Source organism: Phalangium opilio, unplaced genomic scaffold, assembly GCF_054372755.1.
Source record: "Phalangium opilio isolate 3A_F unplaced genomic scaffold, DU_Popi_V2 ptg000039l_2, whole genome shotgun sequence".
NCBI lineage: Eukaryota > Metazoa > Arthropoda > Arachnida > Opiliones > Phalangiidae > Phalangium > Phalangium opilio.
The window spans coordinates 4,436,565-4,507,877 of NW_028324163.1; the positions used below are offsets into that span (position 1 = coordinate 4,436,565).

Below are 71,313 nucleotides of genomic sequence, written 5' to 3' on the forward strand. Positions count from 1 at the left end.
AACAAGGGGGGGGGGGAGGCGTATGAAAAAACAGTTAAACATTATTCATAGAATAATTTCCATATATGAGGGTAGGAAAACGGTAACAGTTGACAAAGACTAATTGTATTTACCTTAAGTGGACAAGCAACGTTTCACTATTTTGTGGTTTTGAAAATGCATAGCTTGGCAACACTGTTACTTGCACCGCGAATCGGCGTATGGGTTTTCCATCTTGAAGGAGAGAGGAATGGAGTGGAAACCCTCATACCTATAGCGTTGCCTGTGTACCCCCACCTACGGCACCGTAGTCCTCCCAGCATCCTCAGCGGTTAGGTAGGGTCGTACTGGACAAAATTGTAAAGGGCGCTCCCTCTATCTTAAAAATAGAAGCAAGTTCTCAAAATTTTATTTGTATGAGAACTTCTCATACAAATAAAATTTTGCTACGCGGCAGCACCTAGCAATCGCCTACCGAAGGGTAGGGGCGTGCGCAATTTTTTGCGCATTTACAGACCTTGTGCGCGAGGTACATTGGGAGAGATACGGTGCCGCAGGTCGCCCATCATCATTTCCAATCCATTTCAACTCCCTTATGTAAGAACGTCGTCTGCTACCATAAATTTAAATTGGAAATTTTCTACTCCTGTAATCAAAGGTTATGCAGAATTCATTCACCGTACCCAAACACCCTTCCCTAAACGCCTGACAACGTTATGGTACACATGGTACAACTAAAATATAAAATTTGTATTTAATTTTTGGCCCACTCAAAGCCGTTAGGCTCTCTTTACAGATTGTATGAAACACTACGTAATTTATAGTGTCTGGAATTAAAAAGTAAACACCAAATTTGAAATGTTAATATCAAAAGATGTTCTTGGAATATTAAGATGAAACAGAGCTTTATAGCTACACAACTACTTAAAGAATCGTAATGCCGAAAAATATTTAAAATATTTCCATTAAATATTCTGCAAAAAGGAAATGTTATCGTTTTGTAAGAGTTCTTATCATCCTACTCGCTTTATATTAACTTTGATGTGCGTGTAGTGTTTCGATTGGGATGCAATTTTCATTACTCGTTCTATATAAAGTCTCACTTGTGTCGTTACATAGAAATAAGTTTATCTTAAATAATTAATTAAATATAAATCATATTAAATATTTTAATCGCCAGTAAATAACTTTTAAAATAGTTAAATCGTTTAAAATAAAGTCGTTCCTATTATGTTTCGAAACTCTGCTAATATTGACGTTTAAAGTGAAGGGTACCCCTCTTGCCCGCTTTCTTCAAATTTTGGGGTATATATACGATTCGTTTCCATTATAATAATAGATAACAAGCACGTAGTATGCACAGAGGAGTGGAAGTTTAAAAAATAAATATAAATAAGAACTCTTGCATGTGTTAAACAACTTAGCTTGACCTAGTCTAACGAATAACTTCTACTGTTATTCACATTTAACCTCTTCCTTGCATGAGTTACATTGAATTTACAATTTATTAATTATTTTTGATAATAATTAATTTGATAGTCAGTTACATTTCTTAGTTCTAGTTATACCGTCTTAGCAAACATTATTCCAAAACTCATTTGAAATTCATCTAATAGATGTTTTTATTTTCATTTTGATCGAATAAATTCCAAAACTTTTTTTTTATTTTTTACATTTAGCTTTGAATTTTTTTTTTAAATTTTAATACTTCTGAAAATGCGCCATTTTCGCCGTCACTTGATTAGATTTTAGGACTTTGTTATTTAAAGATAGAAATTACAAAGTATTGAGATGTTTTTCTTTCTCCACATTATCTTTCTCGTCGTCGTCCATAGTATCTTTCTCGTCGTCCATTCCTTTTCCCTTGTCCTCGTCGCCGTTTCCTTCGATCTTACTACTTTTGTCTTCCTTATTTTCAAAAATGTCTTCCTTATTTTCAAAAATGTCTTCCTTATTTTCAAAAATGTCTTCCTTATTTTCAAAAATGTCTTCCTTATTTTCAAAAATGTCTTCCTTATTTTCAAAAATGTCTTCCTTATTTTCAAAAATGTCTTCCTTATTTTCAAAAATGTCTTCCGAAACCAAGTCAGTTGACGTTTGTAGTGACTAAAATTAGTAAAATATGATTTATTTCACTCTTTTCGTTATATTTATAAAACGATTGATTTAGTGACCATTTGGCTTTCAATTTTTTCCATGGATTGAATTAATAATTCATCCATATTATCGTTCATCAGTTCGTCGATGTCAATGTCAATGTCCTCGTCCAAGGTTATAATTTTTGGCTTCTTTGCATTCCACCTTTGAGAAATAACTGTATTTATAAGAGTTTATAGATTAAATAATTGAATCTTAAGGGGTTAGTGGCCGCAAGAAAAATAAAAAAAATTAAATGAAATAATTTCAGCCTCCTATGTATTAGACGAATAATAAATTTTTTTGAGTTCTTTTGCTAAATCTCCTTCAAAACTAAAATTAGCCACTAGCCCTCTAAAATTAAAGATAAATATTTACATAGATGTTCCAGGCTCGGTTTTGGGTCTTCTGTCTAGCAAGTAATTTATGTTTATTGACGCTTTTTAAATAGAAAATAAATATGGATTATCCCAAGCTTATTTCTAGTAGTAAACAGGTGTCATATCAGTTCCAGAAATTCACTTCGAGTAGTAGTGCGGGCGTAATGAACGGTTTTAATTTATTGAAAGAGTACTCTAAGTCAAATATTGATGAATGGAGGGTATATTATTCCTATCTGTTATTACTAGTAGCGAAAGGATCCGGCGTTGCCCGTTAGGAATTTTTTGTTACTTTTTGGAACATGTTTTAAAATATGGCTGAGAGAATAATCAAATCCAAAAGCCCGTCTATATATTTCTTTCCGCTATTTTTCAACATGGTCACGGATTAGGAAAAGACTTTCTTAATTTAAACCTACTTTTTCAGAGTAAATTAATGTCAGTGCAAAACTAGTTTCAGTTTGGTGAGTAAAGAGGTAATTGGGTTGTTCGTTGATTATCAGTTTCTCAATCAGTGAATCATTTAGTCAGTGACTTTTATACATATTTGATTTGGATAGGACAGAAAAATGGAACTATTTATGATAACTACAATGCGAGCTTGACAAAATTGCCTATTTCTATAAAAAAAAACATACTTTTTATCGGTGTTGAAGTCGGTATTGAAGACTTCATAGCCGGAATATCAAAGTTGAGGTATATCCTTAAGAATTAAAATCACACTTTTATTTGGCAAGCATAATTTGTTAAAAACTTTTCATATATTTTTAGTAGCTTATATTTTCTAAAAACCTTTCATAATATTTGTCTTTGGGGGCATTTCCTATATTTGCTAAATAGTGAATGATTTTGGTTATTGATATTTTTTATTAGCATTTCCTTGCTAAGTCAATCTTGGCTTAACCTTTCTAGCGCAATCTTGGCTTAACCATTCTAGCGCAATCTTGGCTTAACCTTTCTAGCGCAATCTTGGCTTAACCTTTCTAGCGCAATCTTGGCTAACCCTTTCTAGCGCAATCTTGGCTTAACCTTTCTAGCGCAATCTTGGCTTAACCTTTCTAGCGCAATCTTGGCTTAACCTTTCTAGCGCAATCTTGGCTTAACCTTTCTAGCGCAATCTTGGCTTAACCTTTCTACAACAATCTTTGCTTAACCGTTCTGGCACGTTTTGTTTCGGATACTTAAACAAAATCAACAAATGAATATTTAAATTTCAAAGAAATTTAAAACTTACAAACATTAATTTCAAACAATTTAGTTACCTCTCTTTTTCCAAATTCATATACCTTCCAAGTCTGACATGATAGCTATATGCGCTTCGTCTGAGATCTATACTAGATTTCCAGGCAAAATATTGTGCCATCACGGCGGCCGAAACGTCCGCGAAAGCATGTGCCACTTTTGTAAAAATTAGGGTTGATATAATTGTGTTTTCGTGGGCATCGTTCAAAAACCCAAAACTGCAAATGTTTATGAGATTATCGTTGCTTTTAGAGCTTGGTTTACGCCAGAATAAAGTTCTTATTGACTTCGGCCAGTGTTGTAATTGCCCGATTTCTATTTCAAGCACTGCCCAGGGATTTTTACCGCATACAGTTTGCGTTACTTTATCGCTCATCTTAAATTTATATTTGAAGCACGAAAACTAAGAACCACGCACTTGCGCGAACGTTCAGTGAAAGAGATTAACGGTGACTCTAAATTATCATATATAATTTTCGACTCGAAAATGCCTTTAATTTTTTACAGACTATTCAGAAGCACCCTGCTTCTCTACTGCTAAAAAAACTTGAACAAAAAACGTTCCATAACTACATGGTTTATTCAAAAAACAATGCCTACAAAACGTACAGATAAAAATACGTTCAGAAATTGTGAAAATGAAAATTAGTAATTTTGGAGGTTTTTGGGACCGGATGTTCCTGACCAACAACGCAGTTTTTTAGAAGATGACCCACTACCCCGCATTTAAAACAACGCTTGTTTTGTGTCGTGACGGGTGAAGGTCCTTGTCGTTGGCGAGGAAGGCGGCGCCAATTTCTTCTCCTAATAGATCCGGGCCCGTTCCTTCTAGCTGCCATTTCCTCCCTGATGGAGCTACTTTCAGAAATGGTGGCAGGATCACCAAGGCCAGGTTGGGCAGGCTCCTCGGGTATGGCTGATGCTTGGGCAGGTTCCTCGGGCATGGCGGTTGCTTGGGCAGGTTCCTCGGGCATGGCGGTTGCTTGGGCAGGTTCCTCGGGCATGGCGGTTGCTTGGGCAGGTTCCTCGGGCATGGCGGTTGCTTGGGCAGGTTCCTCGGGCATGGCGGTTGCTTGGGCAGGTTCCTCGGGCATGGCGGTTGCTTGGGCAGGTTCCTCGGGCATGGCGGTTGCTTGGGCAGGTTCCTCGGGCATGGCGGTTGCTTGGGCAGGTTCCTCGGGCATGGCGGTTGCTTGGGCAGGTTCCTCGGGCATGGCGGTTGCTTGGGCAGGTTCCTCGGGCATGGCGGTTGCTTGGGCAGGTTCCTCGGGCATGGCGGTTGCTTGGGCAGGTTCCTCGGGCATGGCGGTTGCTTGGGCAGGCTCCTCGGGTTCTTCGAGTATTACGGATGGCTGGGCAGGTTCCTCGGGTTCTTCGAGTATTACGGATGGCTGGGCAGGTTCCTCGGGTTCTTCGAGTATTACGGATGGCTGGGCAGGTTCCTCGGGTTCTTCGAGTATTACGGATGGCTGGGCAGGTTCCTCGGGTTCTTCGAGTATTACGGATGGCTGGGCAGGTTCCTCGGGTTCTTCGAGTATTACGGATGGCTGGGCAGGTTCCTCGGGTTCTTCGAGTATTACGGATGGCTGGGCAGGTTCCTCGGGTTCTTCGAGTATTACGGATGGCTGGGCAGGTTCCTCGGGTCCTTCGAGTATTACGGATGGCTGGGCAGGTTCCTCGGGTTCTTCGAGTATTACGGATTGCTGGGCTGGTTCCTCGGGCTCATCAGGCATGGTAGTTGGTAGGCCAGGCTCTTCGGTAGTATGTCCTGTTAAAATATTTCCCATTTTGTTCTTTCTTGCCGTTGTCAATAAGCTGGATAATAGACGGTAACCTCCAATTCGTTATATAGTGGATTTCCACCCCCTTTCGCCTCCCTCTTAGGTGAAGACGTTTACCATTGGCTTTTGGTAATTAGAGTTTATGTAGACCGAGTAGCGATAATAGACCAAAAAGAATTTCAAAGTCACATGTTTCGTAATAAATGAGAAACGCATCATTTTCCCGCTTATTAGCTACAGGTCGCACTTTTATTGCCGCCAACTAAGTTACGCACCTCGTTCTGTGCTGTTTAAGATAATGTGTTCCCCATTTCTTTACAAAAATGCGTCTTTAACATCATTTTTGGTATATTGTCGCTACTCGGTCTATAAATACTCTATTAACAATGAGGCGTATCCCAACCATTAAGTCTATTTCTCAATCCTAAAAAGCACGGAAATTTGTCTATGACACACCCACAGATACGTCCAGTGTAATACCTCTCCATGGCGCAATCGTCACTAGGAGAGGTAAAAAACATATACAGAGTAGTAAATGGTTTTCTACAGCGCTGCGATTAAATTTATTCGTCATTTTTTATCGAGGCACTATACATATGTAGCAAATTTAAACAAGCAGGGATTATGAAACAAGGAGTGGAAGCTGGATCCTTATTAAGAAATATGAAATGTGATCGTTTTGCATTTCACATTTCGTTAAATAATTTTAAGTTTGTCGCACTGTAACTTTCGCTGTTTTTTCCTATATTATGACAAGAACAAGTTAAAACAGTCAGGTAGTGGTCGCTTTACCTTTATTTCGAAATATAAATGTTATCGCTTAAGTTTTGCATCTCAACAGTTTGGTAAATACGTTCAACGTGTATCGCACTGTAGCTTTGGTTGTTGGACATACGTCACTCGGAGAGGTAAAAATTTGTATTTAATTTTTGGCCCACTCAAAGCCGTTAGGCTCTCTTTACAGAGGGTATGAAACACTACGTAATTCATAGTGTCTGGAATTAAAAAGTAAACACCAAATTTGAAATGTTAATATCAAAAGATGCTCTAGGAATATTAAGATGAAACAGCTTTATAGCTACACAACTACTTAAAGAATCGTAATGCCGAAAAATATTTAAAATATTTCCATTTAATATTCTGCAAAAAGGAAATGTTATCGTTTTGTAAGAGATCTTATCATCCTACTCGCTTTATATTAACTTTGATGTGCGTGTAGTGTTTCGATTCGGATGCAATCTTCATTACTCGTTCTATATAAACTCTCACTTGTGTCATTACATAGAAATAAGTTTATCTTAAATAATTAATAAAATATAAATCATATTAATCATTTTAATCGCCAGTAAATAACTTTTAAAATAGTTAAATCGTTTAAAATAAAGTCGTTCCTATTATGTTTCGAAACTTTGCTAATATTGTCGTTTAAATTGAAGGGTACCCCTCTTGCCCGCTTTCTTCAAATTTTGGGGTATGTATACGATTCGTTTCCATTATAAAAATAGATAAAAACGCATTCGCGTGAACCGATGGTGGAAGCTCTGCCATTGGGAGGCTAGACGTTTCTCGTAACCCTAGCCGATCGCCGCGTATATCTAAAACCAAACGATAACGATGGAGAAGAAGCCAGAATGGACAAAGACCTGAAGACTGAAGATGGTGGTGCATAGAAGCTGGTGTCAATGTGGCTAAGAACAGAAGCTGGTGGTGCTTGGAAGCCATGCTAGTGTCCATGTGGGATGGACAAAGACTAGCAGATTGTGGTGCTTAGAAGCCAGTTAGTAAAGACTGGTGTTGGTAGATGAATGGCCAAATTTCCGTGAACCGCGAACACGTTCCGGAAATCGGGTATTTGTTTGCTCCGATTTGTAAACTGCGAACGCGGTCACGTGGGGTCTGACAGACAGACAGACGGACAGACACGGCCGGTGTAATACCTCTCCGTGACGTCATCGTCACTCGGAGATGTAAAAAGGAAATATTAAAGTTTAGTAAGATTTCTTTACACAAGCGAACTGCTAACGCGGTGCTTAAGTATAATAACAGACAGACACACACAGACAAACACGTATTCTGCTGTTTAACTCTTTCTGTATTGATTTTGAGTTGATAAACCAGATTATCTTAAATTCTAAATTTAATATAATTTATATTATATATTTTCTTCGTTAATTATTCACCTTGTTGAGCGTTACATCGTTTAAAAAAAAATAATTAGACATTCTTGAGAGACTTGACTACTATTGACGTTTGAAATGAAGGATCCGCCTGGAATTTCGCTCTACTGAAATCGGTAGTATATAAATGATGCAAATCTTAGATATTGATAGGAGCAGCGCAACTGAGTGAACTTTTGGTGGAAGCCCCACCATTGGGATGCTAGACGTTTCTCGTAACCCTAGCTGATCACTACGTCTGTCTTAACCTTAACGATGATGATAGAGATAGAAGCCAGTAAGTACAGACTGGTGTCCTTGTGGGATGGACAAAAACAAGAAGTTGGTAGTGTTAGACAGACAATGGAGTAATAGCCAGTGTTAGAGGAATACAATTTTGAAAATTTCCGGGAACTGTATATGCGGTTCGGAAAATGAGAACACATTTGTTCCGATTTGCAAACTGAGAAAGCGGTCCCCTGGGGTGTAACATCAGACACACACCTCGAAATTAGGACCTCTCCGTGACATAATTCACTGGGAGAGGTAATAAAAAATAAATAGTAAATGGTTTCATTAAATGTTGGGAAACCAAAATAAACGTCTCCGAGTTGAGACGAGGGCGTACACTTTCGAACAAAAATTTACTTTCTAAACACAGGTCCATTAGTCAATGAGAAAACCGTAAGTACCTAATTCAAATTTACGTTTACATTATATATAAATGTAGTAAAGCTGAATTAAAAAGTAAACACCAAATTTGAAATGTTAATATCAAAAGATGTTCTTGGAATATTGAGATGAAACAGAGCTTTATAGCTACACAACTACTAAAAGAATCGTAATGCCGAAAAATATTTAAAACATTTCCATTTAATATTCTGCAAATATAAAATGTTATATTTTTGTAAGAGATCTTTTCATCCTACTCGCTTTATATTAACTTTGATATGCGTGTAGTGTTTCGATTCAGATGCAATCTTCATTACTCGTTCTATATAAACTCTCACTTGTGTCATTACATAGAAAGAAGTTTATCTTAAATAATTGAATAAATATAACTGATATTAATTATTTTAATCGTCAGTATTTTACGTTAATTATAGTTAAGTCGGTTTAAAAAACTTAATTCCTATAATAATTTTAAACATAGCTATCTTTAACGTTATACTTCTAGGGAACACCTATGTCAGAACTTTTGTAAATTTTGGGTATTTAAGGCGATTGATTCACACTAAGGGATAAGAAAACATTTTAAGTCTAACGACGATGATGGAGTAGATGCCAATGTTGCAGATTGGTGTCTGTGTGGTAGAGACGAAAGACCAGTAAATAGTGATGTAAGAAAACAATAAGAACAGATTATTGTGTATGTGGTGTACACGAAAGTCGAGTGCACAGGGTTTTTGTTAGAAGCCATTAAATAGCGGTTGGTATTGGGTGAGACATTGGCGGTTGGACAGCAGATGAAGGTGTAACGGATAGTTAATGATTGGCGTTAAATAAGATGGATAAAGCAAGGAAGTAAACTATTCTGAAATGCTGTATTCTGCGAACTCGGTCCGGAAATTGTGAACACGTTTGCTCCGATTTGGAAAGTGCGAACGCGGTGACAGACAGACACGTCCTGTGTAATACCTCTCCGTGACGTCATCGTCACTCGGAGAGGTAAAAACTATGGCTGCGCCAACAGTTTAAAAATAAACTAATGTGCCCACTTTTCAATGTTATGCCTGTTATGGAATAGAGTAAAAATTGTTAACTATTTTTAAACCAAATTTTAACCATACACCCTAATTTTCCATTATCAAACCTAATATGGAATATAGAAAAATGTTTAACTATGTTTATACCATATTTTAACCATATATCCTGACTTTCCATAACCAAACCGTATATGGAATAGAGAAAAAATGGTTAAATATTTTTAAACCAAATTCGAACCATATATCCAACTCTCCATTATCAAACCATATATGGAATGGTCAAAAGTTTTTAACATAAACCATTTCTTAACCATATTTTAACCACTTATCCTAACATGCCATTATCAAACCATATATGGAATAGTCGAAAATTTAAGATAAACCATTCTTACACCATCAATGGTTTGCAATTAAAGCAAACTATAATGACAGCATTGTCTAGCCAAATTTAAACCATTAATTGTGCAGCGGGAGAGGATATACCCTTTTTATACCATATATTATTTTAAACAGTGTACCGTCGCTTCGAACACTCTCCCGGGAGTCCCCGCTGGCTCTTCCTGGGCTACCGTCGCCTCGGCCTCGCTCACTGGTTCAACGGCTCACTCTTCCCTCCCACCGCATACCTTCTCCTTCACCGTTAAGGATGACAGTTCGGAAAGAGGTATCTCTTTCTGTGCTTCCCAACACCGAGCTACAATCGAGGAGTTCCTCGTTGCCAGTACGTCCATCGTACCTGCTAAAAACGTCACTGATATCTACCGTGAAAACGGCCAGGTTTTTGTCTACTTTTCGGACAAATCTTGGGCCCTTCAATTAATTGCGGACGGCCTTGCCTTTCGTAATGCTCAGTTGGATTGTTTCCCTCTTGGGGTTGCCCCCAAGAAGGTTACGCTCTCTGGTGTGTCACCTACGGTTTCTGATGACCATCTGTGTTCCGTCCTATCACATTATGGCACCGTTCAGGGCAAGATCCGCAGCCTTACTGCTGCGGTTACGCTACCTGATTTTCGGCATATTCGTTGCGCGCGCCGTGAAGCCACCGTTTTGTTTGCTTCGGATGACGCGTTCCGAAAATTACCACCTTACATAACGATCCTAGTCAATAACGTGCGTCACACGATTGGCGTAAACCAAACAGTGCGATGTAACGCCTGTGGTATCACTGGACACATTAACCGAAATTGTCCTTCAAAACAGGCAACTCCTACAACTACGCCTGCCTCTCCCGCTACAACAACTTCGTCTACCGTGTCCGCTCCCTCCGTGACGGTCACGATGACCTCTTCCACATCAGCTTTGGCTACGACGCCTACCCAAGTCATTGTCCCCATTTCAACTGCTAACCATGCCCCTGTCGCCATGGATGTTACCGTTTCTGAAAGGTCTTCGTCCGCATTTTCCAATGACAAACCGCCCCCTAACGATTCCAACATCCCGTTGGAAACTGATTCGGACTATACCACCGATGGTGATGAGGTCACTGACTTTGATAATGATCCCTCCGTCAAGACGGTTACTAGTTAGCGCAAGAAGCGTCTTGCGAAGCGAAAATTAGACATTACACCAATGTCTGCTCCTTCCCGTCCAGCCCCTCGCGCCAAGAATTATGCCTTAAGTGAAATATCTTTTGTCGACGCTATGCGTGGCCATCTCCAGTCTCTGATCGATGTCAAACCGCCGCGGCTGGCAGTGGTGCCGTGGTGGTTCAATGTCGTCAAGCCGGAGATAAAGCGCTTTAGCGTTCTTTTTTGGCACCATAAGAAGGTTGCTACCACAGCCGTGTCATCCGCGAAACGTAGGCCTGAAATAGTTTTCTGACCCTGAAGCATTTCAATTCCATGAGCCCTCACTGAGAAAAATATGTTCAGTGAAAAAAACAGAAAACTTCTGGCAGCACGTGATGCCAGAAAATATCAGTAAAAATTACAGCAACCATGGTTTTTTCGATTTTCAGAACGGTTCTGTAATAATTATAGGTTATTCGTTTTTCTCCAAAACAGAAGTTTTTATGTCAATTTTACAAGTTAAAACTGTAACCATATTCTGTGGTTTTTACAGAAACAACTGTGATTGCAACAGTTTTGATCTGTATTGAAAATCTGTAATTTTTACAGAAAAACTGTTTTGATCTGAAATAATGGTCTGTGGTTTTTACAGAAATAGCTGCGTAGATAGGCTTTAAAAATCTGCAATATATACAGATATAACTGTTTTGATGTGGAATTAAGTGCTGTGGTTTTTACAGAAATAACTGTATAGATCTGCTTTCAAAATCTGTAAAATTCTCAGAAATAACTGTTCTGATCTAAAACTAATGTCTGTGGTTTTTTCAGAATTAACTGTATATGTCAGCTTTTAAAATGTGTAATAATTACAGAAACCCGTGTAAAGTCCATCGTTTTTATTGTTGTTAAAAATATGTTGATTTTACAGAAACATTTGTATATATTACTTTTTGGGGTGCGCTCAATATCAGTATTTTAAACAGATGACATGATATATTTAACAGAATTATTCAGTGTTGAACCTGTAAATTTCACAGAAATGTCTTATCGAAATCTCTGTTTTGCACGGGAACTCAATCGATGCAAGATTAATGTCTCCAATATTTACAGAAACATTGTTTTTGTAACTTGTAGGGCTATAAAATCCATAAATTTTATGTAAGACCATTACACCCAAAGAATTAAAGACATACCGATTGTAGCCTGATTATATCCTATAATGTGGAAACTTATTCATTGAGTCCGTGAATTTCTGTAAAAGCCAAACCTTTAAAAATCCTTTGAAGCCAGCCAAACTCGAACATATTTTTAATCAAAAACATAATTTTTTGACTTACACCCCTTGAGATTTTCTGGGTTAATCTTCGCGGTGCATCTAAAGGAAAAATAATTAAATGATTAATATTAAATTAACAATAGCTTTTAACTACAAACTTTGAGTGCCCAAAATGAAAACTCTTGCAGAAAAACAGGATTTCAATGTGAATTTTTGGTTTTCTAGATTTTTAAAAACTATATTATCATGGATTTTAATACAAAATAAGGGTAAAATATGAGAAAGACGATGTTATACCTTTGGATGAATTCCTTAGCCGTGCTCGCTTTTTCTGGATATTCGATATTTAAAACGAAATCCAATCCAAAGAACGGTAAAATTCTCGTTGTTTGGTATGATCATTGACGACGTTTGTTCGCAGACAAAAAATATAGGTTTGAGCTTCCTAGACTTTCACTTGACCTTCTCTGACTGTTTTATTCTCCCTTTAAGGGCCAATGTAAAGCAATAATGGCTGATATTTTTAAGCGACATGGGAATTTCCGTAACAATTAAAGAAAACCCTATCTGGCCAAGGGGTTGCAGTATTAGGGTGTATTATAATATAAACAATGCAAATATGTATAACTTACTTGTTTAGTTGGCACTCGTCATGACGCAATAATCAACGTGGTATTTCTATATTAGTCATAGTCTGTAAACATACAAAAACATGAATTTGCGTTTTGGTTCTATAATAAATTCAATATATAAATGATCTAGGCTTTATCTCCTAATTTTTAAAGAAAAACTGTTTAATTAACTCCGCTTTAATAACAAAAGATAAGTAACCGATTTATGGATTTTCAATTGTCTTGAATTAAAAATAAACAGCAAAATTCACCTTCAATACCTAGATCATTTATAATACATGATGCTGAAATGTATTTAACTTACTTGTTCAAATTGTGGAATCTCACTTAATGGGCGCTGGTAAACCAGGTAATATAATACTCAGTAAGTCGCGTTTCATTTCTAGCTCTAAGAACCACACCTGCATTACCCGCGTGGAGACCGTAGATTATCGCTGTCCAAAAAAACCCAAACCCGACCGCGCACAATGGAAACTTTCTAGCCCAGAGTGAAGTGACAAAAAAAGGGTTTAAAATTATAGTCTCTCTCTCCTTTGACCCAGCGGAGCCTCCTAGTTTTTTTCCAAAGAATTTCCCCCTCCTGGGGTTGCGGTTATTTTCCATTCTAAAGGTGGGGTCCGGTGAACTCTCTCTCGAATCCACGTGCACTTATTTTTTAGCATTATTAAGTTCTTACTTTTTACCTGGCAGCACCAAATGAGCTAATATAAATATTTACTAATTTATAGAATATTTACTAAATCTTATAGAAAATGCACTCTAATTATTATAGTCGAGTCCCCTACACGATGAGTTAAAAAATTAAATTGACTAAAAAATGATGAATTTTTCATATGTTACTTCAATTATTTGCATTGATTTGCATCTCATCGAAACTTTGGGTTTAGACGATATATTTAAAAGCTATACCCGTTCATAAATCTTTTATTACACGTAAACCGACAAGGTGGAATTTGAAGATTTGCAGCTCGAAAATTATATATTAGTTAAACCATGAAAATTATATATTAGTTAAACCATGAAAATTATATATTAGTTAAACCATGAAAATTATATATTAGTTAAACCATGAAAATTATATATTAGTTAAACCATAAATGATAGGAGCTATTTCTAATTTAGGTCTAGTATTTTTACTGTCAATCAGAGGTCGATAATTTTTGAGTTCCTCAATGGTTAAAGAAGTGGCTCGGGCGCAATTAAAAATTTCAGAGCCTTGCCATTGTAAAAAATAGTCTTTCAAAATTAATGTAGCAAAATTAATGTAGCAATTATATTGGTTTAACTATAATTTTCCCAAAATAGAAACCGTAAAATTTGCGCGAAAAAGTGAATGAAACATATCTTCTAGTTTTTGCAGTTTTGAAGCATTATTATCAGGTTACCGGTAACACACATATCTGAAAATTATACAAGGAACATATTTTGCTTGTTAAATCGCCAATATACTGTAGTTTTCACAGTTTGTTAGTAACATTAACAAAGTCATAGTAGCACAATATCTGTAAAATTTACAAACGGCATCTGTTTTACCAATCAAATACGTAAATTTGTTATTTTCACAACTTCGGACTAAAACTAACAGATAATACCATGAAATAATTATTTTAAAAGGTACAGAAAATATCTGCAATACCTAAAAACAGTCACTCTGTGTAATATTTTTGCAAAATTTACAGAAAGCATCTGTTTTACCAATCAAATAAGTAAAGCTGTATTTTTCACAGTTTCGTATTAAAATTAACAGATACTTCTATAAAATATTTTCTGTAAAATTTACAGTAAATGCCTGCAATGCCTATCGAGCAGTCACCCTGTAAAACATTTCTGTGGAATTCACCGTTCAAAACTGAGGATCGGAAATTACAGAAACAAATGTGTAATTTTTACAGTTAGAATTCGAAATAGCAGTTCAATAAGTGAAATATACAGATGTTTTCCGTAAAATAGTAAAAACGATTTTACTGTGTTTGTATTTCTGCAGAAGAACTCCGTTAATATATTTTACATTTCAATATTGTAAAATACTTCTGTTCAAACTACAGAAATTTCTCTCAGTGCTTAAGAATGAAGTCAATGGCGATATTGAAAAGAGTTGGAGATAACGGAGCCCCCTGTGGAACGCCTCTTCTTATTTTAATTCTTTTCGTTTTCTTTCCATCCGCCTCGATTTGAACCTCGTTATTAATTATAAGTTCCATTATACGTTTCCTTTGCCTCTGAGTCAGAGGTAGAGTAGCCAAAGATTTTTCGATATGTGTAAGACTTATGTTATCGAAAGCTTTGGTGACGTCCAAAAAAACGATCGAACAATTTGAGGATTTGAGTTTGGCCGCTTGAAGGACACCGTTTATTAACGAAGAGTTTATGTGGGCACCAGGGGTTGCCACAAATCCTCTCTGCGCAGCACAGGGTTGGAATTGTTTTCTTATGCGGCCATCAATGGCACGCTCAAATATTCTGCGAACGATTGAAAATATCATTATAGATCTCCAGTTATTAAGGTCCTTTTCATCCCCTCCCTTGTGAATGAGGATGGCTCTGGCGTGTTTCAAGGACTCTGGGACACATGAACATTTATCCATTACAGAGGCAATCAGCGCTATTAATTTATGGCAGTTGGTTTTACCCTAGTGCGGACATAGCTTTAAAGATTATTTTTGAACTTTGAGAACGTTGATGAGCTTATTTTATGATCTTATTTTAATATTTTTTGTAAGTAATACTTTATTTTGATTCATTACAAAAAAAATTTAAGGGTACGATTTAGTCAATAATTTAATAATTAAATTTCATTTATTGATTGCTAAGCCTCGGTCTTAGCAATGGTACTTTTCGGCTGTAGGTAGTACGGTAGGTAGGAGATAGTTACAGCTATAGTCATTTTTTGTTTAGAAAATACGTCGTCCGCAGTCCGCTCTTCTTATGTTCGAGTCTAAGCCTTAAGGGAAATTTTTTTCCCTTTTCATATAAAAGATGGAGCTAATTAGGTCTAATTTTATTTTTTTCCTAAGTTAAACTTAATTATAATTTATTTCAAAAGAATTTAAAGTTAGGTTTTAGCCGATAATTTATAAATTCATTGATTTTAGTAAGTATCGGTCTAAAGTTCGTGACAGCTGACAGCTGTCAGTGTCAGCTGGTTGTTGTAGTTAGAAGACCATGCCGTGTAGGGTTCGTTTTTAGGTGTCTCACCCGGTGCCCTCGGCCAACGATAACCGCTGATTAGTGTTAATTTTTTGCTTAAATTAAATAAGTTTTTGTTGTTTAAGGTAGATTAATGCAAACTGTACGCATAAGGGTTCGTTAACAGGTTTCTAAACTGGTGTCACCGGCCAATGATAACAAATACCTACATCATTTTGTTTATTGAATTTGCTGGTAAATTAATCGATAGATCACACGATCACTAAACATTGTCAACAAACCAATTAATATTTTTTATTCGGACTCTTCCAATCATTGTTGTTGGGTAACTATTAATTTTTTTATTATTTTTTTAGTGCTTATTTTTAAGTTACCTAAAAAAAATTAAACGATGACCAGTTTATTTATATAATGATTATTTTAACATTGCCCAAGAAAACAATAAGCAATAGCCGGTTTTTAATTCTCACAAGGTGCCAATGATAACTGCTACGAAGATAATTTTTTGTCAAATTGCTGGTAGAATAAATGATTGATTAAATCACACGATCACAAAACCCTGTCACCAAACAAACCAGAGCTGTGCTAATTATCTGGCAACTAATTGAATTGGAATTAGCAATTGGACAATTATGACTTAATTAGCAATTAGGCATAGAGGCTAATTAAATCCCTTTACACACTGATAAACAAATAAACCCTGTCAACTCCACTCTTGGACTACGGGAGCATGTAGTGGCGTTTGTTTTAACTTAAGAAAGGTAGATATTTTTTTTTAAATCAGGAAATAATAAGTTTCGGATCTTTTACAAAAAACATGATAATTTAGGAAATTTAATTTTACTGAGCATAGCAACTGTCCAGTTAGCTACACCTTTTCGACCCTGGGAGCATCTAGTGGCGAAACCACACCATTTATATGATTTAAAATTCGACAAAATTTCATTGAGTTATGAAGCTTGAAGAAATTGTTTAATTTATTAATATTTGCTTACAGCAATTAATGATACATTCATATTAGTATAAATTGTTTATTTGTGTTAATAGGACTTAAAGGGATAAGAAAATGCCTTTATGAAATATATTTGTAGCTTTAAACGGGTCAACCATTTTTTAGATAACTGGAAAACTAAATGGTTGCGAATTAAAAAGAATGGCATAAGGATGGTATAGTTAGTTTATTTTTTTTTTAAAAGATAACAAAATGGTTGGGAAATCATTTCCTATGTTCAAGAAGTAATGAAATGACTGGTAAATCTTTTTCTTCAGTTAAAGGGATAAAATTTATTAAAATGGATTAATTAGAACGAACATTAATTTATTAAAATGGATCAAAAAGAATGGATTAATGATGGGAAAGTTAATTGAATTTTTAAAAAATAGCAACATGGCTGGGAAAATGAGTCTTCAATTCAAGGGATAAAGAAATAACTGGGAAACGTTTTCTTAAAGGGGCTAACCGGCGCTGTTGGGGTGAAGTCCTTCCTTAGTTCAGGGGGAAAACACCCAGCTCTTTGGCCATAAGGAATGGCGTCACCGTCGCGGTGGGCGGGTAAGCAATATGTCAACCAACAGTTTGAAAGAAATTAAAAGAACATCAGATAAAAACACAACCCCCTAATCAATCAAACAATAAAATAAAACCTCTACTCCCAGAAATACTAAACAACTCATACTCATACAAAAATACTTGCCCCGTTATTAATAAATACAAAGCCCCAACAGCTCTGGCCAGCCCCTTAAGTTCAAAGGATAAAATTTTTTAAAATGGATTAATTAGAATGGACCATTAACCTATTAAATAGATCAATAATGATAAAAACAAGTTGGGAAAACCAAAATATTACCTCTCCGTGTCGAGAAGATTATATAACCTTAAGTATCCAATGAAAACGTCGACCTTTTAACCCTCATCCTTTCCCGCGCTTTGCGCTTCCGCATTTCATCCTTACTCTCAACATTATCTTCCTCCATTTTACATTCAAAAATCAAATACTCACAAAAAGAAGTGGCAAAAACCTGCTGGCTCTTTACAACCACTATTACGAGAGCTAAGCCTAGTTTTTAAACATCGCGCGCGCGTAAATTCGATCACCACCTATCAATAAAAAAATTAGACTTGCGGAGTCGCGCGTGCCGCGTGCTCACGCGCGCTCAAATCGTGACGTCACCGGGGTATATGGAGTACCGCGAAATTTAACTGTCAAAATAGTTTGAAAAAATTCTGCCAGTAGGTTCTGAAAGCCGGGGTTTTAATAATATTTGAAAAATTATAATGCATTATATAAATAGATATTCTGAATCAGAAAGATTTGATCTTTCAGATGGGAATAAAACCTTTTAGTTTTAAAAATAGCGATTTTTGGTGACTCTAACACTTTAAGGCTTTTAAGAGATTAATGAAAAAAAACCGATAGTAACTTCTTTTCCTGTGCCCCAATTTAATAAAAGTGTTAACTTTTTTAAATGTGGCTTAATACTTAGAATGAGGTTTCCATATTGGTGGTTGAGTTGGTGGTGGTGGTGGTTGAGTTGGTGGTGGTGGTAGTTGGGTTGGTGGTGGTGATGGTTGGGTTCGTGGTGGTGGTTGGGTTCGTGGTGGTATCATTGACCGCCAACGCGTCGTCTACCATGTAACCGTATATAAGTCAACTATATATGCTTGAGCCTTTAACACCTTTGGCTGATTTGTGTGCGATATACTTTTTTATATTTCATTTTGGTCTTACATGCAGAGATTCTCTGTCCTACAATTTCAGTCTAATATCCCCTTTTCTCTAGATACTTTTATACTATAGAATATCTTTCTACCCCATTGCCAATATTAGAACAAAATTACGCTATGAAAGCCATGGCGATAACAGGCTCTAACTAAGATTGCTTGCATTAGGGCTACCTAGGGATAGTAGGGAACTTCACTGTCTTTTTTATTTTCAGTAGGCAGCTTCCAGATGGGATAGTAATACGTCACACCCTCCCAAGTCTTACCGCTGTTCTGGTAGCCATATTGAGTGGTCTCGGCTTCATTCCTGCTTTAAACCCACCAATATGGCAGCGTAAATTATGTCACGAGACACAGCTCCAACTGAAAGCTCTCTATAACATTTTATTAAATTTAAAACTAGTTTCCCTAAATGAGAACTTTAACAAAGTGCTTAGAAGTTTTTAGGTAGCTCCAGGAAAAGCAATCGAAAATATTTAGTACCTCGATTTTGCGGAGAGTCCCGCATTATGTGGCCGGCCTTCTTACACTTATAGCAGGTCCGGATCCATTGCCACCGTCCGCGACCGCCGCCTCGTCCTCCGCCCCGTCCACGACCTCCGCCCCGTCGACGACCGCCGCCCCGTCGACGACCGCCGCCCGTCCGCGACCTGCGCCGCCTAGTCCGCCGCGGCCGCCGTAAAAGTAGGCGTTGACTAATTATATTTTTGCCTTCCATTACTAAACCCAAACCGACAAACAAGAAATTTCATTGAATAGTTTACAATCAATTACTTTCTATCTAGTTTAAAGTTTGACAATAAATTTAAACATTATAACTTAAAATTTTATGACTTAGCTTCAAAACCTGTTAATTAATAATTTTAACTATTAAAAATTGTGTTTAAAACATACTTACGAGGTTGATATACGGCTTGCTTTAAATAAAGAAATTAGCTTTGGCAGGGGCTTTAGTAATACTACTTTCCCGCCAAAAAAATTCTCTGGAATCCCTGGGCTAGGAGAAGCAGCATAGAGAAATAAAACGGGATTGGAGACTGATTTTACAGCAACGTTTCCAGTTATAATTGCCCCATGCTACTACTCCAGAGGGCACTAAATTCACGTAGCTTATTCCCTCGGCACTTGACAGCCTTGGCTTCTATTTCGGCGGGAATTGTTCCAATTTACACTTCGTTCCGTTCTCTTACAATTCCGCAGACTTGTAAAAGAATATTAATTGCCACGAATCTTAATTTTTAAGGTTTTACATGATCTATAAACTAAGTATTTTTGGTTTTTTTTATGTTCCTATTGTACAATAACTTCTGTTCTCATTTCAGATTGTGAAATTGTTTTTTTTACTCTTAGTCTTAACAGGTTTCACTTTCTCTTGTAATTATATAATCTTCATTAATTTATATTGTATTTTTTTTTCCTTTTACAATTTGCAATTCTGTCAGAAGTTTTTTTTTGACACTGGGTTCTTTCTGTACGCCTAAAAGGTTCCCTGCGTACCTTTTATTCAGCCAATTCTTTGTGTTTGGCAAGTGGGTTCTCTGTGCTCTCATTAATTGGGTTCTTTGTGCTCCCATTAATTGGGTTCTCTGTGCTCCCATTAATTGGATTTCTTTGTGTTCCCATTAATTGGATCTCTTTGTGTATCCAAATTGTAGGTTCCAGTGTGGGATTAAGGTTTCCTTGTGACCTATTGCAATCTGTGTCAAATACGGTACTGCTTGTACTGACTAGAACTCTGCAGAGGTTGCAAAAGATTTGCTTTCTTGTGCGATTCGTAAATTTTCATAATGTTCTGTCGGGAGAAAATAAAGAGAAAAAATAAATGCTTAGCAATGCAAAAAGAAAGAGCCCAAAATAAATTGGTACTGTTAGTTAACAGTAAAGCTTTGCAAAAAAGAAAGCTAAGCGAGTTAAGAATAAGGAATATTATTTGAAAAACAAAGATAATTTGCAGAAAAGAAATGCAAATAACTATGTATTGCGTAAATCTGCGCCTCTTACAGCAAACGGTGGTAATACATTATGATAAGAGAAATTTTATGTTTTTAATATTAAAAATTAATAAAATTAATATTTTAGGGGTGTTATAAGATTAAAGATAAGCCAACCAAAAAATTAGAAACACATTTAGTCAATTCAATTATTTGTATTAATCATTACAGTTTAAGATGTTCCCATTAAGAGGGGGCGCCTGATTCGCTGACGTCATAGGAAGACTGTGGCGCGTCATGTACGTTTCACTGACGTCACAATAATATTGGGGGAAAAATGTGACGCCGTGTTTGATTCATTGACGCCATATTTACTGGTCCCATGTCTGATTCATTGACGCCATATTTACTGGTGCCATCTGGCACGATGCTGGCACTGTCTGACGCCAGTGGGCCAGAACCAATACTTTCTTACTACTGATTGAGATACGCAATTTTCTCACAAATCAATTGGGCGACCTATATTGATTTCGAGTTCTCTTTTACCGAAATTTAAAATAATAACACAAACATTTACACGATAGTCTTGATCTATTACACCACCTACGATAATTGGAATACGGAAAAGATAAAATATATCAGTTGAGTTTGAATCAACTTCATCGTACCACCGATATGTATAAAATTCCGTATTGCAAGTCCTGATTTTCTAAACTTGAAATATTTCTATCAATATAATTTAGTTGAAAACGTTGTCAAATACTAGATTCAATTTAAAGGTGTGGTAGAATAACATTTAAAACGATTTTTTTCTTCTTTCGAATCTCGTTATCTTATCTTTAAACATAATAATAGTCTGTCAATGCGGTTTTTAAATAAAGCCCACCAGTTTTGATATAGAACCCTCACCCATACTATTTCAATGGGACTTTAACATAGGCTTGCTGAAATCTCACTAAATTTAGGCAAGAACATCACATCCCTATACTCAATTAGTTTGAGAACCAGTGGAGTCTTGAAGTTTATTAAGAAAAAGAAACTATGGTTAATGAAACGCAAATTTATTTAATAAAAAAGACAAAATTAACTTGAAATATAACGCGAGTTACAAAATTTCCTCTCGTGAATCCTCGACCCCTACCTTGTGGAAACCTCTATTGAACTGTCCTTTTTTGGCGCCTATTTTCTCAAAACTTTCTTTATCTCCTACGATGTCGAGCCCTCCTTGTAAAAACCCATGCGTCACTAAGTTGACCGGCTCTCTCTTAAAAGTCCCAAAAAAATTCCAAAACAAGATGAAGAAAACCACAACTACTTCACAATTCGTTACACTCCCGGGCCTTGAGCATGCTCATCAAAATTCAAAAGAAATTAAACATTTATGATAGGATTGAAATGAAATTACACAAACTCAAATTTCCAAACAGAAATTATAAAATGACATTAATTTTAACATTAAACATGTTATTCGTTAACCTCCAATAAACACAATAATTTCACTGCGCGTCTTATCACTGTTTCCGATGGTAGCTTAATGGAGCACGATCTAATGTGTCCATCGCGACCGATATGCGTTTCTTCGACTCTAGCGATTCTCCAAAGTTGTCTGGGGACCTTTTCGTCCGTGATTATGACTACGTCACCCGATTTTAATTCACGACCCGTTTTTACCCGCGTTATTTGGTGAGCGCTCTTTAGTTCCAATAAATACTCGTGCCTCCAGCGGTTCCATAATCGATTTAATACCGTTTGTTGATAGGTCCAACGTTTTCTAAGTTCATTCGCGCTAGAATCTTTAAAAGTTCTGGGATATGGACTAGCCGTGATTCGACGGCCAATCAAAAAATGTCCAGGTATTAGAGGTGCTGGATCCGTCGATTCGTTATTGAGATAAGTCAGCGGTCTACTGGTAATAGTAGCTTCCGCTTCTGATAGGACCGTGGCCATTTCTTCGAAATTAAGAAAAGCATTGCCCAAAGTCTTGCGCAAAAAGCTTTTAATAGTTTTGACGACTCTTTCGTAAAAACCACCGTACCACGTTGCGCGTTCTATTATGAATTTCCAGTGGATCCCTCTGGAACCAAGAAATTCACCTATCTTCTTTTCGTCTAGTTTCTTCCAGACCGCAACTAGCTCTCTGTCCGCCTTTTGAAATGTCTTGGCATTGTCTGAATATATGGTACTAATCAGACCTCTTCTAGAGATGAATCGCCGTAATGCCAAATGGAAACATTCCGCGGACAAACTTGAAACGAGTTCTAAATGCACGGCTCTAGTAGTGCCACACGTAAATAGGGCAATGTAGGATTTGTCCTTCTCGCCATTGGCTGGTTTTATATAAATAGGGCCTGCAAAGTCAACTCCAGTTACCACAAATGGAGCAGCTTCCGTTATCCTGTCTTTATGGAGGGGTGCCCAGGGTATCTCCGCTGGCTTCACTCTCCATTTTTTACAAGTGAGACATTCGTTTAAAACCTTTTTTGTAACTTGTCGGGCCTTTGGAATCCAAAACCCCTCTCGTATTTGAGTCAAAGTTGTTGCGGTTCCTGAGGCTGCTGGCCCATTGGGCCGAATCCCATTAGACCGAATATCTCATTGAACCGAATCCCGTTGGACCGAATATAGCCAAAATGTGCGGGTTTATTATCTTAAAATTTTCATTGCTATTAAAAGATGTATTTTTAACGACAAATTTTAAAACCGAATTAAAAACCCTCTTTTGGTTTAAAGAAAATACCATTGTCCTTAAGCTTGCGTCTATCAATACACTTTCCTATATAAATAATGATACTCTGATGGTCAAATCCCAAGTTTAAAAGGATGCCTCTATTGTAACCGAGCCGAATCAAAGACAACCTGAAATGACCCGTAAAACAATTAATATTTTGGAATTGGCATATATTTATTGTTCAAGGAACTTAATAAATGCAGCGTTAATTGCTCCAGAATCTTTATAAAAATAATTTGTTGGAAAAGGCCCGCTTTTATTATGCAAGGACCTCAACGAAAATAGAAATATTATGGAAAATCGGTTATCCTACCACTTCCAATCCTAACCTAACCAAACCAAACCAAACCTAACCAAACCTAAACTAACCTAACCTAACCTAACAAAACCTAACCTAACCTAACCAAACCTAAACTAACCTTACTTAACCAAACCTAACCTAACCTAACCTTACTTAACCAAACCAAACCAAACCAAACCAAACCTAACCTAACCTAACCTAACCTAACCTAACCTAACCGAACTTAACCTAACTAAACCTAACCTAACCTAACCAAACCTAACCAAACCTAACCAAACCTAACCAAACCTAACCAAACCTAACCTAACCTAACCTAACCAAACCTAACCAAACCTAAACTAACCAAACCAAACCTAACCTAAGCAAACCTAACCTAACCTAATCTAACCTAACCTAACCCAACCTTACCAAACCTAACCTTACCTAACCTAACCTAACCTTAACCCTCTAAAATTTAGCGTAATTTTAATAAAATTTACTTAAAATGTTTCAAATACTCAAAGGCCATTATTGCAATAGTATTTTTTTTAATTTATAGTTTCCCACACTGTCTAACGTAACTGCAATTAAGTTCAAATGAAATTAATAATCAATTGCATGAAATTATTATTACGTAGTTTACTTTTTCTTTCGGGGAATCGATCCAAGGACAATCGCACGGTAATCCGATACTCTTCCACTGCGCCACGGTGAGACGAAGGTTCCTATCACTAAATTAACTTATATAGCCTTATAAGTAATAATAATATTCCTAATAAAAAATCCCAATAGACAGAAACCGCACAAACGGCGGGATTTAAAATCATATTTCAGATAAAATCGGTCAATTGGGAATTCGGTCGAATGGGATTCGATCCAATGGGAGGACACCGTTCCTGAGTGCATCTCTTCGCGATGCGCTGACATGATAAGCATTTTTGTGATTCGATGGTCGGTTGGAAGAAGTATAGGGTGTTTGGTCTCGTACGTAAAATCCGACTCTTGAAGTCGGCCTCCAATTCTTATGACACCGTCGGGGTCAAGAAAAGGTTTCAAAATGAAGATTGTCGATTTAGTTCTAAGTTCTTCTTTATTTCTAAGCGAGACCCATTCTTCACGGAAATAATCTTTTTGTGCTAATTTTACCCAATAGACAAGTGCTTCATTTAATTCTTCCGCTTTCAAGTGCGAACCCTTGTACGTAGTCTTCAAGGCTCTTAAGGTAAAACGTTTTACCCAAGCTGTCACGCGAAGTAGCCTCCATATCTCTTCAATATCATCGATGTTTATTATTGGCTCTAACTTTTCTTCGATTCCAACCGCGTTTTGAGCAGTACTTGTTCGTATTATTCTACGTTCTTCTTTAACCGTTACCAATTTTGGTTCCTCTTCGCTTTTAATCCAATATTCTTTTGATTGTCGAAGCCATGTTGGACCTTGCCACCATGCTTCATTATCCTTAAGCTTTTCAACTCCTTGACCTCGGCTTAAATAATCTGCCGGGTTTTTCTTCCCTGGACAGTGACTCCAGGCTATAGGGTAGGACAATGTTTGAATTTACGATACTCCATTGGAAACGAAAGGTTTCCTATGTTCAGGTGACCCTTTAATCCAGTGGATGGCGATTATAGAATCACTCCAATAATAAATGTCAGCCTCTTGGACGGGAAAATGAGCTTTAACGCGTGTGGCTAAGGGCGCGCCTAGGAGTGCTCCTAAAAGCTCAAGCCTTGGGACGGTAACCTTCTTTACTGGGGCCACTCTCGTCTTGGATGTGGTTAGGGATACGACGATCTTTCCTGTGACAGTAACGTATCTAACGTAGAGAGCCGCTCCATAGGCTCGTTCACTTGCATCAGAAAAACTATGTAGTTGGGTGTGTGAAATTTCTTCTTGGCATTGTGAGCGATAAAACCTTGGAATCTTTATTTCGCTCAGAAATTTCAGTTCTGAACACCAATCTCGCCATTCCTTTGATAGTTCTTGCGGTAAAGGCTCGTCCCACTTGACCCCGGTTTGCCAAATTCGTTGGTATAATATTTTAATCCTGATGACAAAAGGGGCTACCAGACCCAATGGATCGAAAAGTCTGGCCGAAGTTTTTATAACGCTGCGTTTACTGTCGTCCAAGATCGAGACTGCTGTCATCATTTCTTCCACGTCGTAAAAGAATTCGTCCAGTTTAGGGTCCCATGATAATCCTAATACTTTCTTCGTAGAATTTTCTTCCGAGGGACATACATTGAATCCACCTTTCATTAGGATCTCTCGTAAATGATCAGAATTTGTTTCGAATTTTCTCAAATTCATATTCGCTTCGCTTCTTGGGCGAATTTAAAAGCCTTTTCTTCATTTTTGTCGTCAGTGGTTACGTCATCCACGTACGTTTCGTTTTCTATCTTTTGTACCGTTGTCGGGTATCGCTCTCTGTATTTGTTTGCGTGATGTCTTATCGTCGCCGCCAAGAGAAAAGGGCTTGCGGATGCTCCAAAAAAGAACAAGCGTGAATCTGAAGGTTATAACTTTCGGTGTATCTTCAAAATTTATGGGTTCTTGGAACCATAAAAACCGTACTGCGTTTCTGTCTTCTGGGTGGAGCCTTATTTGAAGGAAGGCCTTCTCAACGTCAGCCGTAATTACTACAGAGTGCGATCTAAATTTTACTAGCGTTTCGAAAATGTCTGGATTCAAGTGAGGTCCCGTGTGTATGCAGTCATTTAATGACGACTTTCCTTTGTCGTGTGACGAAGCGTCACAGACTATTCGGACCTTGGCTGTACTGCGTTCTCTGTTTACTACCAGCTGGTGTGGTAAATAATAAACCGGTCCTTCCGTTTCTTCTATCTCCCCTTCCATAGGTTCGATTATGCCCTCCTTTAAATAGTCTTCTTTTATTCTTCTGTACTCTTCTAGAAGGTACCCATCGTCTTGATGTCGTCGGGAGAGACTTAAGAGTAGTAATTCAGTAATAAATCTTCCGGAATCTTATTCCATGGACGCCTGACAGTGTGTAGCGGCCATCTTCAAACTTTACGGTACTTTCAAACGATGTTTTGGCCTTTTCCTCCGAGTGTTTTATTTTAATTGCCGAGTCTTTGATTCCAAGTGATTCCAAGTCGAAAAACTTGCACAATTCTCTTGAAATTTCTTCTGATTCCCCAACCTACGCATGAATCGGATTAAGCGCGCTGACCGAATGCATTGCCTGACCTTCTGCTTGGTTAGAAAGCTCTAAAGGTCCGACAATACTTTCCAAGGCCGTGAGACCATCTTCGTTAAGTTTTTCTATTCTTCCTGTTATAACTCTCCAGTAGTTGTCGGATCCGGTTAAAAGAGAAATGCCGTTATCTTCTTTTGAGAGTTTTGTTCTCCAGGGTTCTTCGTATATCCTCACCTGGTACAGTGAAGAGCGCTGTGTTGATAGCTGGAGATTCAAGAGTTATCACTTTTACCCATTGATTCGGGTCCATCAAGCTTTTAACTGTAAGTTTAACTTTCCTACATGTAGCTCTAATTCAATTTCTGCGACAACTGGTAGTTGAAGTCTTCTCGATAAAGTTTCTAGTATAAAGGTCCCATGACTTCCGCTATCAAGTAATAGCCTAATCCTTTCGGTATAGAGCAATGACGCTTAACCCAAGCCCCGCCTTCTTTGCTAAGGCAACGAAGTAGCGTCCTCAACTGGCGGTTGGGTTTGGAGGACAAGCAGATTTTAGCAGACGACAGAATGCCATAGAAACATGTTATAGTTCGGTCTAGTCTCTCATTAATTTGAGATTATTTTCTTATTTCTATTGGCTACAAACGTTAGTGAGTATTTTAAAGAGTTATCTCAAACAAATAAAGATGTTGCCATACGCTTTAGTGGAAAAATCAAGGTAATCAATAAGTGTAGAACTTGGGTTTGGGTCAGATATTTCATATCCAGATATTTTCACATATCTGATCAACATGAAAAGTTCCTACACTCTAGAAGAGTTAAGGGCATATAAAAGCCATGAGTCGCATGAATTCTTCACATCTGATTTTGTTCGTCAGCTGTTAGTAAAACATATCAACAACCACTTCGTCTTCTTGGGTTAAGTAAGTTTTTTGGGGAGCTACAAAAGCCATACACCATGATTAAAATACACGTAAATTCGTCTTAGGTTAAGCATTCTCAAAATCTTAATGAGACACCAACACAACCGTGGATTATATCTGATGAGCATGGATACCATTCTCTCACTTGTGTTGCTGGGTTAGGTGAATTTTAGAGATGTTAGATGATATGCAGGAAGGATAGAGCCAAAATCAAGGCATATACCAAGAGCAAATATTAAAAAGAAAGTTTTCTCTTAACATTTTTTTAATTTTAGGTCTAGAAGTGAAAGAAGTCACAATCAAACTCACATAGACGTGGACAAACCAATGAGTTTAAGGAAGAAAGATATTCTCAAAGGTATAAGAATTAGACATTGGTACGATGAAGAATGCATGTAGAATGGTGTGAAATATCAGATTATGTATAGAGGAATTATGTGGGAAATCCAAATTATAACAAAACTTCAACCAAGAATAAATCTCAAACAAGCACAAAAATTTCAAATAAAGTCTCAAACAAGCATAGGAAAGGAAACTGTAATTGAAAACCAACATCAACTGCCAGCAATATTTTAGATCCCCCATGTTATTTTAACCTGCCAGGGTTTATTGAAAAGGTTCCAAAACATGTGGGCAATTAAATGGATAAAATTTGGTTCATTAAATAAAACACTTAATAGAAAACCTAGTCTTGTAGTCAAAATATTCACAATAAAGTGTTTAAGCTTATCAATTTACTAGTTTCTATAGCAATTGATGTTTATCTCCCATTCCTATTATTAAGTTCATCGGAGCTTGTGCCCAATAATCGCATCCATGTCTTAAGGCAAGTTTGCTAATCATGATGGGAAACAAACGCAGCTCGATTGGAAAGTAAAAAACTGAAGAAATAATTTATCGGTGCAATTAATTATTTACAGCATTGTTTTATCGATTCTTCTACTGATTATAAACCCAGTCTGCATAGTGAAACATTCAGGTATACCTCCTTATGATTTTAAAATTCAAATTAGGTTTAGATTTTATGGATATTTTGAAAAGGAAAACATCTTCGACCAATCACATAACGCTCTGCCTTCCTGTTAACAAAATTTCCGTTGCACGTTCTACATCTCGCGCAACTTTTATCAAGTCGCGCGCTAAATTTCATTCAGCATGGAGCGTGCCACGAGAAGTTTCTTAACACGAAGGCAGGGTGTTATGCGATGGATCGGTGGGGCTTATGTCAAAATCTCCATAAAATCTTTACACGCGGAAGGTGCCAGGTTCGAGCCGTGGTAGATACTTCATTTCACCATTGTGCTTGGACATAAAAATAAAGTAGATCTCTTCGAAAAATCAGATTAACCAAGTTTCTGCACGCGGAAGGTGCCTGGTTCAAGCCCTGGTACATACACGTTTTGACCATCGTGATTGGAAATAATAATAAGCTAGATCGCTTGGAAAACTCTGTATTAGTTATTACGTCAGATTTTCACGCGGAATGTCCCAGGTTCGAACACTGGAAGATACATGTTTTGACCATACATAATAATAAGCTAGATCTCTTGGAAAACTCACATTAACCAAGATTCCATGGTGTAGTGGTTATCACATCCGCTTTACACGCGAAAGGTCCCAGGTTCCAGCCGTAGTTGATACATGTTTTGACCATCGTGATTGGACATAATAATAAGGTAGATCTCTTCGAAAACTCACATTAACCAAGTTTCTATAGTGTACTTGTTATCACGGCCGATTCTCACGCGGAATGTCCCGGTTCGAACACTGGAAGATACATGTTTTTACCATCGTGATTAGACATAATATTAAGCTAGATCTCTTCGAAAACTTAGAATAACCAAGTATCTATGGTGTAGTGTTTATCACGTCCGACTTTCGCGCGGTATGTCCCAGGTTCGAACACTGGAAGATATATGTTTTAAGTACATAATGGCATAAATGTCACAGTCGCAAGCAGGGACATCGAGAGACTTTTCGGGCCCCGGGAAAGGTTATTGGTCGAGCCCCTTGAAAAATTCACCAACTCATTGGGAAAGAAAATATCTGGGTGCACAGAAGATATCTGAGTGGCTAAATTAGCCAATAGCACTCCAACCACTCTTTTCTAGTAGCAATTTAGGCACTTTTAAGCCCAAGTATCTTCGTATAGTTCGTAATAGGCCTACCTCTATAACCAAATTATAAGTTTGTACCTAATATAGTTTACGAAATACCTTAAGTCAAATTTTTTTTATTTCACTCAGCGGCCGATCATGAAAATTCTAAGCTACTTCTAGAAGACGTAGAAACCTAAAATTTGAGATTTATTTAGTATTTAAATTATAAAGTAAAAAAAATTCAAAATATTGATATTTCCTTAAATGGTTTTTTTTGTAAAAACCACCTATAACAAGTTGGGAAACCAAATGAAACCTCTCCGAAATAAGAGTTTTTTCATAAATAATTAAATAAATATAATTTATATAATTTATATTATTTTAATAGTCATTAATTTACCTTAATTCTAGTTAAAGTTTTCCCTGGTGGCAAATATTGTCGTTTTGTTGTGGTAGAGGAATGGGACTAGTAATCCACTTGAATGTGTATTGCTTCAAGTGACCAATGGCCATTTTTTTCAACTTATTATAATGTTCTGTTGTTGTGATTTTTGCAGTTTTCGTTTGTAAAGAATCGTAAATGTATAATTGATCTCTTTTTGCTATTCAATGCATCCAATGGTCACTTCTACCCACGGTTCGTGGTATTAAAACCATTATAATACGTTTTGGATTACAGGTTCCATTTTGAGCTCCTATGTGCTGTAGCACTGATGTTACGGGAGAAAACATTCTGGTACTTTCGTCTTCTAAATCTTCAATAAATAGTTTTTGGTACACAGATGTTGTGACAATAACAAAATGTTCTTCTTTCTTAAAATATCTAAGAAGATAAATTATTGCTTTGTTTAGTAAATTTCCATCTATATATTGGCCTGGTAAGAGGGTGTCATAGCGCTCAGGGCCATTCATGAAGTGTTTCTCTCATGTTTCATCACAGTGAAAAAAATTGTAATCAAGGGATCGCTTGAAGCTTTCACTTTCAAAGGAAATATTTTTCTTGATTGTGTTTAATATGTGTATACTAGCCTTTCTAGAATCGTGTGAAGCCTAAGATTTATTGCTTTTTACTCTAGGAAAACGATGTATTTCATGAGCTTTTGTGTAACTTGCCTGCACTACTGGTGTAGACGGAATATTGAATTTATCTTTATTCCTTGAAACCTTCAAATTGCGTGTATTAGAGGTTGCATTGCATTTATTACCCCGTCTTTTTTTATTTCGTAGTTCAATTAAATTGTAATGAACTATTTTTTTATTTTCTAATTGCGAGCTCTCTTCGGGTAATTTGTTTTGTAAAAGAATGACTGCTTTGACGTGAAAGCAATCGGGACCGTCCTGCAAGAGAAATATACCAAATCATCTCTTACGTCAACAATTTCAATTTTCCCACTGTATGGGCTTTGTATCAAAATACAATTGCTCCTGCTTTCGAAGCTAACCAAGTTCTTTTCTATAAATAACGATGCAATGTCGTCAGAGTTGACTTTTCCAATAAGTTTTTCGTCGTTTTCTAATAACTTTCCGTCACTAACGAATGATACTATATTATTTATTTTCGGAAAAATTGAATCTCTTCCGATGTCCTGTAACAGGCTATTAATAAGTGAGCCTAGAAGAATGAACTGGTCCTAAGAATCAGTGAACCTTCCCTTAATATTTTTACTACTGATCCTCCAATTTGATGTGAAATCCGTGAATATTGCATAGGACAAGAAAAGTAACTGTTGAAGAGACAAAACAGTTAACTTTATTATTTATATTGGCAACCTAAATTAAAAAATTGGGAACTTTTCAATATCACATAAATTATCACTTAAGGTTAAACCACTATTTATTCAATGACATTTGTAATTCAAAATCATTTTGATCCTATTCTGAATGGGGTTTATTTGTTTAAACTCTCCCTTTCTTTATGTGATAGCAGGGGCGTCGGAAGCCGGGGGCAGGGTGGGCTCAAGCCCCCTCGATTTTTGAACCTGGGGGGCTGAGCCCCCTCAGAATGTAGGCCAAAAATAAGTATAAATAATATAAATGTTAATAATACCAGTAAAAATAAATAGATTTTAAAATCTTATATTATTCAGCTGTAATTAGGTGATCCCCGTGGCTCATAAACAAAAAAGGCATAAGTTTCCACCGCTCTCGACAAGTGCTAGGGCCCGAGTGAAAAATATTTTTGTTACTCTCGAGAGAGTTACGCCTATAATAGATCCCCCACTGCCAAGACAATGAACAACCCCCCTTTCCTAAATAGGCCCGATCCACAATGCGGATAGAGTAGATTTTACTTGCTTTTCTCAAAATCTCACTAGCGGCTATTCACAAATGTTCTATGGCAAAAATCGTCCAATTTTGATACTTCTCTCAATTTAAGCAAAGAGAATATACCAAGAGAAGCAGAATCTTTGTAAATAGGGACCGGCTCTGAATTTGGAGAAACTAGTTCCGGTTGTTCACGTGACCGTGTCGTCTACTTAAAAATTACCTTTTGTACGTCAACGGTCAACCCAGAGATCAACCCTTTGCCACCATTAAAAATTAGCAGCCGACATAATTTAACCAATAACATTGTACAAAATGTCAAAGAACAAAATCTGTTCTTGAGTGGTTAACGAAACGAACTGATTTAACAAATATTTCAAGTAATAAAGACAACCAAAGTATTGAATTATTATTATTGGGTGAGAGGGGGGCTCACGTCCTTGCACCGATGCCAGAGGCATATTGTGCACCCTCAGATTCAGGCCTTGAAGAGACCTGTGGCCGCGGTGCAGCGTAGAATTCGTTCCACCGTTATGGAAGAGACCCGCGAGGGCTCCACAGTATGTGAATCGAAGTGTTCTAATCTGAGTGAGGCGAAGTAATCGCACTCGCACAGTATGTGAAGAGTTTCTTCCTTCTCCCGACACGACCGGCAGAGAGGGTCGTCAGCAAGGCCCATCAGATGGAGGTGTCTATTTAGCCGACAGTGTCCGGTCAAAAGACCGGTGACCAGCCAAATATTCCATCTGCTGAGCGTAATAAGGTCCCTAGCCCTAGACCTGCAGGGGCCATTGACAAACTGTTTCGTCTGTCTCTGGCCCTCACCCTCCATATTATGCCAGAGCTTATTTTGAAGGACAGTCAACGTGTGATGCAGACTCCGTCTAGCGTATGGGGACGACCGGTGCCGGTCCCAAGAACTTGGCCTTCGCCCCCTTTTAGCAAACCTATCGGCTTGCTCATTGCCATGATGTCCGCTATGCTTCGGCACCCAGTACAACTGGACCCTGTTGCGGGACGCCAGTCGCGCAGGCAGATCAAGGCAACTGCGCATCAGTTGAGAAGTTATCTGACACTGGTTCAGCGCTTTAAAGGCGGCCTGACTGTCAGAGTAAATTCTCACAGTCCCCCCCCCGGAAGAAAGGCTGCATATATAGTGCTTGCTCAAAGTGAATTTTCATTTATTCGATATTAACTGAAAATATTTTTTACGTTGAAACGGATTATAATTACCGTGCGTAATACTTGACTATGCTTATAAGTTTCTCTTTTTTAAAATGACTAATGGGTCAATAAGTGAAACTTAAAACCAGTAGAATTTACCCAGCTTACATCAAAACAAAATTCAAAATTGCATTTTGTTTGATTGTGTACGTGAATAAGGACTCCCTGATTTCATGTCCACCTTTGTTTGAAACTTTCCCATTATTCAAGGATTTTTCTCAAACACACATAAGGCCAGCTAAAATTCTCAGCCCCCCAGGTTCAAAAACGTTCCGACGCCCCTGTGTGATAGCCGTAGTATTATGGCAGGTAAAGGATCAAAATCCACCAGAGAAATTTTTCTTAAAGAAATTCTTTGAGAATTGTCCAAATTTTTGGAGCTAAGCAATGCTCGATGTTTGTGTTTATCATATTTAATTTACTAAATCTCCTTTCAGCCTCAGCTGAAGAAGGGATAACTAGTGAAATAACTTCAAATACTTTGCGTATTAGTGCAGGAAAACGTAATAAATATTACTCTATCAACTCTATCACTATTGAATAGATGTCCTTGATGCTGTTTGGTACTTTCAGTGGTACCTGATTAGATAACATTCTCTTGAATGAAATCCATTCCATTTTTAGACTCATCCTTCTTCATTTAGAATTGGTTTTAAAAAATTTCTAATTTCTTCAATTTCCAGGTTACCATAATCTTCAAACTATTTCTCTGTTTGGCCATATTCTAATATCAAAGATGTGAGATCCTTCAATTTTATCTGTTGTTTTATAAAGTTCTTTCAAAAAGGGCAAAATTTTCACACGAATTTGCGCGTTCCTCTAAGAATGTCTTAGCGTCAAGCAAATACATTTTGATTGGCTGACCCCAAAATTCGTTTGGTGTTTTCAAAAGCTCTTCAGTGATAGTCTTTACTTTAATTCCTCTCAATAACTGTTCTCTTTACTTCATTTTTGGCTTCATAGAGCACTAAAACTCTTTTTTGAAGTCTCTGAGAAAGATTCCCTAGCTGGAAATATATATGATACATCAGGGCTAGGTTGGCGAGAAATGAAGAGCTTGAGATCATTTCAATTAATTCTTTGGTTTTTGACTTAGTTTTAGTATCATAATTGGTGGTAGTTTCAATTTCTTTGAGGTGTAGCACCAACGATTTCCAGTTTCTCCCAACAACCCTTGATCAGCAAGGTCTTGGATTCCATCAAGTTTTTTGTATGATTTATGATAAAAGTGAAAAATATCTAAAATAATTTGATAAAAGTCTTTAATTTTCTTATTTCCATTGAAAGCATTTTTGCATAATAGTTCTCTTTTATGAGCCATGCAGTGCACACCAATCAAAAATAGACAACGAACTTGCCCTGAGGCTAGATACAAAAACTAAACCCTTGTACAGCTCCATGTTAAGTATTAACGTTGAGAGATTATGTTAAGTTTTTTCTTGTTAGGGAACTGGGAAATAGATCAAAATCACAAAGATTTGCTGACTATTTTGCAGATATACTCGAAGACGTGCCACTCCAGAAAAACTAAGCTTGAATTAATTCTCTCGTTCTTGAAGTGAAAGTTTAATTCTGCTTAAATATATTGAAATAGTTTTAAAATTATTAGTTTAACTCAAAAAATACGTTAATTGTGATAAATTAACCTCGCGTTGGAGTTTATTGTGTACTCTTTAAAGGCTTTTTCAATCTTAGTAAATCCTACTGCCAAGTTATTTCTCCGTTTTTTTTAACAAAATGATTGGCAAATGCCATTCGCACATCACCAGCTTGGTTTCAATAATTTTTGTGTTGAAGTGGCAGGTGTATCCGAAAGACCTCTTGCAGGCTTTGCTTGTAAAATTTCGTGTCATTTTCGAGAATGGGTGTTCCCAGCAGCGTCGATATAATCAGCATCTGTTTTAGGGCAGTATTGGTTTTACTCTTCTTTATTTCCCGTTGTCTCCTCCATCATTAAAAAACTCTGAAGTATTGGGATATATTTCCTGGATGTTTCACTATGCAGAATGGTCTTATATATGTATCTACACAAGATCGATGAACTCACTACTAGTTACGATAAACTACTAGAAGAGATAGTTCAAATATGTGATCCAGACGAATATTCATTGCATGAAACAGAGCATAATTTAGCTATCAATAGACTGGAAGAATTACATATTAATTTTGCGGATATTGTGCATAACATCCAACAAGGACAACAAGCTACGGCTTCAGCACAATCCACCACATCGCCAGTCACAGGCTCACAACAAACCACAAGCACAGGTTCTACACCCAGTCCGGATATAAAGTTACCTCAAGTGGAACTACCTACTTTTGGGGGTAACAATGACGATTGGTTTACCTTTCACGACCTATACACTGCTATGATCCACAACAATAACTCACTGAGCGGCGCGCAAAAGTTTCAATACCTCAAGGCGTCATTGAAAAACGAGCCAGCTACTTTAATCAAATCAATACCAACTACGGATGCCAACTATCCTGAAGCATGGGATGTGTTGACGCAAAGGTATAACGACACCAATGAGCTTATAGCCGCACACATAGTGCGGTTATTTTCGCAACCACACATCACACAAGAATCAGCAGTAGCTCTCCGCCGTCTCATGGACACCAAGTCAGAATCACTTCGAGCTTTGAAAGTACTAAAAGAGCCAGTTCAATATTGGGACTCAATATTACTTCACATGATGAAGCAAAGGCTTGATCCAGCCTCTCGTCGCGAATGGGAACTGTCATTGCCAGGAAATGTGGAACCTACTTTCGAGGATTTCATGAACTTTCTCGACCAACATGCTAGAGCGTTGGCTGCAGTACAACAGTCAACGTCCTCTACCAAAGCAAGATCCGCTGTAAAACCAAAGCCCACAACAGTGACGCATCTTGGAACAGCACGTGAACATTGCCTGACCAAGGAAGCACATTCCATTTACAATTGTTCCACGTTACTGAAGAGCCCCTTCTCCGAACGTTGGACACTAATCAGGAAAGCTGCAGTCTGTTTCAATTGTCAACGACAGGGTCATCAAGGTACACACTGTCGTGCAGGAAACTGCAGAAAATGCAATTCAAAACACAACACGTTGCTGCATCTAGACAAACCTGAAGACCAAGCCGCAGTAAACACAGAAGAACCACCTTCTGAAATCATCTCGAATGTTTCAAGAAATGCTATCAACAATTTGCAATTCATATTAGCAACAGCTCTTGTACAAGTTGTCGATACCAGCGGTCAGCTTCAGTCAGTACGAGCACTGCTTGACTCTGCTTCGCAAGCGAGCTTTATTACTGACCGTTTCGCAAAAAGGCTTCAACAAAAGCGCAATCACTTCACTGTATCAATCGGCGGAATCGGAGCTTCCGGCATTGGAACCGCTCGTAGCAGCGTGACTCTAGAGATTCGCTTTAGAATAAACAAGACCATCAAACTCAAGGTAGATGCATTGATTTTGAAACAAGTCACAGGAGTCTTGCCAAGCGTAGCATGTGACTCAAACAAATGGTCACACTTGCAAGGCTTACAACTGGCAGATCCACTTTTTCATACACCCGGAGAAGTGGACGTTCTTTTGGGTGCAGATGTCTACATGGACATCATTTGTGAAGGCCAATGTAAGGGACCAACAGGCACCCTAGGCGCTTTAAACACGATTTTTGGTTGGACTATTTCTGGACCTCAAGACACGAGTATCAGCCAATCAGACATTCAAGTCCATCAATGTAGCATTGATACTCTACTACAAAAATTTTGGGAAGTCGAAGAATTACCTCGCAAGAAAGGACTCGCACCTATTGAAGTGCAATGTGAAGCGCATTTCCTCAAGACTCATACGCGAGACGTTACCGGAAGATACGTGGTACGACTACCACTACGACATGAATCAGAAGCTCTTGGAAACTCACAGTATCGACCAGTTCGTCGCTTTCTAGCCAATGAACGACGTCAACAATCGAAGCCTGATCTATATGACCAATATCGAAACTGTATGATGGAATATGAAGCTTTGGGTCACATGGAACTCATCAAGCCTAATGAATTATTCAATGATCAGGTTGTATCCCATTACTACCTGCCCCATCAAGGCGTTACCAAGGAAACAAGCACCACTACTAAATTGAGAGTCGTTTTTGACGGCTCAGCCAAGGCTTCTACTGTCCTATCATTGAATGACATAATGATAGTCGGCCCTCCTCTGCAAGACGATTTAATCAAGTTGTTAATTCGTTTCCGGTCCAATCTTATTGCAATGACAGCAGACATCGAGAAAATGTACAGACAAGTTCGTGTTCATCGTGACGATACGGACTCACAACGCATTGTTTGGCGAAGCAACATCAACAAACCTCTTCAAGATTATCGGTTGTTGACAATCACATATGTACTTCTTCAGCACCGTACCTGGCCGTCAGAGCACTTCAACAACTCGCACAAGATGAGAAGAACACACTTCCATTAGCACATGAAGCACTCACTCATGACTTCTACGTAGATGATCTCATGTCAGGAGAAAACTCAATCAGTCAAGCCTTGGCATTACAAGCAGAATTAATCCAAGCAACCTCAAAGGGAGGCTTCCAACTCAGGAAGTGGGCCTCAAACGAATTAGCTGTATTACAGTCAGTACCAGCTGAAGCAAGAGAAGTCAAAGCTTCTCTCAACATTTACAAGAATGAATGCATCAAGACATTAGGTCTTCATTGGCATCCTGCCTCAGATCAATTCACATTCATCGTCCATTCCTCAAGTATGAGACTCAAGGTCAGCAAGCGAACCATACTCAGAGACATTTCGAGGTTGTTCGATCCACTTTGACTGTTAGCACCAGTAACTATCAGAGCCAAACTACTCATGCAAGAAATGTGGCGACAGAAAAAAGATTGGGATGAGGAACTACCTCCTCATATCATCCATACATGGCAAGAATTTCGTAAGGAATTACCAGAAATAGAACATATTTCAGTTCAACGACATATTTCTCAAGCTGATCCGAGAGAAATAAGCATCCATGGATTCTGTGATGCCTCAGAAAAGGTATCCGCAGCAGCGGTATATCTACAGACAATCAGCGACAGCGGGCAAATCAAATCGCAATTGATTGCCAGCAAAACAAGAGTCGCACCGTTGAAACCAATAACAATAGCCAGATTGGAACTCTGTGCTGCTGTTCTACTTGTTGATTTGATCATGATCATACTTGAAGCTTTAAAAATCAACATAACAGAAGTTCATTGTTGGTCAGACTCAACAACAGTTCTGGTCTGGCTGGCATCGCAACCCTCACGGTGGAAGACCTTCGTAGCAAATAGGGTTTCAACAATTCAAGAAACTCTTCCAGCAGCTCACTGGCATCATGTACCGGGTACTCAAAATCCAGCTGACTGTGCTTCAAGAGGCACTTAAGTCAATCAGCCTTGGTCCTTAACAGTGAAAATTTATGTTTAAATCATGTCGTAATAATTTAAAGGCTATGCTTAAACATGACTACCAATATTTCCATAACCTCACAAGTATGTCACCAACGAAGATTTATTTCCTTCTATCATTGATAATTCCAAAATTACACTCTCATGGTGAAGGAATGGCATCATTTACCGATTTTATGCAGAATTACGTTTAACACTGACACTCCGGTATTGATTTCATATTATGGTATTTGGATGAACTATTGTTTTAAAACCGACTATTTATGTTTAGATATCTTGCAACAGAGCAAAATTTAACTAGCATTGCTTACGCCATTCTTGTTGGTATAACAACGGCATCAAACATAATTAAGCAGATACTTAAAGCTATTTGGTTAACACCTAATTCGATATACGTTCTTTTGAGATAACGTATTTAAAACAGTTAACTTAAGATAATAAATTTTCGTTTGAAGACAACAACGAAATCAAAATGTGACAAGTGGAATCATCCTGCGTGTTGGTGCAGTAGGCTGAAAACAATTCTTAATTTTTAAGACCAAAAAACTGACTTTGTTTTCCATAACTACAAACTAAATGGAAAAATTTCTTAATAGTAATGGAATTTCAATAGTTATTAAAAAATATCCACTAATTCTATTGTCCTTATGGCAGTAGTAAATGGGAATTACAGATTGAGAACCCTTCATGTTGGTGGATTTGGATCACGTTCTTAGGGTAGTATTTTTAAATCTCCGGGATTCGGGAAGATAATGAAAATAGAAAAGTTGATTTCCCAGCCCCACTAATCAACCTGGTACTGACATCATTGTACCTCACGATTTACTGGGAGATGAAGCCTTACAGGTTTTACCATCATTCATGAGACCCTTCGCTGGATCAATTCTATCTAACATGTATTAGATTATAAAATGCATGCGAGTATTAGATTAAGAAATGCATGCGAGTATTAGATTAAGAAATGCATTCCAGCCACCACCCCTCTATGCATAGTAAAGGCGTTAGATAAGTGGCAATAAGTCGCAAGATGACTTGGTCCAATTAGCTAGCTGAACTTATTAGATTAAGAAATGCATTCGAGTATTAGATTAAGAAATGCATTCGAGTATTAGATTAAGAAATGCATTCGAGTATTAGATTAAGAAATGCATTCGAGTATTAGATTATAAAAAGCATGCTAGTATTAAATTAGATTATAAAAAGCATGCTAGTATTAAATTAGATTATAAAAAGCATGCTAGTATTAAATTAGATTATAAAAAGCATGCTAGTATTAAATTAGATTATAAAATGCATGCTAGTAACGCATGTAATAAATTAAATTATAAAATGCAAACGGGTAGTGCGAGCAATAAATTATAACATGCATGTCATTGGCGTATGTAATGAATTGTATCAACAAAACCGGTGCACGCCAAATTGGGCGTGAAGAAAAGATAATTTACACTTATAATGAAAAAGATTGAACATGAAACAAACTGGAATGAAATTAAGATATTGACAATAAAGAAAAGAATAATTAGTAATAAAGATGTGAAAAGAGTTCACTTGAATTATTAAAAGAATTGAGATATGATTCATGAAAGAATCATTTTCATGGTATGCCATGAAAATGGTGCATACCAAATTGAGAATTAAATTGAATAACTAACGCAATTGGGGAGACGTTATTAACAAAGAAAACGTTAAGGTAAGTAGAGCATCCTTTGCTTCAACATGTCACCAATATCGAAGTTCTTCTCAGGCTCCCGTTTGTCGCCTAACTGCTTCAAAGCACTCGCCATGTTGTGTGTCCTCTGCGTTGTGGCCTCTGCTTGAATCCTATTTGGTATTTTCGATTAAACATTGTGTAAAATCATTGATCAAAAAAAAGTAAAGGAGGCGTTCCTTACGATAACGACCAGTGATTTTACTACGAATCAATAGATTGTCTGTCAAGTAACTACACCAAATGTGGATGAGAGGGAAAGTATGACAATGGCCATAGAGTCTGTGTTAAAAAACGCGGACATCAAAGTTTCGCCAATAACTATTTAGTTTACTGTGACTGATGGACTTGCAAACTCGCGATTGAAAGTAGTTCTGACATTTATGCTCCTTGGTTTAACGAAAGCCCACTCGATCACGCGCATCACGACTCAAGCTGCTCGCGCCATAGCTAAATTACAGAGATTCGTTTTAAACGTATCTAGTTTTATGTGCTTTTCTATTGCTTCGATAACCTTACTTAAATCCATATTATACCCTCAAATACCTTTTAAAACATTACCAGCTACTCTGTCCTGACCAGGGCCGGAAATAAGCACAGGACACTGGACATTGTCCAATAAAATTTTAAAATGTCCCATATTTTTTCTAAAAATTAAGGGGTCACTGGACAGTTTTACCAATAAATTTTCCCAAATTTTGATAGCTTGACTATGGAGATGCGACACTATTTTTGCACACTCCAGTGGACAATGTCCTATAAATGTTCCAGTCAAACAGGGGGTCACTGGACACATGTCCTATAAGAATTTTTTCTTATTTCCGGCCCTGGTCCTGACTACAAACACAATTAAGAAATTTTTCCATTTAGTTTGTAGTTATGGAAAACAAAGTCAGTTTTTTGGTCTTAAAAATTAAGAATTGTTTTCAGCCTACTGCACCAACACGCAGGATGATTCCACTTGTCACATTTTGATTTCGTTGTTGTCTTCAAACGAAAATTTATTATCTTAAGTTAACTGTTTTAAATACGTTATCTCAAAAGAACGTATATCGAATTAGGTGTTAACCAAATAGCTTTAAGTATCTGCTTAATTATGTTTGATGCCGTTGTTATACCAACAAGAATGGCGTAAGCAATGCTAGTTAAATTTTGCTCTGTTGCAAGATATCTAAACATAAATAGTCGGTTTTAAAACAATAGTTCATCCAAATACCATAATATGAAATCAATACCGGAGTGTCAGTGTTAAACGTAATTCTGCATAAAATCGGTAAATGATGCCATTCCTTCACCATGAGAGTGTAATTTTGGAATTATCAATGATAGAAGGAAATAAATCTTCGTTGGTGACATACTTGTGAGGTTATGGAAATATTGGTAGTCATGTTTAAGCATAGCCTTTAAATTATTACGACATGATTTAAACATAAATTTTCACTGTTAAGGACCAAGGCTGATTGACTTAAGTGCCTCTTGAAGCACAGTCAGCTGGATTTTGAGTACCCGGTACATGATGCCAGTGAGCTGCTGGAAGAGTTTCTTGAATTGTTGAAACCCTATTTGCTACGAAGGTCTTCCACCGTGAGGGTTGCGATGCCAGCCAGACCAGAACTGTTGTTGAGTCTGACCAACAATGAACTTCTGTTATGTTGATTTTTAAAGCTTCAAGTATGATCATGATCAAATCAACAAGTAGAACAGCAGCACAGAGTTCCAATCTGGCTATTGTTATTGGTTTCAACGGTGCGACTCTTGTTTTGCTGGCAATCAATTGCGATTTGATTTGCCCGCTGTCGCTGATTGTCTGTAGATATACCGCTGCTGCGGATACCTTTTCTGAGGCATCACAGAATCCATGGATGCTTATTTCTCTCGGATCAGCTTGAGAAATATGTCGTTGAACTGAAATATGTTCTATTTCTGGTAATTCCTTACGAAATTCTTGCCATGTATGGATGATATGAGGAGGTAGTTCCTCATCCCAATCTTTTTTCTGTCGCCACATTTCTTGCATGAGTAGTTTGGCTCTGATAGTTACTGGTGCTAACAGTCAAAGTGGATCGAACAACCTCGAAATGTCTCTGAGTATGGTTCGCTTGCTGACCTTGAGTCTCATACTTGAGGAATGGACGATGAATGTGAATTGATCTGAGGCAGGATGCCAATGAAGACCTAATGTCTTGATGCATTCATTCTTGTAAATGTTGAGAGAAGCTTTGACTTCTCTTGCTTCAGCTGGTACTGACTGTAATACAGCTAATTCGTTTGAGGCCCACTTCCTGAGTTGGAAGCCTCCCTTTGAGGTTGCTTGGATTAATTCTGCTTGTAATGCCAAGGCTTGACTGATTGAGTTTTCTCCTGACATGAGATCATCTACGTAGAAGTCATGAGTGAGTGCTTCATGTGCTAATGGAAGTGTGTTCTTCTCATCTTGTGCGAGTTGTTGAAGTGCTCTGACGGCCAGGTACGGTGCTGAAGAAGTACATATGTGATTGTCAACAACCGATAATCTTGAAGAGGTTTGTTGATGTTGCTTCGCCAAACAATGCGTTGTGAGTCCGTATCGTCACGATGAACACGAACTTGTCTGTACATTTTCTCGATGTCTGCTGTCATTGCAATAAGATTGGACCGGAAACGAATTAACAACTTGATTAAATCGTCTTGCAGAGGAGGGCCGACTATCATTATGTCATTCAATGATAGGACAGTAGAAGCCTTGGCTGAGCCGTCAAAAACGACTCTCAATTTAGTAGTGGTGCTTGTTTCCTTGGTAACGCCTTGATGGGGCAGGTAGTAATGGGATACAACCTGATCATTGAATAATTCATTAGGCTTGATGAGTTCCATGTGACCCAAAGCTTCATATTCCATCATACAGTTTCGATATTGGTCATATAGATCAGGCTTCGATTGTTGACGTCGTTCATTGGCTAGAAAGCGACGAACTGGTCGATACTGTGAGTTTCCAAGAGCTTCTGATTCATGTCGTAGTGGTAGTCGTACCACGTATCTTCCGGTAACGTCTCGCGTATGAGTCTTGAGGAAATGCGCTTCACATTGCACTTCAATAGGTGCGAGTCCTTTCTTGCGAGGTAATTCTTCGACTTCCCAAAATTTTTGTAGTAGAGTATCAATGCTACATTGATGGACTTGAATGTCTGATTGGCTGATACTCGTGTCTTGAGGTCCAGAAATAGTCCAACCAAAAATCGTGTTTAAAGCGCCTAGGGTGCCTGTTGGTCCCTTACATTGGCCTTCACAAATGATGTCCATGTAGACATCTGCACCCAAAAGAACGTCCACTTCTCCGGGTGTATGAAAAAGTGGATCTGCCAGTTGTAAGCCTTGCAAGTGTGACCATTTGTTTGAGTCACATGCTACGCTTGGCAAGACTCCTGTGACTTGTTTCAAAATCAATGCATCTACCTTGAGTTTGATGGTCTTGTTTATTCTAAAGCGAATCTCTAGAGTCACGCTGCTACGAGCGGTTCCAATGCCGGAAGCTCCGATTCCGCCGATTGATACAGTGAAGTGATTGCGCTTTTGTTGAAGCCTTTTTGCGAAACGGTCAGTAATAAAGCTCGCTTGCGAAGCAGAGTCAAGCAGTGCTCGTACTGACTGAAGCTGACCGCTGGTATCGACAACTTGTACAAGAGCTGTTGCTAATATGAATTGCAAATTGTTGATAGCATTTCTTGAAACATTCGAGATGATTTCAGAAGGTGGTTCTTCTGTGTTTACTGCGGCTTGGTCTTCAGGTTTGTCTAGATGCAGCAACGTGTTGTGTTTTGAATTGCATTTTCTGCAGTTTCCTGCACGACAGTGTGTACCTTGATGACCCTGTCGTTGACAATTGAAACAGACTGCAGTTTTCCTGATTAGTGTCCAACGTTCGGAGAAGGGGCTCTTCAGTAACGTGGAACAATTGTAAATGGAATGTGCTTCCTTGGTCAGGCAATGTTCACGTGCTGTTCCAAGATGCGTCACTGTTGTGGGCTTTGGTTTTACAGCGGATCTTGCTTTGGTAGAGGACGTTGACTGTTGTACTGCAGCCAACGCTCTAGCATGTTGGTCGAGAAAGTTCATGAAATCCTCGAAAGTAGGTTCCACATTTCCTGGCAATGACAGTTCCCATTCGCGACGAGAGGCTGGATCAAGCCTTTGCTTCATCATGTGAAGTAATATTGAGTCCCAATATTGAACTGGCTCTTTTAGTACTTTCAAAGCTCGAAGTGATTCTGACTTGGTGTCCATGAGACGGCGGAGAGCTACTGCTGATTCTTGTGTGATGTGTGGTTGCGAAAATAACCGCACTATGTGTGCGGCTATAAGCTCATTGGTGTCGTTATACCTTTGCGTCAACACATCCCATGCTTCAGGATAGTTGGCATCCGTAGTTGGTATTGATTTGATTAAAGTAGCTGGCTCGTTTTTCAATGACGCCTTGAGGTATTGAAACTTTTGCGCGCCGCTCAGTGAGTTATTGTTGTGGATCATAGCAGTGTATAGGTCGTGAAAGGTAAACCAATCGTCATTGTTACCCCCAAAAGTAGGTAGTTCCACTTGAGGTAACTTTATATCCGGACTGGGTGTAGAACCTGTGCTTGTGGTTTGTTGTGAGCCTGTGACTGGCGATGTGGTGGATTGTGCTGAAGCCGTAGCTTGTTGTCCTTGTTGGATGTTATGCACAATATCCGCAAAATTAATATGTAATTCTTCCAGTCTATTGATAGCTAAATTATGCTCTGTTTCATGCAATGAATATTCGTCTGGATCACATATTTGAACTATCTCTTCTAGTAGTTTATCGTAACTAGTAGTGAGTTCATCGATCTTGTGTAGATACATATATAAGACCATTCTGCATAGTGAAACATCCAGGAAATATATCCCAATACTTCAGAGTTTTTTAATGATGGAGGAGACAACGGGAAATAAAGAAGAGTAAAACCAATACTGCCCTAAAACAGATGCTGATTATATCGACGCTGCTGGGAACACCCATTCTCGAAAATGACACGAAATTTTACAAGCAAAGCCTGCAAGAGGTCTTTCGGATACACCTGCCACTTCAACACAAAAATTATTGAAACCAAGCTGGTGATGTGCGAATGGCATTTGCCAATCATTTTGTTAAAAAAAACGGAGAAATAACTTGGCAGTAGGATTTACTAAGATTGAAAAAGCCTTTAAAGAGTACACAATAAACTCCAACGCGAGGTTAATTTATCACAATTAACGTATTTTTTGAGTTAAACTAATAATTTTAAAACTATTTCAATATATTTAAGCAGAATTAAACTTTCACTTCAAGAACGAGAGAATTAATTCAAGCTTAGTTTTTCTGGAGTGGCACGTCTTCGAGTATATCTGCAAAATAGTCAGCAAATCTTTGTGATTTTGATCTATTTCCCAGTTCCCTAACAAGAAAAAACTTAACATAATCTCTCAACGTTAATACTTAACATGGAGCTGTACAAGGGTTTAGTTTTTGTATCTAGCCTCAGGGCAAGTTCGTTGTCTATTTTTGATTGGTGTGCACTGCATGGCTCATAAAAGAGAACTATTATGCAAAAATGCTTTCAATGGAAATAAGAAAATTAAAGACTTTTATCAAATTATTTTAGATATTTTTCACTTTTACCATAAATCATACAAAAAACTTGATGGAATCCAAGACCTTGCTGATCAAGGGTTGTTGGGAGAAACTGGAAATCGTTGGTGCTACACCTCAAAGAAATTGAAACTACCACCAATTATGATACTAAAACTAAGTCAAAAACCAAAGAATTAATTGAAATGATCTCAAGCTCTTCATTTCTCGCCAACCTAGCCCTGATGTATCATATATATTTCCAGCTAGGGAATCTTTCTCAGAGACTTCAAAAAAGAGTTTTAGTGCTCTATGAAGCCAAAAATGAAGTAAAGAGAACAGTTATTGAGAGGAATTAAAGTAAAGACTATCACTGAAGAGCTTTTGAAAACACCAAACGAATTTTGGGGTCAGCCAATCAAAATGTATTTGCTTGACGCTAAGACATTCTTAGAGGAACGCGCAAATTCGTGTGAAAATTTTGCCCTTTTTGAAAGAACTTTATAAAACAACAGATAAAATTGAAGGATCTCACATCTTTGATATTAGAATATGGCCAAACAGAGAAATAGTTTGAAGATTATGGTAACCTGGAAATTGAAGAAATTAGAAATTTTTTAAAACCAATTCTAAATGAAGAAGGATGAGTCTAAAAATGGAATGGATTTCATTCAAGAGAATGTTATCTAATCAGGTACCACTGAAAGTACCAAACAGCATCAAGGACATCTATTCAATAGTGATAGAGTTGATAGAGTAATATTTATTACGTTTTCCTGCACTAATACGCAAAGTATTTGAAGTTATTTCACTAGTTATCCCTTCTTCAGCTGAGGCTGAAAGGAGATTTAGTAAATTAAATATGATAAACACAAACATCGAGCATTGCTTAGCTCCAAAAATTTGGACAATTCTCAAAGAATTTCTTTAAGAAAAATTTCTCTGGTGGATTTTGATCCTTTACCTGCCATAATACTACGGCTATCACACAGGGGCGTCGGAACGTTTTTGAACCTGGGGGGCTGAGAATTTTAGCTGGCCTTATGTGTGTTTGAGAAAAATCCTTGAATAATGGGAAAGTTTCAAACAAAGGTGGACATGAAATCAGGGAGTCCTTATTCACGTACACAATCAAACAAAATGCAATTTTGAATTTTGTTTTGATGTAAGCTGGGTAAATTCTACTGGTTTTAAGTTTCACTTATTGACCCATTAGTCATTTTAAAAAAGAGAAACTTATAAGCATAGTCAAGTATTACGCACGGTAATTATAATCCGTTTCAACGTAAAAAATATTTTCAGTTAATATCGAATAAATGAAAATTCACTTTGAGCAAGCACTATATATGCAGCCTTTCTTCCGGGGGGGGGGGACTGTGAGAATTTACTCTGACAGTCAGGCCGCCTTTAAAGCGCTGAACCAGTGTCAGATAACTTCTCAACTGATGCGCAGTTGCCTTGATCTGCCTGCGCGACTGGCGTCCCGCAACAGGGTCCAGTTGTACTGGGTGCCGAAGCATAGCGGACATCATGGCAATGAGCAAGCCGATAGGTTTGCTAAAAGGGGGCGAAGGCCAAGTTCTTGGGACCGGCACCGGTCGTCCCCATACGCTAGACGGAGTCTGCATCACACGTTGACTGTCCTTCAAAATAAGCTCTGGCATAATATGGAGGGTGAGGGCCAGAGACAGACGAAACAGTTTGTCAATGGCCCCTGCAGGTCTAGGGCTAGGGACCTTATTACGCTCAGCAGATGGAATATTTGGCTGGTCACCGGTCTTTTGACCGGACACTGTCGGCTAAATAGACACCTCCATCTGATGGGCCTTGCTGACGACCCTCTCTGCCGGTCGTGTCGGGAGAAGGAAGAAACTCTTCACATACTGTGCGAGTGCGATTACTTCGCCTCACTCAGATTAGAACACTTCGATTCACATACTGTGGAGCCCTCGCGGGTCTCTTCCATAACGGTGGAACGAATTCTACGCTGCACCGCGGCCACAGGTCTCTTCAAGGCCTGAATATGAGGGTGCACAATATGCCTCTGGCATCGGTGCAAGGACGTGAGGCCCCCTCTCACCCAATAATAATAATTCAATACTTTGGTTGTCTTTATTACTTGAAATATTTGTTAAATCAGTTCGTTTCGTTAACCACTCAAGAACAGATTTTGTTCTTTGACATTTTGTACAATGTTATTGGTTAAATTATGTCGGCTGCTAATTTTTAATGGTGGCAAAGGGTTGATCTCTGGGTTGACCGTTGACGTACAAAAGGTAATTTTTAAGTAGACGACACGGTCACGTGAACAACCGGAACTAGTTTCTCCAAATTCAGAGCCGGTCCCTATTTACAAAGATTCTGCTTCTCTTGGTATATTCTCTTTGCTTAAATTGAGAGAAGTATCAAAATTGGACGATTTTTGCCATAGAACATTTGTGAATAGCCGCTAGTGAGATTTTGAGAAAAGCAAGTAAAATCTACTCTATCCGCATTGTGGATCGGGCCTATTTAGGAAAGGGGTGTTGTTCATTGTCTTGGCAGTGGGGGATCTATTATAGGCCTAACTCTCTCGAGAGTAACAAAAATATTTTTCACTCGGGCCCTAGCACTTGTCGAGAGCGGTGGAAACTTATGCCTTTTTTGTTTATGAGCCACGGGGATCACCTAATTACAGCTGAATAATATAAGATTTTAAAATCTATTTATTTTTACTGGTATTATTAACATTTATATTATTTATACTTATTTTTGGCCTACATTCTGAGGGGGCTCAGCCCCCCAGGTTCAAAAATCGAGGGGGCTTGAGCCCACCCTGCCCCCGGCTTCCGACGCCCCTGCTATCACATAAAGAAAGGGAGAGTTTAAACAAATAAACCCCATTCAGAATAGGATCAAAATGATTTTGAATTACAAATGTCATTGAATAAATAGTGGTTTAACCTTAAGTGATAATTTATGTGATATTGAAAAGTTCCCAATTTTTTAATTTAGGTTGCCAATATAAATAATAAAGTTAACTGTTTTGTCTCTTCAACAGTTACTTTTCTTGACCTATGCAATATTCACGGATTTCACATCAAATTGGAGGATCAGTAGTAAAAATATTAAGGGAAGGTTCACTGATTCTTAGGACCAGTTCATTCTTCTAGGCTCACTTATTAATAGCCTGTTACAGGACATCGGAAGAGATTCAATTTTTCCGAAAATAAATAATATAGTATCATTCGTTAGTGACGGAAAGTTATTAGAAAACGACGAAAAACTTATTGGAAAAGTCAACTCTGACGACATTGCATCGTTATTTATAGAAAAGAACTTGGTTAGCTTCGAAAGCAGGAGCAATTGTATTTTGATACAAAGCCCATACAGTGGGAAAATTGAAATTGTTGACGTAAGAGATGATTTGGTATATTTCTCTTGCAGGACGGTCCCGATTGCTTTCACGTCAAAGCAGTCATTCTTTTACAAAACAAATTACCCGAAGAGAGCTCGCAATTAGAAAATAAAAAAATAGTTCATTACAATTTAATTGAACTACGAAATAAAAAAAGACGGGGTAATAAATGCAATGCAACCTCTAATACACGCAATTTGAAGGTTTCAAGGAATAAAGATAAATTCAATATTCCGTCTACACCAGTAGTGCAGGCAAGTTACACAAAAGCTCATGAAATACATCGTTTTCCTAGAGTAAAAAGCAATAAATCTTAGGCTTCACACGATTCTAGAAAGGCTAGTATACACATATTAAACACAATCAAGAAAAATATTTCCTTTGAAAGTGAAAGCTTCAAGCGATCCCTTCATTAGAATTTTTTTCACTGTGATGAAACATGAGAGAAACACTTCATGAATGGCCCTGAGCGCTATGACACCCTCTTACCAGGCCAATATATAGATGGAAATTTACTAAACAAAGCAATAATTTATCTTCTTAGATATTTTAAGAAAGAAGAACATTTTGTTATTGTCACAACATCTGTGTACCAAAAACTATTTATTGAAGATTTAGAAGACGAAAGTACCAGAATGTTTTCTCCCGTGACATCAGTGCTACAGCACATAGGAGCTCAAAATGGAACCTGTAATCCAAAACGTATTATAATGGTTTTAATACCACGAACCGTGGGTAGAAGTGACCATTGGATGCATTGAATAGCAAAAAGAGATCAATTATACATTTACGATTCTTTACAAACGAAAACTGCAAAAATCACAACAACAGAACATTATAATAAGTTGAAAAAAATGGCCATTGGTCACTTGAAGCAATACACATTCAAGTGGATTACTAGTCCCATTCCTCTACCACAACGAAACGACAATATTTGCCACCAGGGAAAACTTTAACTAGAATTAAGGTAAATTAATGACTATTAAAATAATATAAATTATATAAATTATATTTATTTAATTATTTATGAAAAAACTCTTATTTCGGAGAGGTTTCATTTGGTTTCCCAACTTGTTATAGGTGGTTTTTACAAAAAAAACCATTTAAGGAAATATCAATATTTTGAATTTTTTTTACTTTATAATTTAAATACTAAATAAATCTCAAATTTTAGGTTTCTACGTCTTCTAGAAGTAGCTTAGAATTTTCATGATCGGCCGCTGAGTGAAATAAAAAAAATTTGACTTAAGGTATTTCGTAAACTATATTAGGTACAAACTTATAATTTGGTTATAGAGGTAGGCCTATTACGAACTATACGAAGATACTTGGGCTTAAAAGTGCCTAAATTGCTACTAGAAAAGAGTGGTTGGAGTGCTATTGGCTAATTTAGCCACTCAGATATCTTCTGTGCACCCAGATATTTTCTTTCCCAATGAGTTGGTGAATTTTTCAAGGGGCTCGACCAATAACCTTTCCCGGGGCCCGAAAAGTCTCTCGATGTCCCTGCTTGCGACTGTGACATTTATGCCATTATGTACTTAAAACATATATCTTCCAGTGTTCGAACCTGGGACATACCGCGCGAAAGTCGGACGTGATAAACACTACACCATAGATACTTGGTTATTCTAAGTTTTCGAAGAGATCTAGCTTAATATTATGTCTAATCACGATGGTAAAAACATGTATCTTCCAGTGTTCGAACTGGGACATTCCGCGTGAGAATCGGCCGTGATAACAAGTACACTATAGAAACTTGGTTAATGTGAGTTTTCGAAGAGATCTACCTTATTATTATGTCCAATCACGATGGTCAAAACATGTATCAACTACGGCTGGAACCTGGGACCTTTCGCGTGTAAAGCGGATGTGATAACCACTACACCATGGAATCTTGGTTAATGTGAGTTTTCCAAGAGATCTAGCTTATTATTATGTATGGTCAAAACATGTATCTTCCAGTGTTCGAACCTGGGACATTCCGCGTGAAAATCTGACGTAATAACTAATACAGAGTTTTCCAAGCGATCTAGCTTATTATTATTTCCAATCACGATGGTCAAAACGTGTATGTACCAGGGCTTGAACCAGGCACCTTCCGCGTGTAAACCGGACGTGATAGCCAATACACTACAGAAACTTGGTTAATCTGATTTTTCGAAGAGATCTACTTTATTTTTATGTCCAAGCACAATGGTGAAATGAAGTATCTACCACGGCTCGAACCTGGCACCTTCCGCGTGTAAAGATTTTATGGAGATTTTGACATAAGCCCCACCGATCCATCGCATAACACCCTGCCTTCGTGTTAAGAAACTTCTCGTGGCACGCTCCATGCTGAATGAAATTTAGCGCGCGACTTGATAAAAGTTGCGCGAGATGTAGAACGTGCAACGGAAATTTTGTTAACAGGAAGGCAGAGCGTTATGTGATTGGTCGAAGATGTTTTCCTTTTCAAAATATCCATAAAATCTAAACCTAATTTGAATTTTAAAATCATAAGGAGGTATACCTGAATGTTTCACTATGCAGACTGGGTTTATAATCAGTAGAAGAATCGATAAAACAATGCTGTAAATAATTAATTGCACCGATAAATTATTTTTTCAGTTTTTTACTTTCCAATCGAGCTGCGTTTGTTTCCCATCATGATTAGCAAACTTGCCTTAAGACATGGATGCGAATATTGGGCACAAGCTCCGATGAACTTAATAATAGGAATGGGAGATAAACATCAATTGCTATAGAAACTAGTAAACTGATAAGCTTAAACACTTTATTGCGAATATTTTGACTACAAGACTAGGTTTTCTATTAAGTGTTTTATTTAATGAACCAAATTTTATCCATTTAATTGCCCACATGTTTTGGAACCTTTTCAATAAACCCTGGCAGGTTAAAATAACATGGGGGATCTAAAATATTGCTGGCAGTTGATGTTGGTTTTCAATTACAGTTTCCTTTCCTATGCTTGTTTGAGACTTTATTTGAAATTTTTGTGCTTGTTTGAGATTTATTCTTGGTTGAAGTTTTGTTATAATTTGGATTTCCCACATAATTCCTCTATACATAATCTGATATTTCACACCATTCTACATGCATTCTTCATCGTACCAATGTCTAATTCTTATACCTTTGAGAATATCTTTCTTCCTTAAACTCATTGGTTTGTCCACGTCTATGTGAGTTTGATTGTGACTTCTTTCACTTCTAGACCTAAAATTAAAAAAATGTTAAGAGAAAACTTTCTTTTTAATATTTGCTCTTGGTATATGCCTTGATTTTGGCTCTATCCTTCCTGCATATCATCTAACATCTCTAAAATTCACCTAACCCAGCAACACAAGTGAGAGAATGGTATCCATGCTCATCAGATATAATCCACGGTTGTGTTGGTGTCTCATTAAGATTTTGAGAATGCTTAACCAAAGACGAATTTACGTGTATTTTAATCATGGTGTATGGCTTTTGTAGCTCCCCAAAAAACTTACTTAACCCAAGAAGACGAAGTGGTTGTTGATATGTTTTACTAACAGCTGACGAACAAAATCAGATGTGAAGAATTCATGCGACTCATGGCTTTTATATGCCCTTAACTCTTCTAGAGTGTAGGAACTTTTCATGTTGATCAGATATGTGAAAATATCTGGATATGAAATATCTGACCCAAACCCAAGTTCTACACTTATTGATTACCTTGATTTTTCCACTAAAGCGTATGGCAACATCTTTATTTGTTTGAGATAACTCTTTAAAATACTCACTAACGTTTGTAGCCAATAGAAATAAGAAAATAATCTCAAATTAATGAGAGACTAGACCGAACTATAACATGTTTCTATGGCATTCTGTCGTCTGCTAAAATCTGCTTGTCCTCCAAACCCAACCGCCAGTTGAGGACGCTACTTCGTTGCCTTAGCAAAGAAGGCGGGGCTTGGGTTAAGCGTCATTGCTCTATACCGAAAGGATTAGGCTATTACTTGATAGCGGAAGTCATGGGACCTTTATACTAGAAACTTTATCGAGAAGACTTCAACTACCAGTTGTCGCAGAAATTGAATTAGAGCTACATGTAGGAAAGTTAAACTTACAGTTAAAAGCTTGATGGACCCGAATCAATGGGTAAAAGTGATAACTCTTGAATCTCCAGCTATCAACACAGCGCTCTTCACTGTACCAGGTGAGGATATACGAAGAACCCTGGAGAACAAAAATCTCAAAAGAAGATAACGGCATTTCTCTTTTAACCGGATCCGACAACTACTGGAGAGTTATAACAGGAAGAATAGAAAAACTTAACGAAGATGGTCTCACGGCCTTGGAAAGTATTGTCGGACCTTTAGAGCTTTCTAACCAAGCAGAAGGTCAGGCAATGCATTCGGTCAGCGCGCTTAATCCGATTCATGCGTAGGTTGGGGAATCAGAAGAAATTTCAAGAGAATTGTGCAAGTTTTTCGACTTGGAATCACTTGGAATCAAAGACTCGGCAATTAAAATAAAACACTCGGAGGAAAAAGCCAAAACATCGTTTGAAAGTACCGTAAAGTTTGAAGATGGCCGCTACACACTGTCAGGCGTCCATGGAATAAGATTCCGGAAGATTTATTACTGAATTACTACTCTTAAGTCTCTCCCGACGACATCAAGACGATGGGTACCTTCTAGAAGAGTACAGAAGAATAAAAGAAGACTATTTAAAGGAGGGCATAATCGAACCTATGGAAGGGGAGATAGAAGAAACGGAAGGACCGGTTTATTATTTACCACACCAGCTGGTAGTAAACAGAGAACGCAGTACAGCCAAGGTCCGAATAGTCTGTGACGCTTCGTCACACGACAAAGGAAAGTCGTCATTAAATGACTGCATACACACGGGACCTCACTTGAATCCAGACATTTTCGAAACGCTAGTAAAATTTAGATCGCACTCTGTAGTAATTACGGCTGACGTTGAGAAGGCCTTCCTTCAAATAAGGCTCCACCCAGAAGACAGAAACGCAGTACGGTTTTTATGGTTCCAAGAACCCATAAATTTTGAAGATACACCGAAAGTTATAACCTTCAGATTCACGCTTGTTCTTTTTTGGAGCATCCGCAAGCCCTTTTCTCTTGGCGGCGACGATAAGACATCACGCAAACAAATACAGAGAGCGATACCCGACAACGGTACAAAAGATAGAAAACGAAACGTACGTGGATGACGTAACCACTGACGACAAAAATGAAGAAAAGGCTTTTAAATTCGCCCAAGAAGCGAAGCGAATATGAATTTGAGAAAATTCGAAACAAATTCTGATCATTTACGAGAGATCCTAATGAAAGGTGGATTCAATGTATGTCCCTCGGAAGAAAATTCTACGAAGAAAGTATTAGGATTATCATGGGACCCTAAACTGGACGAATTCTTTTACGACGTGGAAGAAATGATGACAGCAGTCTCGATCTTGGACGACAGTAAACGCAGCGTTATAAAAACTTCGGCCAGACTTTTCGATCCATTGGGTCTGGTAGCCCCTTTTGTCATCAGGATTAAAATATTATACCAACGAATTTGGCAAACCGGGGTCAAGTGGGACGAGCCTTTACCGCAAGAACTATCAAAGGAATGGCGAGATTGGTGTTCAGAACTGAAATTTCTGAGCGAAATAAAGATTCCAAGGTTTTATCGCTCACAATGCCAAGAAGAAATTTCACACACCCAACTACATAATTTTTCTGATGCAAGTGAACGAGCCTATGGAGCGGCTCTCTACGTTAGATACGTTACTGTCACAGGAAAGATCGTCGTATCCCTAACCACATCCAAGACGAGAGTGGCCCCAGTAAAGAAGGTTACCGTCCCAAGGCTTGAGCTTTTAGGAGCACTCCTAGGCGCGCCCTTAGCCACACGCGTTAAAGCTCATTTTCCCGTCCAAGAGGCTGACATTTATTATTGGAGTGATTCTATAATCGCCATCCACTGGATTAAAGGGTCACCTGAACATAGGAAACCTTTCGTTTCCAATGGAGTATCGTAAATTCAAACATTGTCCTACCCTATAGCCTGGAGTCACTGTCCAGGGAAGAAAAACCCGGCAGATTATTTAAGCCGAGGTCAAGGAGTTGAAAAGCTTAAGGATAATGAAGCATGGTGGCAAGGTCCAACATGGCTTCGACAATCAAAAGAATTTTGGATTAAAAGCGAAGAGGAACCAAAATTGGTAACGGTTAAAGAAGAACGTAGAATAATACGATCAATTACTGCTCAAAACGCGGTTGGAATCGAAGAAAAGTTAGAGCCAATAATAAACATCGATGATATTGAAGAGATATGGAGGCTACTTCGCGTGACAGCTTGGGTAAAACGTTTTACCTTAAGAGCCTTGAAGACTACGTACAAGGGTTCGTACTTGAAAGCGGAAGAATTAAATGAAGCACTTGTCTATTGGGTAAAATTAGCACAAAAAGATTATTTCCGTGAAGAATGGGTCTCGCTTAGAAATAAAGAAGAACTTAGAACTAAATCGACAATCTTCATTTTGAAACCTTTTCTTGACCCCGACGGTGTCATAAGAATTGGAGGCCGACTTCAAGAGTCGGATTTTACGTACGAGACCAAACACCCTATACTTCTTCCAACCGACCATTGAATCACAAAAATGCTTATCATGTCAGCGCATCGCGAAGAGATGCACTCAGGAACGGTGTCCTCCCATTGGATCGAATCCCATTCGACCGAATTCCCAATTGACCGATTTTATCTGAAATATGATTTTAAATCCCGCCGTTTGTGCGGTTTCTGTCTATTGGGATTTTTTATTAGGAATATTATTATTACTTATAAGGCTATATAAGTTAATTTAGTGATAGGAACCTTCGTCTCACCGTGGCGCAGTGGAAGAGTATCGGATTACCGTGCGATTGTCCTTGGATCGATTCCCCGAAAGAAAAAGTAAACTACGTAATAATAATTTCATGCAATTGATTATTAATTTCATTTGAACTTAATTGCAGTTACGTTAGACAGTGTGGGAAACTATTAAATTAAAAAAAAATACTATTGCAATAATGGCCTTTGAGTATTTGAAACATTTTAAGTAAATTTTATTAAAATTACGCTAAATTTTAGAGGGTTAAGGTTAGGTTAGGTTAGGTTAGGTAAGGTTAGGTTTGGTAAGGTTGGGTTAGGTTAGGTTAGATTAGGTTAGGTTAGGTTTGCTTAGGTTAGGTTTGGTTTGGTTAGTTTAGGTTTGGTTAGGTTTGGTTAGGTTTGGTTAGGTTAGGTTAGGTTTGGTTAGGTTAGGTTAGGTTAGGTTTGGTTAGGTTTGGTTAGGTTAGGTTAGGTTTAGTTAGGTTAAGTTCGGTTAGGTTAGGTTAGGTTTGGTTTGGTTTGGTTAAGTAAGGTTAGGTTAGGTTAGGTTTGGTTAAGTAAGGTTAGGTTAGGTTAGGTTTTGTTAGGTTAGGTTAGGTTAGTTTAGGTTTGGTTAGGTTAGGTTAGGTTTTGTTAGGTTAGGTTAGTTTAGGTTTGGTTAGGTTTGGTTTGGTTTGGTTTGGTTAGGTTAGGATTGGAAGTGGTAGGATAACCGATTTTCCATAATATTTCTATTTTCGTTGAGGTCCTTGTATAATAAAAGCGGGCCTTTTCCAACAAATTATTTTTATAAAGATTCTGGAGCAATTAACGCTGCATTTATTAAGTTCCTTGAACAATAAATATATGCCAATTCCAAAATATTAATTGTTTTACGGGTCATTTCAGGTTGTCTTTGATTCGGCTCGGTTACAATAGAGGCATCCTTTTAAACTTGGGATTTGACCATCAGAGTATCATTATTTATATAGGAAAGTGTATTGATAGACGCAAGCTTAAGGACAATGGTATTTTCTTTAAACCAAAAGAGGGTTTTTAATTCGGTTTTAAAATTTGTCGTTAAAAATACATCTTTTAATAGCAATGAAAATTTTAAGATAATAAACCCGCACATTTTGGCTATATTCGGTCCAACGGGATTCGGTTCAATGAGATATTCGGCCCAATGGGCCAGCAGCCTCAGGAACCGCAACAACTTTGACTCAAATACAAGAGGGGTTTTGGATTACAAAGGCCCGACAAGTTACAAAAAAGGTTTTAAACGAATGTCTCACTTGTAAAAAATGGAGAGTGAAGCCAGCGGAGATACCCTGGGCACCCCTCCATAAAGACAGGATAACGGAAGCTGCTCCATTTGTGGTAACTGGAGTTGACTTTGCAGGCCCTATTTATATAAAACCAGCCAATGGCGAGAAGGACAAATCCTACATTGCCCTATTTACGTGTGGCACTACTAGAGCCGTGCATTTAGAACTCGTTTCAAGTTTGTCCGCGGAATGTTTCCATTTGGCATTACGGCGATTCATCTCTAGAAGAGGTCTGATTAGTACCATATATTCAGACAATGCCAAGACATTTCAAAAGGCGGACAGAGAGCTAGTTGCGGTCTGGAAGAAACTAGACGAAAAGAAGATAGGTGAATTTCTTGGTTCCAGAGGGATCCACTGGAAATTCATAATAGAACGCGCAACGTGGTACGGTGGTTTTTACGAAAGAGTCGTCAAAACTATTAAAAGCTTTTTGCGCAAGACTTTGGGCAATGCTTTTCTTAATTTCGAAGAAATGGCCACGGTCCTATCAGAAGCGGAAGCTACTATTACCAGTAGACCGCTGACTTATCTCAATAACGAATCGACGGATCCAGCACCTCTAATACCTGGACATTTTTTGATTGGCCGTCGAATCACGGCTAGTCCATATCCCAGAACTTTTAAAGATTCTAGCGCGAATGAACTTAGAAAACGTTGGACCTATCAACAAACGGTATTAAATCGATTATGGAACCGCTGGAGGCACGAGTATTTATTGGAACTAAAGAGCGCTCACCAAATAACGCGGGTAAAAACGGGTCGTGAATTAAAATCGGGTGACGTAGTCATAATCACGGACGAAAAGGTCCCCAGACAACTTTGGAGAATCGCTAGAGTCGAAGAAACGCATATCGGTCGCGATGGACACATTAGATCGTGCTCCATTAAGCTACCATCGGAAACAGTGATAAGACGCGCAGTGAAATTATTGTGTTTATTGGAGGTTAACGAATAACATGTTTAATGTTAAAATTAATGTCATTTTATAATTTCTGTTTGGAAATTTGAGTTTGTGTAATTTCATTTCAATCCTATCATAAATGTTTAATTTCTTTTGAATTTTGATGAGCATGCTCAAGGCCCGGGAGTGTAACGAATTGTGAAGTAGTTGTGGTTTTCTTCATCTTGTTTTGGAATTTTTTTGGGACTTTTAAGAGAGAGCCGGTCAACTTAGTGACGCATGGGTTTTTACAAGGAGGGCTCGACATCGTAGGAGATAAAGAAAGTTTTGAGAAAATAGGCGCCAAAAAAGGACAGTTCAATAGAGGTTTCCACAAGGTAGGGGTCGAGGATTCACGAGAGGAAATTTTGTAACTCGCGTTATATTTCAAGTTAATTTTGTCTTTTTTATTAAATAAATTTGCGTTTCATTAACCATAGTTTCTTTTTCTTAATAAACTTCAAGACTCCACTGGTTCTCAAACTAATTGAGTATAGGGATGTGATGTTCTTGCCTAAATTTAGTGAGATTTCAGCAAGCCTATGTTAAAGTCCCATTGAAATAGTATGGGTGAGGGTTCTATATCAAAACTGGTGGGCTTTATTTAAAAACCGCATTGGCAGACTATTATTATGTTTAAAGATAAGATAACGAGATTCGAAAGAAGAAAAAAATCGTTTTAAATGTTATCCTACCACACCTTTAAATTGAATCTAGTATTTGACAACGTTTTCAACTAAATTATATTGATAGAAATATTTCAAGTTTAGAAAATCAGGACTTGCAATACGGAATTTTATACATATCGGTGGTACGATGAAGTTGATTCAAACTCAACTGATATATTTTATCTTTTCCGTATTCCAATTATCGTAGGTGGTGTAATAGATCAAGACTATCGTGTAAATGTTTGTGTTATTATTTTAAATTTCGGTAAAAGAGAACTCGAAATCAATATAGGTCGCCCAATTGATTTGTGAGAAAATTGCGTATCTCAATCAGTAGTAAGAAAGTATTGGTTCTGGCCCACTGGCGTCAGACAGTGCCAGCATCGTGCCAGATGGCACCAGTAAATATGGCGTCAATGAATCAGACATGGGACCAGTAAATATGGCACAATGAATCAAACACGGCGTCACATTTTTCCCCCAATATTATTGTGACGTCAGTGAAACGTACATGACGCGCCACAGTCTTCCTATGACGTCAGCGAATCAGGCGCCCCCTCTTAATGGGAACATCTTAAACTGTAATGATTAATACAAATAATTGAATTGACTAAATGTGTTTCTAATTTTTTGGTTGGCTTATCTTTGATCTTATAACACCCCTAAAATATTAATTTTATTAATTTTTAATATTAAAAACATAAAATTTCTCTTATCATAATGTATTAATATTTGAACTGATAAGGGAAATAAACTCTATGTCCAAAACTCTGTCTCACATTGCCAACAGTAAAGTGAACTTTCGATCTGATAAGAGAACCAATAATGATTTTGAAATGATAAAAGAATATCCTTCGATTTATCCATTCTTTCACATACATGCCGAGGAAATGAACAAATATTTGATCTTCTTAAAAGTATGGATTAACAGTAAATAGAAAAGATGGCAATTGTATCTCCTAAACACAAACAAAATCAAATTCAATCCATACTAAACAATGATAAAAGGGTAAAACTCATTTCAAAATCATCGGTAAATTTCCTCCGAGCGTGAGCAAGCAAAGGTTAAATTGATAAAGTCAACATGATTAGAGAAAACGTTCATATTAGTGTTCAAACCTTCCCTATTATTGTTCATACTTTCCCTATTAATGTTCCCATCCCGATATGAACACCAGATACTAGTGTTGTCGTCTTTAAACAATGTTTAGATGCTAATAAACCTACTTTCTATTGATTAAAGACATTTATTCCGATAGCACCGTATCATAAATATCTTTATCATGTTTATACAATGAGCAAATATCGGATATCATAATAAAGCGGAATAAAATTAAATCAAATACCCTCTATTCTATTTGGTGAATCTATGGATAAAAATATTTGTAAGATAAAGCAAGATACAGATCTTAGATTCTATCCCTAAGCACTTAGTCAAAAGTGTATCGAAATGGGAAAATATGCGATTTAAAGTGTTGTGAACCTACCAAACTACAATAAAAAGTGGTGGAAAATAATTGAAAAGATAAACAAAATACTATTTAAAGTGATGGAGAATGATAGAAAAGATGACGAGAATAATACTGAAAGCTATTTCTGTTCAGACTTTCAGTATTTCTGTTCAGTGTTTCACTATTTCTGTTCGGTGTTTCACTATTTCTGTTCGGTGTTTCACTATTTCTGTTCGGTGTTCACTATTTCTGTTCGGCGTTTCACTATTTCTGTTCGGCGTCTCACTATTTCTGTTCGGCGTTTCACTATTTCTGTTCGGCGTTTCACTATTTCTGTTCGGCGTTTCACTATTTCTGTTCGGCGTTTCACTATTTCTGTTCGGCGTTTCACTATTTCTGTTCGGCGTTTCACTATTTCTGTTCGGCGTTTCACTATTTCTGTTCGGCGTTTCACTATTTCTGTTCGGCGTTTCACTATTTCTGTTCGGTGTTTCACTATTTCGTTTCAGTGTTTCACTATTTATGTTCAGAGTTTCACTATCTATGTTCAGAGTTTCACTATTTCTGTTCTCAATTAGACGGCCTAGCAGAAGACAACTAGCGCGCTAAATGTAAAAAAAGTGCTAAAATTAAGCACTAGATAGTAGTTTAAAAAAAGCCAGATAAATCCAATAAAATCCGGTTTAAACCAGCAAAAAACCATACCAGTGGCTTTTTCAAGAAAAATCCGGATTTTTGCCACCCCTGATTTTGGTTTCGCAAATTGTTCTATTATTCTACAGATAACTCTCGGATAAGTTTCTACTTCTTAATTGTTTCAACATGTTACGATGAAAACTAGTAAGTAGGCCGAGTGTTAAAAGTAATAAAAATCAATTTAATTTGAAGGGTTCCAAAACGGATTTGTTGTGACGGTCGGCTTAGTTGTTAACATAACTAGCGCCACTCCCCTGATATGCATTAAATATGGTGTCAAAATATGATGAATAGGTGATCTACTTTAAATTTCGGTTTTTACACTACGCTTAAGTCGTAGTATAGTAAATTGAATGAAAATAATATGATTGGGATTGAAATCCGACGATAATACACTGTTAAAAAAAGGGACTATTCGATACCTTACAAAGTATTTTTCGTTGCATCCCCAGGCAACCCATATAAGTGTTGCCTACTTACTAGTTTTCATCGTAACATGTTGAAACAATTAAGAAGTAGAAACTTATCCGAGAGTTATCTGTAGAAAAATAGAACAATTTGCGAAACCAAAATCAGGGGTGGCAAAAATCCGGATTTTTCTTGAAAAAGCCACTGGTATGGTTTTTTGCTGGTTTAAACCGGATTTTATTGGATTTATCTGGCTTTTTTTAAACTACTATCTAGTGCTTAATTTTAGCACTTTTTTTTACATTTAGCGCGCTAGTTGTCTTCTGCTAGGCCGTCTAATTGAGAATAATTTTTATTGTACATAAAAGTTGATAAAACTATAGACATTTCCTTAGAGATGAGTAGGGCCCCTGATTTATTCAGACGACGCGTGAGTCTCAGTTCGTCGCTTAGCTCGCGCTCCGGTTTATGTTCTCGTTTTTCAATTCTAACTTCGTTCTGTCTCCGGTTTTTTGCACCATACGGCATCTTAAGTGTCCCGCTCACGGTAATTAAACTTATTTTTAAGTTTTTTGAACTATTTATCGTGTTTTGGGCGTTTTTCGTTCGAATCTCCTGGCAGCAGTCTGCCATACACCTTACTAAAGATCGTGTTGTTTGTGCCGCCGGACTCATGACGGAGCCATTTTCTATGCCTGTATTTGAGACCGCACTAATTAATCAGTAATTTACTACTCTGGTGCTTGTGGTTATTTTGGCTATCACAATGGCATCTTCTAAGGATCAGTGTTGCTGTTGCCATGCCAATTTCTTTGGTAAGCAACAAGTTCTCTGGTGTACTAATGGATGTAAAAGCAGAGTGCACGTGAAATGTACTGCGGAACAATCATTTACATGCAAAGCTTGTAAGCGGTCATCTCAATCTTCTCGACCATCTCGCAGTCCGTCACGGCGAGTTAGAAGCTCTATTGCTGTAGAAGATAATTCACCTTTAGCGGCCACCCATACTGATACTGTGCCTATGGCTGACATCCAAGAGGCTTTGCAAGAACTACTGGCACCAAATAGCCTTACTCGCAATCGAGATTCTATTTTAGATTGCATACTACTACAAGTTCAGTCCACTGAAAAGCTGGTGGAATGTCTTCAGACGGAAATTACTTCACTCAGAGACCTGACTGGCGATCTTAAAGCACGTGTGGATATTTTAGAAAAAGAAAAATTGGAACTTAATTCTGAATTGCTAAAACGTCGACAGGTTGACACTGTTACTCCCACCTTTGCCACCAACAGTCAGTCTGACTCCCTTTCATCCTCGCTGTACTCAAGTGCAATATTCCCTCACTTACCTCCTATGGCTCGCTCTAACCAGCAGTTCCCAAGGCTTGGTCTGGCTGGTGTGGCTCAAGCTAATCCTGCTCTACCACGAAAGGTTGCTAAACCTGCTCAAATGGGATCAGCTGTCAATTCTAAACTGAAAGCCGTCTCAAGAAAGTCAGGTCCCAGGAATTCTTTCCGTAAAGCCATATTCGTTAGTCGATTGGAGGAATCACTTCTATCCAAAGATCTTAGTGAGATTCTGGTTGATGAAGTAGGCATCACTTCGCCTATCTGTATACGACTTAAAACGAAAAATCCTACTGCTGACCACTCGTCGTTTTACGTGTCCTGTGATGATGCTGACCAATTTACAACCTTATCTGATCCTTCCAATTGGCCTGTTAACTGTATTATCACTGAATTTAATGGTTTCCCACGTGACACTAACAAACATAGTAGTGAACTTACAAGTGCTGCTACGACACCTCAATGAAAGAACTCAAAATAGCGTATCAGAACGTTCGTGGTTTGCGAACAAAATCTGTGGAATTTTTTATGAACGTGGCATCAAATGACTATGATATAATTTGTTTAACTGAAACGTGGCTTAATGACACTCACTTTACAAATGATTATTTTCCAAATTATTACAATGTCTTCCGTGCCGATCGATTAGATCCTCAATTTAACAATGTCCGTGGTGGTGGCGCCTTGATTGCCGTGCGGCGATCCTTTCATTGCTGTAGACGACGCGATCTTGAGGGCACTTCAGAGAGCGTTGTTATTGAAATTAGGACCTCGTCCTCTGGGTCTTTAATATTGGGTACCTCTTACTTTCGTCCAGCACTCACAGATGCTGACTACACGCTATACGTTGACCGATTAGTACGGGGCTTGGACGGCACTACCGCTGACATTGTTCTCCTAGGAGATTATAATCTGCCTGGGATCGACTGGCTGAATTATAGCACTTTTGGCTGCAATTCATCTACTCGATCCAAGGCAGCTCCTATTTTCGAACTTTGTTTTAATCTTAATCTTAACCAAGTTATTCAACCTATAACCACGGGTAATTTACTTGATTTATGTTTCTCCAATATCAATTTTTTAGAAATTGGTGGGCTTGATGACCCCTTGGTCTCTATTGATTCCTTTCACCCCCCATTATTGATAACTCTCCCCGACACAACCTGTTTAGTACCTCCTCCACCTGACCCTAGTTTTGTTTACACTAGAGGAGACTATGATCTCCTTTACTCTACACTAAGAGATGCTGATTGGGGTGCTTTGCTCGAATCACAAGATGTTAATTATTGTGTTGCTTTGCTTACTGATCGTGTTATGGCAGCTATGGAGTTAGCTATCCCACGTAAGACTCGCCGTGGTTCTACTGGATTCCCTTTTTGGTATTCACAGGCTCTCCGCAAAGCTATTAAACGCAAACGGTATTTTTTTAATAAGAAAAAGCGTACGGGCACCATGGCTGATGCCATCGAGTTTAACCGTCAACGTGCCATTGTGAGACAATTGCTTTCTCGCGACCGAACTGCTCACATTGCGGGTGTTTGCCAGGATGCGTATTCGCACCCAAAAAAGTTCTGGAGCCTTGTCAATGGTAACATTCGAGAAGGCTCCAGAGCCATTACTCTTAAACTTGGTACTGACATGGTTTCGGACCCGGAGCGCCTGGCTTCGAAGTTCTCAGAGCATTTTTCTCTTGTATCTGTTGATACTACCAAATCAGACGAACAGTATCACTTTGACTCCTCTGGCATTACACCTGTGCCGTTACTTTCTTTGGTTATCTCGCGGCAGGATATACATAACGCTATTTCCAGACTTCCTAACAAATTCTCAACGGGTTCGGATGGTATCCCAGCCTTCGTAATCAAGGGCTGCGAGGCCATCCTACTCCCGTTGCTTGACCATATTTTTAATCTTTCAATTAAAACTAGTACCTTCCCTAAACTTTGGAAAAAAGCAGTTGTTGCTCCAGTTTTTAAATCGGGTGCGTCTTGTGATCCGGGCAATTACAGGCCCATTTCACTTCTCTGTGTATTTGCTAAAATATTTGACATAGTTATGCATAAGCATTTACAAAAGTGGTTCAATCTTTTCCCTAACGACTGTCAGCATGGTTTCACCCCTGGAAAATCTGTTGACACCAATCATACTGCCTTTATGAACTATGTAGCTCCGGTAGTTGAAAGCTGTGGGCAAGTTGATGTAGTATATTTGGACCTTGCTAAGGCTTTTGATCGCGTATCGCATCACTTTCTACGGGATAAGCTCTACGCCCTGGGCGTTAGCGGATTGCTGCTTGATTGGATTGGCGAATATTTAAAGGATAGGACTTATGTCCTTAAATGCAATGGGAAACTTACATCTGTTGAGTACAATTTGAAATGTGGAGTTCCTCAAGGCTCCTCATTAGGGCCTTTGCTCTTTAATATCTATATTTTCGACCTATCTTTGCTTATCCGTCATTCCTATCTCTTGCAATTCGCTGACGATAACAAGCTTTGTAAGGTAGTTAATAATGCACTTGATTGCTCCTTACTGCAAAATGACTTAAACACTGTTACAACCTGGTGCCAGAATAACAATATTCCAATTAACCCCGCAAAATCTGTCCATGTCACGTTTACTAGAAGAGTTAGCAGGACAATTATAAACTCTTATAAAATTGACGCCAAAATAATTCGCACGGCACTAGAAACTAAAGATCTTGGAACGTTGTTCGATGCCAAACTACACTTTTCTAAACATATATCGCGGACGGTTAATTTATGCCGTCGTACCTTAGCCGTTTCACTTAAGATTTGTCGACAATTACGCTCTCTGCGTCATTTTCGACTTTTATATCTTAGTCTTGTTCGCTCTAGGCTGATATTCGGTTGGGTTGCTTGGGCTAACTGCAGCCAGTATCTCAAAAATAAACTAGAAGGCGTCCAACGCAAATTTGTTGAGTTCTGCCATACTTTCTTTATACCACGTTCAAACTATAATTATACTTCATTGTTATCCATTCTTGATATTCTAAAAATTTCTGATTATGTTAGTATGAACGATTTTACCTTTCTCTTTAAATTATTACATAACATAATTCCCCTATCTGATCTCTTAATGACACTTCAGTTTTCAACTCACCAAAATTTGCGTAGCCCTGCCACTTTCTACATAAAACGAAATAGTATAAACCCATTAGTTAGAATGCAAATTACATGCAATAAATTTATAAACATAATTGACATTTTCTCTGACACCCTGCAAGATGCCAAGCGCCTTATCCGTCTCGAGTTTTTAGATCAATATTAAATAGAAAGTTAAACTTTAGTATTGTAAAGCGTAATTCCATGTTGCTTTGTACATTCATGTTTTTTGTATAATTTTATATAGTTTCGTTTTATTCTCCATAATCTTGTTTAGTTCCGTTTAATTGTCCATAGTTTTCATTGATTCTCCATAATTCTGTATAATTTCGTTTAATTCTGTATCCTGTAGTATAATTTGAATTTTGTGTTTTTGTATTATCCAAACTGTGTATAATCCCGTGAGTTGTTAACCAACTTTTATTATGCACATTAAACTTCTATTTCATTCAAAATATGATGAATAGGTGATCTACTTTAAATTTCGGTTTTTACACTACGCTTAAGTCGTAGTATAGTAAATTGAATGAAAATAATATGATTGGGATTGAAATCCGACGATAATACACTGTTAAAAAAAGGGACTATTCGATACCTTACAAAGTATTTTTCGTTGCATCCCCAGGCAACCCATATAAGTGTTGCCTACTTACTAGTTTTCATCGTAACATGTTGAAACAATTAAGAAGTAGAAACTTATCCGAGAGTTATCTGTAGAAAAATAGAACAATTTGCGAAACCAAAATCAGGGGTGGCAAAAATCCGGATTTTTCTTGAAAAAGCCACTGGTATGGTTTTTTGCTGGTTTAAACCGGATTTTATTGGATTTATCTGGCTTTTTTTAAACTACTATCTAGTGCTTAATTTTAGCACTTTTTTTTACATTTAGCGCGCTAGTTGTCTTCTGCTAGGCCGTCTAATTGAGAATAATTTTTATTGTACATAAAAGTTGATAAAACTATAGACATTTCCTTAGAGATGAGTAGGGCCCCTGATTTATTCAGGATTTTTCAATCCAACCCGACCCATATCGGGTCGGAAAATCCTTGGTCGGGTTGGGTGAGAAAATTACTTAAAATGTTTTGCTGGTCGGGTCGGGTAAGGTTATCATTCCGTCTACCCGGGTAGACATTTTTATTATCTTCAATAGGGCAGGGTCGGGCCCGGGTAGGCTTTTTTGTGATCTTCAATAGGGCAGCTAGGGTCGGGCCCGGGTAGGCTTTTTGTGATCTTCAATAGGGCGGCTAGGGTCGGGCCCGGGTAGGCTTTTTGTGATCTTGAATAGGGCAGCTGGGGTCGGGCCCGGGTAGGCTTTTTGTCATCTTCAATAGGGTAGGGTCTGATAAAAAAATTTCTAAACGGGCGGTCCGACCAAACCATTTAGCGTTGCGAAAAATTCAACTCAGTCTCACGAGCTTCAGGTGGGGCAGTGGGAGGAGGGTGCGTCAAAATAACCCACAATATATGGGAATAGACCATTTCGATGAAATAAAGAGGTAAAGACATGTGGGTGAAAGTTTTCCTTCCATCTCACTTTATGGTGCCTGCGCTTTAATCTGTTATTATATTTTTTTTAAAAAATCCACTGGATTTTTCAACGTGGTTTAAACCGGTTTAATCCAGGTGGATAAAACCGGACTGGATACCAGCGTGCCAACCCTGACCAAAATAAACCTCTCCGAGGTGAGACGAGGGCTAACTACCAAATTAAGACGTTTGATATCTAGCGACCATCTTTTTCACTGATTTAGTAAATTTATAAGGCAATTGGTTCATATTAAATGATAAGACACGTTGGGAAATAAAAATAAACCTCTCCGAGTTGAGACGCAATTACGAGGTTTTTCTTAAAAAAATAAATAATCGTCATTAATTTACCTTAATTTTAGCTAAATCTTTAAAAAAAAACTTTATTCCAAAAGTCATTTTAAACATTGCAATTGATGATGTTTGAATTCAAGCGTATGCCTCTTTAACAATTTTTGGAAATTTGGGGTATTGATTCACAATAAGTAATAAGAAAACGCGCAGTTGCGTTACCCTTTGGTGGAAGCCGTGTCATTGGGAGGCAAGACGTTTCTCGTAACCCTAGCCTATCGCCACGCAGTTCTTAATCCTAACGATGGGAGTAGGACTAGAAGCAGAAAATTGCTTTCTGCGAACACGTTTGTTCCGAGGTAAAATGCCGCAATTGCGTGAACAGTTGGTGGAAGCCCTGCCATTGAGAGTCGTAACCCTAGCCGATCGGCGCTTACATTTTAAACCTAACGATCATACTGGAGTAGATGCTAATCTTGTTTTCTGGCTTACTAACTGAAAATTTCAACATGTTTCTCAAAGTATTTTCAAATTCTAAGTTAGGTTTAAAATATAATACCTTCAGAGGATGGATCAACACTATATAATTTCCTTTGAAGTAAAATATTCAATGACCAGAGTGTTGAAACCTCATTTTTAAATTTTTCGTTTTCTTCCTTGATTTTCTGGAATTTTTTTTCTACCACACTATACTTTGTTTCTTCATCAAATTTTTAAATTACAAAAATTTAAGAACCCGCAAATTTCAACCATTATTACTAATACAAACCATTTTCCGAATTTACCTTATTAACTGAACCAAAATCTAGAAATTTTTATGGGTTTTGATTTACGAAATAAAGGGTGTAAAAATGGAGTTACTAATAATAGAGTTATAAATTTCTGCAGCAAGTGAAGTCATTTCTTTATTGTTTCCTGCACTAGAACCTGGGCTGAGAGACATATCACTATAACATATGTCTGTATCCACAACTGAATGGCGTAAAGAAATTTGATTTTTAAAACGCGCAGAAATTATTCCTTAAAACCAAAGAAATGTTCGCAAGTGTTCTTCTTATTTTAGTGATTTCACCACGGTTTGAAGTAACACCCTTTTGGCCACTATCATTGTAGTTACCGTATAATTTTTTATTGTTCACATCTTTCTCAGTTTCTGGGAGATTGGAATGCTTTTCATCTGTCAAATAGAACTTGTTTAAAACCAAAGAAATGTTAGCAAATTTTCTTATTTTAATGATCATCCCGATCACTATCATTGAAGTAACTTATTTTTCTTGGGATACTCTCAATTTCTGAGAGATCGGAATGCTTTATATCTGTCAAAAATAAATTATTTGCTAAAAACGAAAGAAGTGTCAGAACGTTTTCTTATTTTAATGATTTTACCGCGGTCTGAAGTAACATCGTCCTGATCACTATCTTTAAAATTACCGCGTAACTTATTTTTCATTGGACTTATCTCAGTTTCTGGTAAATAAGAGTGTTTTTCATCTGTCAAATATAAATTATTTGCTTAAAACCTGTAGGATAAAGTAGTTTTCAATTCATTTAGAAAAAAAACTAACTGTAGGTATGTGGCGACTAATTCATTTTCTCGAAAAGCCCGTCGCGCACAGTGGTAGAGCTAGCTTTGGGAACGACTTAAAAATTTCCTGATTGTATTTGGAATCAAATAAAGACTACGAATTTTAAAAACGAGCACAACTGATTTAATTATAAATCTTGTTTAAACAAATAAAATTAAATTGGCAAATTCGTAGCGAGCTAAAGACTTGTGACCATTTGGGTCCACGTACAATTCAAGAGTTCCTATAGTTTCTGTTACAAAAGCTTCGACTTCAACTCTGTTTACGTTATCACCCTTGACCTTGGTATAATTTTCTTGCAAATAGGTAGAAAAAACTAATTTATTTCTATTAAAAATCGTCTTAGGCTAACAATCATAGATAAGCCCCTAAACAGGCTTTTTCGTGTATCGTTTTTTATAACAACATTAACTTTGATTTTTTAGACCAATAAACAACAAATTTTCAACACTCCCCAAAATTTGACATGAAATGTTAAATTTTTATATAGCATAAATCTTCTCGTTTTCATCTACAAAAATTTCTAGTGGGTAGAGGAGCGCAATAGGGAGTTTAATAATGTTACGATTTCCTAGACGAACCATACATGACGGACATGACCATGGCGTTCTAAAATTGCTTCCGTGACCATTGCTAATCGCCACATGTATTTAGGTACCTTCAAAGGTCGTGCTGACTTCAAATTGTGGACTATGGCATTTTACAATACAACGAACAGTAGGAAACACCCTTGACATATTTGGATTTTGGTCTTCTGAAAGCTCTTTGGTGGCTACTTTAAAAGGTTCTGAAATGCCTATAGCGCTCTTAGGCTTTTTCATTCAACAGACGAAACAATTTCCTCTTTTTCAATTTTCAGAACCCCGTAACTCCCACATTCCTTCTAACATGCAGTAGAGTTCCACCTGGTTAAAATGTCCTGTAGTATTGGAGCAACATCCTTCTCTTCTTGACCTTTGTTAAGTAGGATACTTGGAGAACCATTCTGCTTGAAATGACCCACTAAACCTTTGCATTTATCCTAGATATCCGTACGTTTTCTGCCATTTACTTGACCCCTTTGAAGATGTCATCAAGGGCAAGATCCAACGTGTGGCAGAAACACAGTATAAGTACCCAAGATGGTTCACCTTTGTTTTTTCCATGTTTCGAGCATTATACGATGCTACTTAAATAGGAGTGGTGCCTGAAAGGTGGTTGTTTCGGAATCAACCTAGATGGCGCTAGGGTTTAGGGTACTTCTCTCTCCATGTATAAGTTATACATGTATTTTGTAACCAGTCTCAACTCATTTTGTTAACCATTAAAACGTACTATTATTTTCTCTAATAAACTTAAATTCATTATAACAAACAAGATAATGAAACATGGTGCTATTATTTTCTCTAATAAAATTAAATTCATTATAACAAACAAGATAATGAAACATGGTGCCAGAAGTGGTTATTGGCTTTATATGGCGTTCCTCGTATTCGTTACTTAAAATCTGACTAATTTTACCAGTTCTTGAGGTAAATTTGCAATATTATCCTAACTGTTGCCGTGCCCAAGGCTTAACTTCGGTGTGGGGTACGTCGTACTACGTTCCTAACTTTTGGTTTTGGATTGCCCTTAGTTTGCTGGTTCGTCATGGCTCCGGCCAACATTCCGCCGCCTACTCCGGTCTCTTTGGAAGGGGATGTGTATACGAATTGGAAACGTT

General features: G+C 37.7%; 6 protein-coding genes and 1 long non-coding RNA gene across 7 annotated transcripts; 3 read left to right on the top strand and 4 right to left on the bottom strand.

Moving 5' to 3' along the window:
- Nucleotides 1–12,240: 12,240 nt before the first annotated feature.
- On the bottom strand, nt 12,241–13,215 carry LOC149680659 (uncharacterized). Its single transcript, XR_016365620.1, has 4 exons — nt 13,101–13,215; nt 12,797–12,858; nt 12,462–12,727; nt 12,241–12,385 (listed from the first exon to the last, which is right to left on the bottom strand). It is a non-coding gene; the product is annotated as an uncharacterized LOC149680659 (long non-coding RNA).
- Nucleotides 13,216–19,172: 5,957 nt separating this feature from the next.
- LOC149680660 (uncharacterized) lies at nt 19,173–25,863 on the bottom strand. Its single transcript, XM_089834613.1, has 6 exons — nt 25,242–25,863; nt 24,496–25,136; nt 22,112–23,092; nt 21,738–21,860; nt 19,440–19,446; nt 19,173–19,360 (listed from the first exon to the last, which is right to left on the bottom strand). The coding sequence occupies exons 1-6, from the start codon at nt 25,861–25,863 to the stop codon at nt 19,173–19,175; spliced, it is 2,562 nt and encodes an 853-aa protein (XP_089690739.1).
- A 114-nt stretch (nt 25,864–25,977) lies between these two features.
- LOC149680661 (uncharacterized) lies at nt 25,978–27,074 on the bottom strand. Its single transcript, XM_089834615.1, has 4 exons — nt 26,999–27,074; nt 26,815–26,955; nt 26,610–26,754; nt 25,978–26,551 (listed from the first exon to the last, which is right to left on the bottom strand). The coding sequence occupies exons 1-4, from the start codon at nt 27,072–27,074 to the stop codon at nt 25,978–25,980; spliced, it is 936 nt and encodes a 311-aa protein (XP_089690741.1).
- Nucleotides 27,075–35,293: 8,219 nt separating this feature from the next.
- LOC149680662 (uncharacterized) lies at nt 35,294–38,682 on the top strand. The gene is made up of 3 exons (XM_089834616.1): nt 35,294–37,561; nt 37,612–38,026; nt 38,102–38,682. Exons 1-3 carry the CDS (start codon nt 35,294–35,296, stop codon nt 38,680–38,682), a joined length of 3,264 nt encoding a protein of 1,087 aa, XP_089690742.1.
- A 3,196-nt stretch (nt 38,683–41,878) lies between these two features.
- LOC149680663 (uncharacterized) lies at nt 41,879–45,267 on the bottom strand. The gene is made up of 3 exons (XM_089834617.1): nt 43,000–45,267; nt 42,535–42,949; nt 41,879–42,459 (listed from the first exon to the last, which is right to left on the bottom strand). The coding sequence occupies exons 1-3, from the start codon at nt 45,265–45,267 to the stop codon at nt 41,879–41,881; spliced, it is 3,264 nt and encodes a 1,087-aa protein (XP_089690743.1).
- An 8,249-nt stretch (nt 45,268–53,516) lies between these two features.
- On the top strand, nt 53,517–54,613 carry LOC149680664 (uncharacterized). Its single transcript, XM_089834618.1, has 4 exons — nt 53,517–53,592; nt 53,636–53,776; nt 53,837–53,981; nt 54,040–54,613. The coding sequence occupies exons 1-4, from the start codon at nt 53,517–53,519 to the stop codon at nt 54,611–54,613; spliced, it is 936 nt and encodes a 311-aa protein (XP_089690744.1).
- Nucleotides 54,614–54,727: 114 nt separating this feature from the next.
- LOC149680665 (uncharacterized) lies at nt 54,728–58,527 on the top strand. Its single transcript, XM_089834619.1, has 3 exons — nt 54,728–55,349; nt 55,455–55,998; nt 57,597–58,527. The coding sequence occupies exons 1-3, from the start codon at nt 54,728–54,730 to the stop codon at nt 58,525–58,527; spliced, it is 2,097 nt and encodes a 698-aa protein (XP_089690745.1).
- The last annotated feature ends 12,786 nt before the right edge of the window (nt 58,528–71,313 follow it).

Coding starts and splice junctions, on each gene's coding strand:
- LOC149680660 (XM_089834613.1), bottom strand. CDS start 25,863: ATGAAAGGTGGATTCAATGTATGTCCCTCGGAAGAAAATTCTACGAAG. Junction 25,137..25,241: donor GGCTGACATTTATTATTGGA/GTGATTCTATAA, acceptor CCTACCCTATAG/CCTGGAGTCACTGTCCAGGG. Junction 23,093..24,495: donor AAGAGATGCACTCAGGAACG/GTGTCCTCCCAT, acceptor TGGATTCCAAAG/GCCCGACAAGTTACAAAAAA.
- LOC149680661 (XM_089834615.1), bottom strand. CDS start 27,074: ATGGACCCGAATCAATGGGTAAAAGTGATAACTCTTGAATCTCCAGCT. Junction 26,956..26,998: donor AGCGCTCTTCACTGTACCAG/GTGAGGATATAC, acceptor AACTCTCAAAAG/AAGATAACGGCATTTCTCTT. Junction 26,755..26,814: donor GCTTTCTAACCAAGCAGAAG/GTCAGGCAATGC, acceptor TTGGGGAATCAG/AAGAAATTTCAAGAGAATTG.
- LOC149680662 (XM_089834616.1), top strand. CDS start 35,294: ATGTATCTACACAAGATCGATGAACTCACTACTAGTTACGATAAACTA. Junction 37,562..37,611: donor TCGAGAAAATGTACAGACAA/GTTCGTGTTCAT, acceptor TGTTTGGCGAAG/CAACATCAACAAACCTCTTC. Junction 38,027..38,101: donor ATTCATCGTCCATTCCTCAA/GTATGAGACTCA, acceptor TTTGACTGTTAG/CACCAGTAACTATCAGAGCC.
- LOC149680663 (XM_089834617.1), bottom strand. CDS start 45,267: ATGTATCTACACAAGATCGATGAACTCACTACTAGTTACGATAAACTA. Junction 42,950..42,999: donor TCGAGAAAATGTACAGACAA/GTTCGTGTTCAT, acceptor TGTTTGGCGAAG/CAACATCAACAAACCTCTTC. Junction 42,460..42,534: donor ATTCATCGTCCATTCCTCAA/GTATGAGACTCA, acceptor TTTGACTGTTAG/CACCAGTAACTATCAGAGCC.
- LOC149680664 (XM_089834618.1), top strand. CDS start 53,517: ATGGACCCGAATCAATGGGTAAAAGTGATAACTCTTGAATCTCCAGCT. Junction 53,593..53,635: donor AGCGCTCTTCACTGTACCAG/GTGAGGATATAC, acceptor AAATCTCAAAAG/AAGATAACGGCATTTCTCTT. Junction 53,777..53,836: donor GCTTTCTAACCAAGCAGAAG/GTCAGGCAATGC, acceptor TTGGGGAATCAG/AAGAAATTTCAAGAGAATTG.
- LOC149680665 (XM_089834619.1), top strand. CDS start 54,728: ATGAAAGGTGGATTCAATGTATGTCCCTCGGAAGAAAATTCTACGAAG. Junction 55,350..55,454: donor GGCTGACATTTATTATTGGA/GTGATTCTATAA, acceptor CCTACCCTATAG/CCTGGAGTCACTGTCCAGGG. Junction 55,999..57,596: donor CTTCAAGAGTCGGATTTTAC/GTACGAGACCAA, acceptor CCATAAAGACAG/GATAACGGAAGCTGCTCCAT.